The sequence below is a fragment of the Heterodontus francisci genome, unplaced genomic scaffold (genome assembly GCF_036365525.1).
Source record: "Heterodontus francisci isolate sHetFra1 unplaced genomic scaffold, sHetFra1.hap1 HAP1_SCAFFOLD_288, whole genome shotgun sequence".
NCBI lineage: Eukaryota > Metazoa > Chordata > Chondrichthyes > Heterodontiformes > Heterodontidae > Heterodontus > Heterodontus francisci.
In genome coordinates, this window is record NW_027141254.1 from 1,664,998 (window position 1) to 1,737,086 (window position 72,089).

A 72,089-nucleotide genomic window follows, 5' to 3' on the forward strand; every position below is an offset into this window, starting at 1 on the left:
GGCAGTGATTGTTCTGTAGGTGATTTACGGTCAGCCCTTTAATAATTGGACAGTGATTGTTCTGTCTGAGATTTACGGTCAGTCCTTTAATAATAGGACCGTGATTGTTCTGTAGGAGATTTACGGTCAGTCCTTTAATAATTGGACAGTGATTGTTCTGTCGGTGATTTATGGTCAGTCCTTTAATAATTGGACAGTGATTGTTCTGTAGGTGATTTACGGTCAGGCCTTTAATAATTGGATAGTGATTGTTCTGTCGGAGATTTACGGTCAGTCCTTCAATAATTGGACAGTGATTATTCTGCAGGTGATTTACGGTCAGTCCTTGAATAATTGGACAGTGATTGTTCTGTAGGTGATTTACGGTCAGTACTTTAATAATTGGACAGTGATTGTTCTGTAGGTGATTTACGGTCAGTCCTTTAATAATTGGACAGTGATTGTTCTGTAGGTGATTTACGGTCAGTCCTTTAATAATTGGACAGTGATTGTGCTGTAGGTGATTGACGGTAAGTCCTTTAATAATTGGACAGTGATTGTTCTGTAGGTGATTTACGGTCAGTCCTTTAATAATTGGACAGTGATTGTTCTGTAGGTGATTTACGGTCAGTCCTTTAATAATTGGATAGTGATTGTTCTGTCGTTGATTTACGGTCAGTCCTTTAATAATTGGACAGTGATTGTTTTGTAGGTGATTTACTGTCAGTCCTTTAATAATTGGATAGTGATTGTAATGTAGGTGATTTACGGTCAGTCCTTTAATAATCGGACAGTGATTGTTCTGTAGGTGATTTACGGTCAGTACTTCAATAATTGGATAGTGATTGTTCTGTAGGTGATTTACGGTCAGTCCTTTAATAATTGGACAGTGATTGTTCTGTCGGTGATTTACGGTCAGTCCTTTAATAATTGGACAGTGAATGTTCTGTAGGTGATTTACGGTCAGTCCTTTAATAATTGGACAGTTATTGTTCTGTCGGAGATTTACGGTCAGTCCTTTAATAATTGGACAGTGATTGTTCTGTAGGTGATTTATGGTCAGTCCTTTAATAATTGGACAGTGATTGTTCTGTAGGTGATTTACGGTCAGTCCTTAAATAATTGGATAGTGATTGTTCTGTAGGTGATTTACGGTCAGTACTTTAATAATTGGACAGTGATTGTTCTGTAGGTGATTTACGGTCAGTCCTTTAATAATTGGACAGTGATTGTTCTGTAGGTGATTTACGGTCAGTCCTTTAATAATTGGACAGTGATTGTTCTGTAGGTGATTGACGGTAAGTCCTTTAATAATTGGACAGTGTTGTTCTGTAGGTGATTTACGGTAAGTCCTTTAATAATTGGACAGTGATTGTTCTGTCGGTGATTTACGGTCAGTCCTTTAATAATTGGACAGTGAATGTTCTGTCGGTGATTTACGGTCAGTCCTTTAATAATAGGACAGTGATTGTTCTGTAGGTTATTTACGGTCAGTCCTTTAATAATTGACAGTGATTGTTCTGTAGGTGATTTACGGTCAGTCCTTTAATAATTGGAAAGTGATTGTTCTGTAGGTGATTTACAGTCAGTCCTTTAATAATTGGAAAGTGATTGTTCTTTAGGTGAGTTATGGTCAGTCCTTTAATAATTGGACAGTGATTGTTCTGTCGGTGATTTACGGTCAGTACTTTAATAATTGGACAGTGATTGTTCTGTAGGTGATTTACGGTCAGACCTTTAATAATTGGGCAGTGATTGTTCTGTAGATGATTTACGGTCAGTCCTTTAATAATTGGATAGTGATTATTGAGAAGGTGATTTACGGTCAGTCCTTTAATAATTGGACAGTGATTGTTCTGTAGGTGATTTACGGTCAGTCCTTTAATAATTGGACAGTGATTGTTCTGTAGGTGATTTACGGTCAGTCCTTTAATAATTGGACAGTGATTGTTCTGTAGGTGATTTACGGTCAGTCCTTTAATAATTGGACAGTGATTGTTCTGTTGGTGATTTACGGTCAGTCCTTTAATAATTGGACAGTGATTGTTCTGTAGGAGATTTACGGTCAGTCCTTTAATAATTGGACAGTGATTGTTCTGTAGGTGATTTACGGTCTGTCCTTTAATAATTGGACAGTGATTGTTCTGTAGGAGATTTACGGTCAGTCCTTTAATAATTGGACAGTGATTGTTCTGTAGGAGATTTAGGGTCAGTCCTTTAATAATTGGACAGTGATTGTTCTGTAGGTGATTTACGGTCAGCCCTTTAATAATTGGACAGTGATTGTTCTGTCGGAGATTTACGGTCAGTCCTTTAATAATTGGACAGTGATTGTTCTGTAGGAGATTTACGGTCAGTCCTTTAATAATTGGACAGTGATTGTTCTGTCGGTGATTTATGGTCAGTCCTTTAATAATTGGACAGTGATTGTTCTGCAGGAGATTTACGGTCAGTCCTTGAATAATTGGACAGTGATTGTTCTGTAGGTGATTTACGGTCAGTACTTTAATAATTGGACAGTGATTGTTCTGTAGGTGATTTACGGTCAGTCCTTTAATCATTGGACAGTGATTGTTCTGTAGGTGATTTACGGTCAGTCCTTTAATAATTGGACAGTGATTGTTCTGTAGGTGATTTACGGTCAGTCCTTTAATAATTGGATAGTGATTGTTCTGTAGGTGATTTACGGTCAGTCCTTTAATAATTGGATAGTGATTGTTCTGTAGGTGATTTACGGTCAGTCCTTTAATAATTGGATAGTGATTGTAATGTAGGTGATTTACGGTCAGTCCTTTAATAATCGGACAGTGATTGTTCTGTAGGTGATTTACGGTCAGTACTTCAATAATTGGATAGTGATTGTTCTGTAGGTGATTTACGGTCAGTCCTTTAATAATTGGACAGTGATTGTTCTGTCGGTGATTTACGGTCAGTCCTTTAATAATTGGACAGTGAATGTTCTGTAGGTGATTTACGGTCAGTCCTTTAATAATTGGACAGTTATTGTTCTGTCGGAGATTTACGGTCAGTCCTTTAATAATTGGACAGTGATTGTTCTGTAGGTGATTTATGGTCAGTCCTTTAATAATTGGACAGTGATTGTTCTGTAGGTGATTTACGGTCAGTCCTTAAATAATTGGATAGTGATTGTTCTGTAGGTGATTTACGGTCAGTACTTTAATAATTGGACAGTGATTGTTCTGTAGGTGATTTACGGTCAGTCCTTTAATAATTGGACAGTGATTGTTCTGTAGGTGATTTACGGTCAGTCCTTTAATAATTGGACAGTGATTGTTCTGTAGGTGATTGACGGTAAGTCCTTTAATAATTGGACAGTGTTGTTCTGTAGGTGATTTACGGTAAGTCCTTTAATAATTGGACAGTGATTGTTCTGTCGGTGATTTACGGTCAGTCCTTTAATAATTGGACAGTGAATGTTCTGTCGGTGATTTACTGTCAGTCCTTTAATAATAGGACAGTGATTGTTCTGTAGGTTATTTACGGTCAGTCCTTTAATAATTGACAGTGATTGTTCTGTAGGTGATTTACGGTCAGTCCTTTAATAATTGGAAAGTGATTGTTCTGTAGGTGATTTACAGTCAGTCCTTTAATAATTGGAAAGTGATTGTTCTTTAGGTGAGTTATGGTCAGTCCTTTAATAATTGGACAGTGATTGTTCTGTCGGTGATTTACGGTCAGTACTTTAATAATTGGACAGTGATTGTTCTGTAGGTGATTTACGGTCAGACCTTTAATAATTGGGCAGTGATTGTTCTGTAGATGATTTACGGTCAGTCCTTTAATAATTGGATAGTGATTATTGAGAAGGTGATTTACGGTCAGTCCTTTAATAATTGGACAGTGATTGTTCTGTAGGTGATTTACGGTCAGTCCTTTAATAATTGGACAGTGATTGTTCTGTAGGTGATTTACGGTCAGTCCTTTAATAATTGGACAGTGATTGTTCTGTAGGTGATTTACGGTCAGTCCTTTAATAATTGGACAGTGATTGTTCTGTTGGTGATTTACGGTCAGTCCTTTAATAATTGGACAGTGATTGTTCTGTAGGAGATTTACGGTCAGTCCTTTAATAATTGGACAGTGATTGTTCTGTAGGTGATTTACGGTCTGTCCTTTAATAATTGGACAGTGATTGTTCTGTAGGAGATTTACGGTCAGTCCTTTAATAATTGGACAGTGATTGTTCTGTAGGAGATTTAGGGTCAGTCCTTTAATAATTGGACAGTGATTGTTCTGTAGGTGATTTACGGTCAGCCCTTTAATAATTGGACAGTGATTGTTCTGTCGGAGATTTACGGTCAGTCCTTTAATAATTGGACAGTGATTGTTCTGTAGGAGATTTACGGTCAGTCCTTTAATAATTGGACAGTGATTGTTCTGTCGGTGATTTATGGTCAGTCCTTTAATAATTGGACAGTGATTGTTCTGCAGGAGATTTACGGTCAGTCCTTGAATAATTGGACAGTGATTGTTCTGTAGGTGATTTACGGTCAGTACTTTAATAATTGGACAGTGATTGTTCTGTAGGTGATTTACGGTCAGTCCTTTAATCATTGGACAGTGATTGTTCTGTAGGTGATTTACGGTCAGTCCTTTAATAATTGGACAGTGATTGTTCTGTAGGTGATTTACGGTCAGTCCTTTAATAATTGGATAGTGATTGTTCTGTAGGTGATTTACGGTCAGTCCTTTAATAATTGGATAGTGATTGTTCTGTAGGTGATTTACGGTCAGTCCTTTAATAATCGGACAGTGATTGTTCTGTCGGTGATTTACGGTCAGTACTTCAATAATTGGACAGTGATTGTTCTGTAGGTGATTTACGGTCAGTCCTTTAATAATTGGACAGTGATTGTTCTGTCGGTGATTTACGGTCTGTCCTTTAATAATTGGACAGTGAATGTTCTGTAGGTGATTTACGGTCAGTCCTTTAATAATTGGACAGTTATTGTTCTGTCGGAGATTTACGGTCAGTCCTTTAATAATAGGACAGTGATTGTTCTGTAGGTGATTTACGGTCAGTCCTTTAATAATAGGACAGTGATTGTTCTGTAGGTGATTTACGGTCAGTCCTTTAATAATTGACAGTGATTGTTCTGTAGGTGATTTACGGTCAGTCCTTTAATAATTGGATAGTGATTGTTCTGTCGGTGATTTACAGTCAGTCCTTTTATAATTGGACAGTGATTGTTCTGTAGGTGATTTATGGTCAGTCCTTTAATAATTGGACAGTGATTGTTCTGTCGGTGATTTACGGTCAGTACTTTAATAATTGGTCAGTGATTGTTCTGTAGTTGATTTACGGTCAGTCCTTTAATAAGTGGACAGTGATTGTTCTGCAGGTGATTTACGGTCAGTCCTTTAATAATTGGACAGTGATTGTTCTGTCGGTGATTTACGGTCAGTCCTTTAATAATTGGACAGTGATTGTTCTGTCGGTGATTTACGGTCAGTCCTTTAATAATTGGACAGTGATTGTTCTGTAGGTGATTTACGGTCAGTCCTTTAATAATTGGACAGTGATTGTTCTGTGGGTGATTTACGTTCAGTACTTTAATAATTGGACAGTGATTGTTCTGTAGGTGATTACGGTCAGTCCTTTAATAATTGGACAGTGATTGTTCTGTCGGAGATTTACGGTCAGTCCTTTAATAATTGGAAAGTGATTGTTCTGTAGGTGATTTACAGTCAGTCCTTCAATAATTGGAAAGTGATTGTTCTGTAGGTGATTTACGGTCAGTCCTTTAATAATTGGACAGTGATTGTTCTGTAGGTGATTTTCGGTCAGTCCTTTAATAATTGGACAGTCATTGTTCTGTAGGTGATTTACGGTCAATCCTTTAATAATTGGACAGTGATTGTTCTGTCGGTCATTTACGGTCAGTCCTTAAATAATAGGACAGTGATTGTTCTGTAGGTGATTTACGGTCAGTCCTTTAATAATAGGACAGTGATTGTTCTGTAGGTGATTTACGGTCACTCCTTTAATAATTGGACAGTGATTGTTCTGCAGGTGATTTACGGTCAGTCCTTTAATAATCGGACAGTGATTGTTCTGTAGGTGATTTACGGTCAGTCCTTTAATAATTGGACAGTGATTGTTCTGTAGGTGATTTACGGTCAGTCCTTCAATAATAGGACAGTGATTGTTCTGAAGGAGATTTACGGTCAGTCCTTTAATAATTGGACAGTGATTGTTCTGTAGGTGATTTACAGTCAGTCCTTTAATAATGGGGCAGTGATTGCTCTGTCGGTGATTTACGGTCAGTCCTTTAATAATTGGACAGTGATTGTTCTGTAGGTGATTTACGGTCAGTCCTTTAATAATTGACAGTGATTGTTCTGTAGGTGATTTACGGTCAGTCCTTTAATAATTGGACAGTGATTGTTCTGTAGGTGATTTACAGTCAGTCCTTTAATAATTGGACAGTAACTGCTCTGTCGGTGTTTTACGGTCAGTCCTTTAATAATTGGACAGTGATTGTTCTGTAGGTGATTTACGGTCAGTCCTTTAATAATTGGACAGTGATTGTTCTGTAGGTGATTTACGGTCAGTCCTTTAATAATTGGACAGTGATTGTTCTGTAGGTGATTTACGGTCAGTCCTTTAATAATTGGACAGTGATTGTTCTGTCGGTGATTTAAGGTCAGTCCTTTAATAATTGGATAGTGATTGTTCTGTAGGTGATTTACGGTCACTCCTTTCATAATTGGACAGTGATTGTTCTGTAGGTGACTTACGGTCAGTCCTTTAATAATTGGATAGTGATTGTGCTGTAGGTGATTTACGGTCAGTCCTTTAATAATTGGACAGTGATTGTTCTGTTGGTGATTTACAGTCAGTCCTTTAATAATTGTACAGTGATTGTTCTGTCGGTGATTTACGGTCAGTCCTTTAATAATTGGACAGTGATTGTTCTGTCGGTGATTTACGGTCAGTCCTTTAATAATTGTACAGTGATTGTTCTGTAGGTGATTTAAGTTCAGTCCTTTAATAATGGGACAGTGATTGTTCTGTAGGAGATGTACGGTCAGTCCTTTAATAATGGGACAGTGATTGTTCTGTAGGAGATTTACGGTCAGTCCTTTAATAATTGGACAGTGATTGTTCTGTAGGTGATTTACGGTCAGTCCTTTAATAATTGGACAGTGATTGTTCTGTCGGTGATTTACGGTCAGTCCTTTAATAATTGGACTGTGATTGTTCTGTAGGTGATTTACGGTCAGTCCTTTAATAATTGGACAGTGATTGTTCTGTAGGTGATTTACGGTCAGTCCTTTAATAATTGGACAGTGATTGTTCTGTATGTGATTTACAGTCAATCCTTTAATAATTGGACAGTGATTGTTCTGTAGGTGATTTACGGTCAGTCCTTTAATAATTGGACAGTGATTGTTCTGTAGGTGATTTACGGTCAGTCCTTTAATAATCGGACAGTGATTGTTCTGTAGGTGATTTATGGTCAGTCCTTTAATAATTGGACAGTGATTGTTCTGTAGGTGATTTACGGTCAGTCCTTCAATAATAGGACAGTGATTGTTCTGTCGGTGATTTACGGTCAGTCCTTTAATAATTGGACAGTGATTGTTCTGTAGGTGATTTACAGTCAGTCCTTTCATAATTGGATAGTGATTGTTCTGTCGGTGATTTACAGTCAGTCCTTTAATAATTGGACAGTAATTGCTCTGTCGGTGATTTACGGTCAGTCCTTTAATAATTGGACAGTGATTGTTCTGTAGGTGATTTACGGTCAGTCCTTTAATAATTGGACAGTGATTGTTCTGTAGGTGATTTACGGTCAGTCCTTTAATAATTGGATAGTGATTGTTCTGTAGGTGATTTACGGTCAGTCCTTTCATAATTGGACAGTGATTGTTCTGTAGGTGACTTACGGTCAGACCTTTAATAATTGGATAGTGATTGTTCTGTAGGTGATTTACGGTCAGTCCTTTAATAATTGGACAGTGATTGTTCTGTTGGTGATTTACAGTCAGTCCTTTAATAATTGTACAGTGATTGTTCTGTCGGTGATTTACGGTCAGTCCTTTAATAATTGGACAGTGATTGTTCTGTCGGTGATTTACGGTCAGTCCTTTAATAATTGTACAGTGATTGTTCTGTAGGTGATTTAAGTTCAGTCCTTTAATAATGGGACAGTGATTGTTCTGTAGGAGATGTACGGTCAGTCCTTTAATAATGGGACAGTGATTGTTCTGTAGGAGATTTACGGTCAGTCCTTTAATAATTGGACAGTGATTGTTCTGTAGGTGATTTACGGTCAGTCCTTTAATAATTGGACAGTGATTGTTCTGTAGGTGATTTACGGTCAGTCCTTTAATAATTGGACAGTGATTGTTCTGTAGGTGATTTACGGTCAGTCCTTTAATAATTGGACAGTGATTGTTCTGTAGGTGATTTACGGTCAGTCCTTTAATAATTGGACATTGATTGTTCTGTAGGTGATTTACAGTCAATCCTTTAATAATTGGACAGTGATTGTTCTGTAGGTGATTTACGGTCAGTCCTTAAATAATTGGACAGTGATTGTTCTGTAGGAGATTTGCGGTCAGTCCTTTAATAATTGGACAGTGATTGTTCTGTAGGTGATTTACGGTCAGTCCTTTAATAATTGGACAGTGATTGTTCTGTAGGTGATTTACGGTCAGTCCTTTAATAATTGGACAGTGATTGTTCTGTAGGTGATTTACGGTCAGTCCTTTAATTATTGGACAGTGATTGTTCTGTAGGTGATTTACGGTCAGTCCTTTAATAATTGGACAGTGATTGTTCTGTAGGTGATTTACGGTCAGTCCTTTAATCATTGGACACTTATTGTTCTGTAGGTGATTTACGGTCAGTCCTTTAATAATTGGACAGTGATTGTTCTGTAGGTGATTTACAGTCAGACCTTTAATAATTGGATAGTGATTGTTCTGTAGGTGATTTACGGTCAGTCCTTTAATAATTGGACATTGATTGTTCTGTAGGTGATTTACAGTCAGTCCTTTAATAAGTGTACAGTGATTGTTCTGTCGGTGATTTACGGTCAGTCCTTTAATAATTGGACAGTGATTGTTCTGTCGGTGATTTACTGTCAGTACTTTAATAATTGGACAGTGATTGTTCTGTAGGTGATTTACGGTCAGTCCTTTAATCATTGGACAGTGATTGTTCTGTAGGTGATTTACGGTCAGTCCTTTAATAATTGGACAGTGATTGTTCTGTAGGTGATTGACGGTAAGTCCTTTAATAATTGGACAGTGTTGTTCTGTAGGTGATTTACGGTCAGTCCTTTAATCATTGGACAGTGATTGTTCTGTAGGTGATTTACGGTCAGTCCTTTAATAATTGGACAGTGATTGTTCTGTAGGTGATTGACGGTAAGTCCTTTAATAATTGGACAGTGTTGTTCTGTAGGTGATTTACGGTCAGTCCTTTAATAATTGGACAGTGATTGTTCTGTAGGTGATTTACGGTCAGTCCTTTAATAATTGGATAGTGATTGTTCTGTAGGTGATTTACGGTCCGTCCTTTAATAATTGGATAGTGATTGTTCTGTAGGTGATTTACGGTCAGTCCTTTAATAATCGGACAGTGATTGTTCTGTCGGTGATTTACGGTCAGTACTTCAATAATTGGACAGTGATTGTTCTGTAGGTGATTTACGGTCAGTCCTTTAATAATTGGACAGTGATTGTTCTGTCGGTGATTTACGGTCAGTCCTTTAATAATTGGACAGTGAATGTTCTGTAGGTGATTTACGGTCAGTCCTTTAATAATTGGACAGTTATTGTTCTGTCGGAGATTTACGGTCAGTCCTTTAATAATAGGACAGTGATTGTTCTGTAGGTGATTTACGGTCAGTCCTTTAATAATAGGACAGTGATTGTTCTGTAGGTGATTTACGGTCAGTCCTTTAATAATTGACAGTGATTGTTCTGTAGGTGATTTACGGTCAGTCCTTTAATAATTGGATAGTGATTGTTCTGTCGGTGATTTACAGTCAGTCCTTTTATAATAGGACAGTGATTGTTCTGTAGGTGATTTATGGTCAGTCCTTTAATAATTGGACAGTGATTGTTCTGTCGTTGATTTACGGTCAGTACTTTAATAATTGGTCAGTGATTGTTCTGTAGGTGATTTACGGTCAGTCCTTTAATAAGTGGACAGTGATTGTTCTGCAGGTGATTTACGGTCAGTCCTTTAATAATTGGATAGTGATTGTTCTGTAGGTGATTTCCGGTCAGTCCTTTAATAATTGGACAGTGATTGTTCTGTAGGTGATTTACGGTCAGTCCTTTAATAATTGGACAGTGATTGTTCTGTGGGTGATTTACGTTCAGTACTTTAATAATTAGACAGTGATTGTTCTGTAGGTGATTTACGGTCAGTCCTTTAATAATTGGACAGTGATTGTTCTGTCGGAGATTTACGGTCAGTCCTTTAATAATTGGAAAGTGATTGTTCTGTAGGTGATTTACAGTCAGTCCTTCAATAATTGGAAAGTGATTGTTCTGTAGGTGATTTACGGTCAGTCCTTTAATAATTGGACAGTGATTGTTCTGTAGGTGATTTTCGGTCAGTCCTTTAATAATTGGACAGTCATTGTTCTGTAGGTGATTTACGGTCAATCCTTTAATAATTGGACAGTGATTGTTCTGTCGGTCATTTACGGTCAGTCCTTAAATAATAGGACAGTGATTGTTCTGTAGGTGATTTACGGTCAGTCCTTTAATAATTGGACAGTGATTGTTCTGTCAGTGATTTACGGTCAGTCCTTTAATAATTGGACAGTGAATGTTCTGTAGGTGATTTACGGTCAGTCCTTTAATAATTGGACAGTTATTGTTCTGTCGGAGATTTACGGTCAGTCCTATAATAATAGGACAGTGATTGTTCTGTAGGTGATTTATGGTCAGTCCTTTAATAATTGACAGTGATTGTTCTGTAGGTGATTTACGGTCAGTCCTTTAATAATAGGACAGTGATTGTTCTGTAGGTGATTTACGGTCAGTCCTTTAATAATTGACAGTGATTGTTCTGTAGGTGATTTACGGTCAGTCCTTTAATAATTGGATAGTGATTGTTCTGTCGGTGATTTACAGTCAGTCCTTTTATAATTGGACAGTGATTGTTCTGTAGGTGATTTATGGTCAGTCCTTTAATAATTGGACAGTGATTGTTCTGTCGTTGATTTACGGTCAGTACTTTAATAATTGGTCAGTGATTGTTCTGTAGGTGATTTACGGTCAGTCCTTTAATAAGTGGACAGTGATTGTTCTGCAGGTGATTTACGGTCAGTCCTTTAATAATTGGACAGTGATTGTTCTGTCGGTGATTTACGGTCAGTCCTTTAATAATTGGACAGTGATTGTTCTGTCGGTGATTTACGGTCAGTCCTTTAATAATTGGACAGTGATTGTTCTGTAGGTGATTTACGGTCAGTCCTTTAATAATTGGACAGTGATTGTTCTGTGGGTGATTTACGTTCAGTACTTTAATAATTAGACAGTGATTGCTCTGTAGGTGATTTACGGTCAGTCCTTTAATAATTGGACAGTGATTGTTCTGTCGGAGATTTACGGTCAGTCCTTTAATAATTGGAAAGTGATTGTTCTGTAGGTGATTTACAGTCAGTCCTTCAATAATTGGAAAGTGATTGTTCTGTAGGTGATTTACGGTCAGTCCTTTAATAATTGGACAGTGATTGTTCTGTAGGTGATTTTCGGTCAGTCCTTTAATAATTGGACAGTCATTGTTCTGTAGGTGATTTACGGTCAATCCTTTAATAATTGGACAGTGATTGTTCTGTCGGTCATTTACGGTCAGTCCTTAAATAATAGGACAGTGATTGTTCTGTAGGTGATTTACGGTCAGTCCTTTAATAATAGGACAGTGATTGTTCTGTAGGTGATTTACGGTCACTCCTTTAATAATTGGACAGTGATTGTTCTGCAGGTGATTTACGGTCAGTCCTTTAATAATCGGACAGTGATTGTTCTGTAGGTGATTTACGGTCAGTCCTTTAATAATTGGAAAGTGATTGTTCTGTAGGTGATTTACGGTCAGTCCTTTAATAATCGGACAGTGATTGTTCTGTAGGTGATTTACGGTCAGTCCTTTAATAATTGGACAGTGATTGTTCTGTAGGTGATTTACGGTCAGTCCTTCAATAATAGGACAGTGATTGTTCTGAAGGAGATTTACGGTCAGTCCTTTAATAATTGGACAGTGATTGTTCTGTAGGTGATTTACAGTCAGTCCTTTAATAATGGGACAGTGATTGCTCTGTCGGTGATTTACGGTCAGTCCTTTAATAATTGGACAGTGATTGTTCTGTAGGTGATTTACGGTCAGTCCTTTAATAATTGACAGTGATTGTTCTGTAGGTGATTTACGGTCAGTCCTTTAATAATTGGACAGTGATTGTTCTGTAGGTGATTTACAGTCAGTCCTTTAATAATTGGACAGTAACTGCTCTGTCGGTGTTTTACGGTCAGTCCTTTAATAATTGGACAGTGATTGTTCTGTAGGTGATTTACGGTCAGTCCTTTAATAATTGGACAGTGATTGTTCTGTAGGTGATTTACGGTCAGTCCTTTAATAATTGGACAGTGATTGTTCTGTAGGTGATTTACGGTCAGTCCTTTAATAATTGGACAGTGATTGTTCTGTCGGTGATTTAAGGTCAGTCCTTTAATAATTGGATAGTGATTGTTCTGTAGGTGATTTACGGTCACACCTTTCATAATTGGACAGTGATTGTTCTGTAGGTGACTTACGGTCAGTCCTTTAATAATTGGATAGTGATTGTGCTGTAGGTGATTTACGGTCAGTCCTTTAATAATTGGACAGTGATTGTTCTGTTGGTGATTTACAGTCAGACCTTTAATAATTGTACAGTGATTGTTCTGTCGGTGATTTACGGTCAGTCCTTTAATAATTGGACAGTGATTGTTCTGTCGGTGATTTACGGTCAGTCCTTTAATAATTGTACAGTGATTGTTCTGTAGGTGATTTAAGTTCAGTCCTTTAATAATGGGACAGTGATTGTTCTGTAGGAGATGTACGGTCAGTCCTTTAATAATGGGACAGTGATTGTTCTGTAGGAGATTTACGGTCAGTCTTTAATAATTGGACAGTGATTGTTCTGCAGGTGATTTACGGTCAGTCCTTTAATAATTGGACAGTGATTGTTCTGTCGGTGATTTACGGTCAGTCCTTTAATAATTGGACAGTGATTGTTCTGTAGGTGATTTACGGTCAGTCCTTTAATAATTGGACAGTGATTGTTCTGTAGGTGATTTACGGTCAGTCCTTTAATAATTGGACAGTGATTGTTCTGTAGGTGATTTACAGTCAATCCTTTAATAATTGGACAGTGATTGTTCTGTAGGTGATTTACGGTCAGTCCTTTAATAATTGGACAGTGATTGTTCTGTAGGTGATTTACGGTCAGTCCTTTAATAATCGGACAGTGATTGTTCTGTAGGTGATTTATGGTCAGTCCTTTAATAATTGGACAGTGATTGTTCTGTAGGTGTTTTACGGTCAGTCCTTCAATAATAGGACAGTGATTGTTCTGTCGGTGATTTACGGTCAGTCCTTTAATAATTGGACAGTGATTGTTCTGTAGGTGATTTACAGTCAGTCCTTTAATAATTGGATAGTGATTGTTCTGTCGGTGATTTACAGTCAGTCCTTTAATAATTGGACAGTGATTGTTCTGTCGGTGATTTACGGTCAGTCCTTTAATAATTGGATAGTGATTGTTCTGTAGGTGATTTACGGTCAGTCCTTTCATAATTGGACAGTGATTGTTCTGTAGGTGACTTACGGTCAGTCCTTTAATAATTGGATAGTGATTGTTCTGTAGGTGATTTACGGTCAGTCCTTTAATAATTGGACAGTGATTGTTCTGTTGGTGATTTACAGTCAGTCCTTTAATAATTGTACAGTGATTGTTCTGTCGGTGATTTACGGTCAGTCCTTTAATAATTGGACAGTGATTGTTCTGTCGGTGATTTACGGTCAGTCCTTTAATAATTGTACAGTGATTGTTCTGTAGGTGATTTAAGTTCAGTCCTTTAATAATGGGACAGTGATTGTTCTGTAGGAGATGTACGGTCAGTCCTTTAATAATGGGACAGTGATTGTTCTGTAGGAGATTTACGGTCAGTCCTTTAATAATTGGACAGTGATTGTTCTGTAGGTGATTTACGGTCAGTCCTTTAATAATTGGACAGTGATTGTTCTGTAGGTGATTTACGGTCAGTCCTTTAATAATTGGACAGTGATTGTTCTGTAGGTGATTTACGGTCAGTCCTTTAATAATTGGACAGTGATTGTTCTGTAGGTGATTTACGGTCAGTCCTTTAATAATTGGACATTGATTGTTCTGTAGGTGATTTACAGTCAATCCTTTAATAATTGGACAGTGATTGTTCTGTAGGTGATTTACGGTCAGTCCTTTAATAATTGGACAGTGATTGTTCTGTAGGAGATTTACGGTCAGTCCTTTAATAATTGGACAGTGATTGTTCTGTAGGTGATTTACGGTCAGTCCTTTAATAATTGGACAGTGATTGTTCTGTAGGTGATTTACGGTCAGTCCTTTAATAATTGGACAGTGATTGTTCTGTAGGTGATTTACGGTCAGTCCTTTAATAATTGGACAGTGATTGTTCTGTAGGTGATTTACGGTCAGTCCTTTAATAATTGGACAGTGATTGTTCTGTAGGTGATTTACGGTCAGTCCTTTAATAATTGGATAGTTATTGTTCTGTAGGTGATTTACGGTCAGTCCTTTAATAATTGGACAGTGATTGTTCTGTAGGTGATTTACAGTCAGTCCTTTAATAATTGGATAGTGATTGTTCTGTAGGTGATTTACGGTCAGTCCTTTAATAATTGGACATTGATTGTTCTGTAGGTGATTTACAGTCAGTCCTTTAATAAGTGTACAGTGATTGTTCTGTCGGTGATTTACGGTCAGTCCTTTAATAATTGGACAGTGATTGTTCTGTCGGTGATTTACGGTCAGTCCTTTAATAATTGTACAGTGATTGTTCTGTAGGAGATTTACGGTCAGTCCTTTAATAATTGGACAGTGATTGTTCTGTAGGAGATTTAGGGTCAGTCCTTTAATAATTGGACAGTGATTGTTCTGTAGGTGATTTACGGTCAGCCCTTTAATAATTGGACAGTGATTGTTCTGTCGGAGATTTACGGTCAGTCCTTTAATAATTGGACAGTGATTGTTCTGTAGGAGATTTACGGTCAGTCCTTTAATAATTGGACAGTGATTGTTCTGTCGGTGATTTATGGTCAGTCCTTTAATAATTGGACAGTGATTGTTCTGCAGGAGATTTACGGTCAGTCCTTCAATAATTGGACAGTGATTATTCTGCAGGTGATTTACGGTCAGTCCTTGAATAATTGGACAGTGATTGTTCTGTAGGTGATTTACGGTCAGTACTTTAATAATTGGACAGTGATTGTTCTGTAGGTGATTTACGGTCAGTCCTTTAATCATTGGACAGTGATTGTTCTGTAGGTGATTTACGGTCAGTCCTTTAATAATTGGACAGTGATTATTCTGTAGGTGATTGACGGTAAGTCCTTTAATAATTGGACAGTGTTGTTCTGTAGGTGATTTACGGTCAGTCCTTTAATAATTGGACAGTGATTGTTCTGTAGGTGATTTACGGTCAGTCCTTTAATAATTGGATAGTGATTGTTCTGTCGGTGATTTACGGTCAGTCCTTTAATAACTGGATAGTGATTGTTCTGCAGGTGATTTACGGTCAGTCCTTTAATAATCGGACAGTGATTGTTCTGTCGGTGATTTACGGTCAGTACTTCAATAATTGGACAGAGATTGTTCTGTAGGTGATTTACGGTCAGTCCTTTAATAATTGGACAGTGATTGTTCTGTCGGTGATTTACGGTCAGTCCTTTAATAATTGGACAGTGAATGTTCTGTAGCTGATTTACGGTCAGTCCTTTAATAATTGGACAGTTATTGTTCTGTCGGAGATTTACGGTCAGTCCTTTAATAATAGGACAGTGATTGTTCTGTAGGTGATTTACGGTCAGTCCTTTAATAATAGGACAGTGATTGTTCTGTAGGTGATTTACGGTCAGTCCTTTAATAATTGACAGTGATTGTTCTGTAGGTGATTTACGGTCAGTCCTTTAATAATTGGATAGTGATTGTTCTGTCGGTGATTTACAGTCAGTCCTTTTATAATTGGACAGTGATTGTTCTGTAGGTGATTTATGGTCAGTCCTTTAATAATTGGACAGTGATTGTTCTGTCGGTGATTTACGGTCAGTACTTTAATAATTGGTCAGTGATTGTTCTGTAGGTGATTTACGGTCAGTCCTTTAATAATTGGACAGTGATTGTTCTGCAGGTGATTTACGGTCAGTCCTTTAATAATTGGACAGTGATTGTTCTGTCGGTGATTTACGGTCAGTCCTTTAATAATTGGACAGTGATTGTTCTGTCAGTGATTTACGGTCTGTCCTTTAATAATTGGACAGTGATTGTTCTGTAGGTGATTTACGGTCAGTCCTTTAATAATTGGACAGTGATTGTTCTGTGGGTGATTTACGTTCAGTACTTTAATAATTGGACAGTGATTGTTCTGTAGGTGATTTACGGTCAGTCATTTAATAATTGGACAGTGATTGTTCTGTCGGAGATTTACGGTCAGTCCTTTAATAATTGGAAAGTGATTGTTCTGTAGGTGATTTACAGTCAGTCCTTCAATAATTGGAAAGTGATTGTTCTGTAGGTGATTTACGGTCAGTCCTTTAATAATTGGACAGTGATTGTTCTGTAGGTGATTTTCGGTCAGTCCTTTAATAATTGGACAGTCATTGTTCTGTAGGTGATTTACGGTCAATCCTTTAATAATTGGACAGTGATTGTTCTGTCGGTCATTTACGGTCAGTCCTTAAATAATAGGACAGTGATTGTTCTGTAGGTGATTTACGGTCAGTCCTTTAATAATAGGACAGTGATTGTTCTGTAGGTGATTTACGGTCACTCCTTTAATAATTGGACAGTGATTGTTCTGCAGGTGATTTACGGTCAGTCCTTTAATAATCGGACAGTGATTGTTCTGTAGGTGATTTACGGTCAGTCCTTTAATAATTGGAAAGTGATTGTTCTGTAGGTGATTTACGGTCAGTCCTTTAATAATCGGACAGTGATTGTTCTGTAGGTGATTTACGGTCAGTCCTTTAATAATTGGACAGTGATTGTTCTGTAGGTGATTTGCGGTCAGTCCTTCAATAATAGGACAGTGATTGTTCTGAAGGAGATTTACGGTCAGTCCTTTAATAATTGGACAGTGATTGTTCTGTAGGTGATTTACAGTCAGTCCTTTAATAATTGGATAGTGATTGTTCTGTCGGTGATTTACAGTCAGTCCTTTAATAATTGGACAGTAATTGCTCTGTCGGTGATTTACGGTCAGTCCTTTAATAATTGGACAGTGATTGTTCTGTAGGTGATTTACGGTCAGTCCTTTAATAATTGGACAGTGATTGTTCTGTAGGTGATTTACGGTCAGTCCTTTAATAATTGGACAGTGATTGTTCTGTAGGTGATTTACAGTCAGTCCTTTAATAATTGGACAGTAACTGCTCTGTCGGTGTTTTACGGTCAGTCCTTTAATAATTGGACAGTGATTGTTCTGTAGGTGATTTACGGTCAGTCCTTCAATAATTGGACAGTGATTGTTCTGTAGGTGATTTACGGTCAGTCCTTTAATAATTGGACAGTGATTGTTCTGTAGGTGATTTACGGTCAGTCCTTCAATAATTGGACAGTGATTGTTCTATAGGTGATTTTCGGTGAGTCCTTTAATAATTGGATAGTGATTGTTCTGTAGGTGATTTACGGTCACTCCTTTCATAATCGGACAGTGATTGTTCTGTAGGTGATTTACGGTCAGTCCTTTAATAATTGGACAGTGATTGTTCTGTAGGTGATTTGCGGTCAGTCCTTCAATAATAGGACAGTGATTGTTCTGAAGGAGATTTACGGTCAGTCCTTTAATAATTGGACAGTGATTGTTCTGTAGGTGATTTACAGTCAGTCCTTTAATAATTGGATAGTGATTGTTCTGTCGGTGATTTACAGTCAGTCCTTTAATAATTGGACAGTAATTGCTCTGTCGGTGATTTACGGTCAGTCCTTTAATAATTGGACAGTGATTGTTCTGTAGGTGATTTACGGTCAGTCCTTTAATAATTGGACAGTGATTGTTCTGTAGGTGATTTACGGTCAGTCCTTTAATAATTGGACAGTAATTGTTCTGTAGGTGATTTACAGTCAGTCCTTTAATAATTGGACAGTAACTGCTCTGTCGGTGTTTTACGGTCAGTCCTTTAATAATTGGACAGTGATTGTTCTGTAGGTGATTTACGGTCAGTCCTTCAATAATTGGACAGTGATTGTTCTGTAGGTGATTTACGGTCAGTCCTTTAATAATTGGACAGTGATTGTTCTGTAGGTGATTTACGGTCAGTCCTTTAATAATTGGACAGTGATTGTTCTGTCGGTGATTTAAGGTCAGTCCTTTAATAATTGGATAGTGATTGTTCTGTAGGTGATTTACGGTCACTCCTTTCATAATTGGACAGTGATTGTTCTGTAGGTGACTTACGGTCAGTCCTTTAATAATTGGATAGTGATTGTTCTGTAGGTGATTTACGGTCAGTCCTTTAATAATTGGACAGTGATTGTTCTGTAGGTGATTTACAGTCAGTCCTTTAATAATTGGATAGTGATTGTTCTGTCGGTGATTTACAGTCAGTCCTTTAATAATTGGACAGTAATTGCTCTGTCGGTGATTTACGGTCAGTCCTTTAATAATTGGACAGTGATTGTTCTGTAGGTGATTTACGGTCAGTCCTTTAATAATTGGACAGGGATTGTTCTGTAGGTGATTTACGGTCAGTCCTTTAATAATTGGACAGTGATTGTTCTGTAGGTGATTTACGGTCAGTCCTTTAATAATTGGACAGTGATTGTTCTGTCGGTGATTTACGGTCAGTCCTTTAATAATTGGATAGTGATTGTTCTGTAGGTGATTTACGGTCAGTCCTTTCATAATTGGACAGTGATTGTTCTGTAGGTGACTTGCGGTCAGTCCTTTAATAATTGGATAGTGATTGTTCTGTAGGTGATTTACGGTCAGTCCTTTAATAATTGGACAGTGATTGTTCTGTTGGTGATTTACAGTCAGTCCTTTAATAATTGTACAGTGATTGTTCTGTCGGTGATTTACGGTCAGTCCTTTAATAATTGGACAGTGATTGTTCTGTCGGTGATTTACGGTCAGTCCTTTAATAATTGTACAGTGATTGTTCTGTAGGTGATTTAAGTTCAGTCCTTTAATAATGGGACAGTGATTGTTCTGTAGGAGATGTACGGTCAGTCCTTTAATAATGGGACAGTGATTGTTCTGTAGGAGATTTACGGTCAGTCCTTTAATAATTGGACAGTGATTGTTCTGTAGGTGATTTACGGTCAGTCCTTTAATAATTGGACAGTGATTGTTCTGTAGGTGATTTACGGTCAGTCCTTTAATAATTGGACAGTGATTGTTCTGTAGGTGATTTACGGTCAGTCCTTTAATAATTGGACAGTGATTGTTCTGTAGGTGATTTACGGTCAGTCCTTTAATAATTGGACATTGATTGTTCTGTAGGTGATTTACAGTCAATCCTTTAATAATTGGACAGTGATTGTTCTGTAGGTGATTTACGGTCAGTCCTTTAATAATTGGACAGTGATTGTTCTGTAGGAGATTTATGGTCAGTCCTTTAATAATTGGACAGTGATTGTTCTGTAGGTGATTTACGGTCAGTCCTTTAATAATTGGACAGTGATTGTTCTGTAGGTGATTTACGGTCAGTCCTTTAATAATTGGACAGTGATTGTTCTGTAGGTCATTTACGGTCAGTCCTTTAATAATTGGACAGTGATTGTTCTGTAGGTGATTTACGGTCAGTCCTTTAATAATTGGACAGTGATTGTTCTGTAGGTGATTTACGGTCAGTCCTTTAATAATTGGATAGTTATTGTTCTGTAGGTGATTTACGGTCAGTCCTTTAATAATTGGACAGTGATTGTTCTGTAGGTGATTTACAGTCAGTCCTTTAATAATTGGATAGTGATTGTTCTGTAGGTGATTTACGGTCAGTCCTTTAATAATTGGACATTGATTGTTCTGTAGGTGATTTACAGTCAGTCCTTTAATAAGTGTACAGTGATTGTTCTGTCGGTGATTTACGGTCAGTCCTTTAATAATTGGACAGTGATTGTTCTGTCGGTGATTTACGGTCAGTCCTTTAATAATTGTACAGTGATTGTTCTGTAGGAGATTTACGGTCAGTCCTTTAATAATTGGACAGTGATTGTTCTGTAGGAGATTTAGGGTCAGTCCTTTAATAATTGGACAGTGATTGTTCTGTAGGTGATTTACGGTCAGCCCTTTAATAATTGGACAGTGATTGTTCTGTCGGAGATTTACGGTCAGTCCTTTAATAATTGGACAGTGATTGTTCTGCAGGAGATTTACGGTCAGTCCTTCAATAATTGGACAGTGATTATTCTGCAGGTGATTTACGGTCAGTCCTTGAATAATTGGACAGTGATTGTTCTGTAGGTGATTTACGGTCAGTACTTTAATAATTGGACAGAGATTGTTCTGTAGGTGATTTACGGTCAGTCCTTTAATCATTGGACAGTGATTGTTCTGTAGGTGATTTATGGTCAGTCCTTTAATAATTGGACAGTGATTGTTCTGCAGGAGATTTACGGTCAGTCCTTCAATAATTGGACAGTGATTATTCTGCAGGTGATTTACGGTCAGTCCTTGAATAATTGGACAGTGATTGTTCTGTAGGTGATTTACGGTCTGTACTTTAATAATTGGACAGAGATTGTTCTGTAGGTGATTTACGGTCAGTCCTTTAATCATTGGACAGTGATTGTTCTGTAGGTGATTTACGGTCAGTCCTTTAATAATTGGACAGTGATTGTTCTGTAGGTGATTGACGGTAAGTCCTTTAATAATTTGACAGTGTTGTTCTGTAGGTGATTTACGGTCAGTCCTTTAATAATTGGACAGTGATTGTTCTGTAGGTGATTTACGGTCAGTCCTTTAATAATTGGATAGTGATTGTTCTGTCGGTGATTTACGGTCAGTCCTTTAATAACTGGATAGTGATTGTTCTGCAGGTGATTTACGGTCAGTCCTTTAATAATCGGACAGTGATTGTTCTGTCGGTGATTTACGGTCAGTACTTCAATAATTGGACAGAGATTGTTCTGTAGATGATTTACGGTCAGTCCTTTAATAATTGGACAGTGATTGTTCTGTCGGTGATTTACGGTCAGTCCTTTAATAATTGGACAGTGAATGTTCTGTAGCTGATTTACGGTCAGTCCTTTAATAATTGGACAGTTATTGTTCTGTCGGAGATTTACGGTCAGTCCTTTAATAATAGGACAGTGATTGTTCTGTAGGTGATTTACGGTCAGTCCTTTAATAATAGGACAGTGATTGTTCTGTAGGTGATTTACGGTCAGTCCTTTAATAATTGACAGTGATTGTTCTGTAGGTGATTTACGGTCAGTCCTTTAATAATTGGATAGTGATTGTTCTGTCGGTGATTTACAGTCAGTCCTTTTATAATTGGACAGTGATTGTTCTGTAGGTGATTTATGGTCAGTCCTTTAATAATTGGACAGTGATTGTTCTGTAGGTGATTTACGGTCAGTACTTTAATAATTGGTCAGTGATTGTTCTGTAGGTGATTTACGGTCAGTCCTTTAATAATTGGACAGTGATTGTTCTGCAGGTGATTTACGGTCAGTCCTTTAATAATTGGACAGTGATTGTTCTGTCGGTGATTTACGGTCAGTCCTTTAATAATTGGACAGTGATTGTTCTGTCAGTGATTTACGGTCAGTCCTTTAATAATTGGACAGTGATTGTTCTGTAGGTGATTTACGGTCAGTCCTTTAATAATTGGACAGTGTATGTTCTGTGGGTGATTTACGTTCAGTACTTTAATAATTGGACAGTGATTGTTCTGTAGGTGATTTACGGTCAGTCCTTTAATAATTGGACAGTGATTGTTCTGTCGGAGATTTACGGTCAGTCCTTTAATAATTGGAAAGTGATTGTTCTGTAGGTGATTTACAGTCAGTCCTTCAATAATTGGAAAGTGATTGTTCTGTCGGTGATTTACGGTCAGTCCTTTAATAATTGGACAGTGATTGTTCTGTAGGTGATTTTCGGTCAGTCCTTTAATAATTGGACAGTCATTGTTCTGTAGGTGATTTACGGTCAATCCTTTAATAATTGGACAGTGATTGTTCTGTCGGTCATTTACGGTCAGTCCTTAAATAATAGGACAGTGATTGTTCTGTAGGTGATTTACGGTCAGTCCTTTAATAATAGGACAGTGATTGTTCTGTAGGTGATTTACGGTCACTCCTTTAATAATTGGACAGTGATTGTTCTGCAGGTGATTTACGGTCAGTCCTTTAATAATCGGACAGTGATTGTTCTGTAGGTGATTTACGGTCAGTCCTTTAATAATTGGAAAGTGATTGTTCTGTAGGTGATTTACGGTCAGTCCTTTAATAATTGGACAGTGATTGTTCTGTAGGTGATTTACGGTCAGTCCTTTAATAATTGGACAGTGATTGTTCTGTAGGTGATTTGCGGTCAGTCCTTCAATAATAGGACAGTGATTGTTCTGAAGGAGATTTACGGTCAGTCCTTTAATAATTGGACAGTGATTGTTCTGTAGGTGATTTACAGTCAGTCCTTTAATAATTGGATAGTGATTGTTCTGTCGGTGATTTACAGTCAGTCCTTTAATAATTGGACAGTAATTGCTCTGTCGGTGATTTACGGTCAGTCCTTTAATAATTGGACAGTGATTGTTCTGTAGGTGATTTACGGTCAGTCCTTTAATAATTGGACAGTGATTGTTCTGTAGGTGATTTACGGTCAGTCCTTTAATAATTGGACAGTGATTGTTCTGTAGGTGATTTACAGTCAGTCCTTTAATAATTGGACAGTAACTGCTCTGTCGGTGTTTTACGGTCAGTCCTTTAATAATTGGACAGTGATTGTTCTGTAGGTGATTTACGGTCAGTCCTTCAATAATTGGACAGTGATTGTTCTGTAGGTGATTTACGGTCAGTCCTTTAATAATTGGACAGTGATTGTTCTGTAGGTGATTTACGGTCAGTCCTTTAATAATTGGACAGTGATTGTTCTGTCGGTGATTTAAGGTCAGTCCTTTAATAATTGGATAGTGATTGTTCTGTAGGTGATTTACGGTCACTCCTTTCATAATTGGACAGTGATTGTTCTGTAGGTGACTTACGGTCAGTCCTTTAATAATTGGGTAGTGATTGTTCTGTAGGTGATTTACGGTCAGTCCTTTAATAATTGGACAGTGATTGTTCTGTTGGTGATTTACAGTCAGTCCTTTAATAATTGTACAGTGATTGTTCTGTCGGTGATTTACGGTCAGTCCTTTAATAATTGGACAGTGATTGTTCTGTCGGTGATTTACGGTCAGTCCTTTAATAATTGTACAGTGATTGTTCTGTAGGTGATTTAAGTTCAGTCCTTTAATAATGGGACAGTGATTGTTCTGTAGGAGATGTACGGTCAGTCCTTTAATAATGGGACAGTGATTGTTCTGTAGGTGATTTACGGTCAGTCCTTTAATAATTGGACAGTGATTGTTCTGTAGGTGATTTACGGTCAGTCCTTTAATAATTGGACAGTGATTGTTCTGTCGGTGATTTACGGTCAGTCCTTTAATAATTGGACAGTGATTGTTCTGTAGGTGATTTACGGTCAGTCCTTTAATAATTGGACAGTGATTGTTCTGTAGGTGATTTACGGTCAGTCCTTTAATAATTGGACAGTGATTGTTCTGTAGGTGATTTACAGTCAATCCTTTAATAATTGGACAGTGATTGTTCTGTAGGTGATTTACGGTCAGTCCTTTAATAATTGGACAGTGATTGTTCTGTAGGTGATTTACGGTCAGTCCTTTAATAATTGGACAGTGATTGTTCTGTAGGTGATTTACGGTCAGTCCTTTAATAATTGGACAGTGATTGTTCTGTCGGTGATTTACGGTCAGTCCTTTAATAATTGGATAGTGATTGTTCTGTAGGTGATTTACGGTCAGTCCTTTCATAATTGGACAGTGATTGTTCTGTAGGTGACTTACGGTCAGTCCTTTAATAATTGGATAGTGATTGTTCTGTAGGTGATTTACGGTCAGTCCTTTAATAATTGGACAGTGATTGTTCTGTTGGTGATTTCCAGTCAGTCCTTTAATAATTGTACAGTGATTGTTCTGTCGGTGATTTACGGTCAGTCCTTTAATAATTGGACAGTGATTGTTCTGTCGGTGATTTACGGTCAGTCCTTTAATAATTGTACAGTGATTGTTCTGTAGGTGATTTAAGTTCAGTCCTTTAATAATGGGACAGTGATTGTTCTGTAGGAGATGTACGGTCAGTCCTTTAATAATGGGACAGTGATTGTTCTGTAGGAGATTTACGGTCAGTCCTTTAATAATTGGACAGTGATTGTTCTGTAGGTGATTTACGGTCAGTCCTTTAATAATTGGACAGTGATTGTTCTGTAGGTGATTTACGGTCAGTCCTTTAATAATTGGACAGTGATTGTTCTGTAGGTGATTTACGGTCAGTCCTTTAATAATTGGACAGTGATTGTTCTGTAGGTGATTTACGGTCAGTCCTTTAATAATTGGACATTGATTGTTCTGTAGGTGATTTACAGTCAATCCTTTAATAATTGGACAGTGATTGTTCTATAGGTGATTTACGGTCAGTCCTTTAATAATTGGACAGTGATTGTTCTGTAGGAGATTTACGGTCAGTCCTTTAATAATTGGACAGTGATTGTTCTGTAGGTGATTTACGGTCAGTCCTTTAATAATTGGACAGTGATTGTTCTGTAGGTGATTTACGGTCAGTCCTTTAATAATTGGACAGTGATTGTTCTGCAGGTGATTTACGGTCAGTCCTTTAATAATTGGACAGTGATTGTTCTGTAGGTGATTTACAGTCAGTCCTTTAATAATTGGATAGTGATTGTTCGGTAGGTGATTTACGGTCAGTCCTTTAATAATTGGACAGTGATTGTTCTGTAGGTGATTTCCGGTCAGTCCTTTAATAATTGGACAGTGATTGTTCTGTAGTTGATTTCCGGTCAGTCCTTTCATAATTGGACAGTGATTGTTCTGTAGGTGACTTACGGTCAGTCCTTTAATAATTGGATAGTGATTGTTCTGTAGGTGATTTACGGTCAGTCCTTTAATAATTGGACAGTGATTGTTCTGTTGGTGATTTCCAGTCAGTCCTTTAATAATTGTACAGTGATTGTTCTGTCGGTGATTTACGGTCAGTCCTTTAATAATTGGACAGTGATTGTTCTGTCGGTGATTTACGGTCAGTCCTTTAATAATTGTACAGTGATTGTTCTGTAGGTGATTTAAGTTCAGTCCTTTAATAATGGGACAGTGATTGTTCTGTAGGAGATGTACGGTCAGTCCTTTAATAATTGGACAGTGATTGTTCTGTAGGAGATTTACGGTCAGTCCTTTAATAATTGGACAGTGATTGTTCTGTAGGTGATTTACGGTCAGTCCTTTAATAATTGGACAGTGATTGTTCTGTAGGTGATTTACGGTCAGTCCTTTAATAATTGGACAGTGATTGTTCTGTAGGTGATTTACAGTCAGTCCTTTAATAATTGGACAGTGATTGTTCTGTAGGTGATTTACGGTCAGTCCTTTAATAATTGGACATTGATTGTTCTGTAGGTGATTTACAGTCAATCCTTTAATAATTGGACAGTGATTGTTCTGTAGGTGATTTACGGTCAGTCCTTTAATAATTGGACAGTGATTGTTCTGTAGGAGATTTACGGTCAGTCCTTTAATAATTGGACAGTGATTGTTCTGTAGGTGATTTACGGTCAGTCCTTTAATAATTGGACAGTGATTGTTCTGTAGGTGATTTACGGTCAGTCCTTTAATAATTGGACAGTGATTGTTCTGTAGGTGATTTACGGTCAGTCCTTTAATAATTGGACAGTGATTGTTCTGTAGGTGATTTACGGTCAGTCCTTTAATAATTGGACAGTGATTGTTCTGTAGGTGATTTACGGTCAGTCCTTTAATAATTGGATAGTTATTGTTCTGTAGGTGATTTACGGTCAGTCCTTTAATAATTGGACAGTGATTGTTCTGTAGGTGATTTACAGTCAGTCCTTTAATAATTGGATAGTGATTGTTCTGTAGGTGATTTACGGTCAGTCCTTTAATAATTGGACATTGATTGTTCTGTAGGTGATTTACAGTCAGTCCTTTAATAAGTGTACAGTGATTGTTCTGTCGGTGATTTACGGTCAGTCCTTTAATAATTGGACAGTGATTGTTCTGTCGGTGATTTACGGTCAGTCCTTTAATAATTGTACAGTGATTGTTCTGTAGGTGATTTACGTTCAGTCCTTTAATAATCGGACAGTGATTGTTCTGTAGGAGATGTACGGTCAGTCCTTTAATAATGGGACAGTGATTGTTCTGTAGGAGATTTACGGTCAGTCCTTTAAAAATTGGACAGTGATTGTTCTGTAGGTGATTTACGGTCAGTCCTTTAATAATTGGATAGTGATTATTGAGAAGGTGATTTACGGTCAGTCCTTTAATAATTGGACAGTGATTGTTCTGTAGGTGATTTACGGTCAGTCCTTTAATAATTGGACAGTGATTGTTCTGTAGGTGATTTACGGTCAGTCCTTTAATAATTGGACAGTGATTGTTCTGTAGGTGATTTACGGTCAGTCCTTTAATAATTGGACAGTGATTGTTTTGTAGGTGATTTACGGTCAGTCCTTTAATAATTGGACAGTGATTGTTCTGTAGCAGATTTACGGTCAGTCCTTTAATAATTGGAAAGTGATTGTTCTGTAGGTGATTTACAGTCAGTCCTTCAATAATTGGAAAGTGATTGTTCTGTAGGTGATTTACGGTCAGTCCTTTAATAATTGGACAGTGATTGTTCTGTAGGTGATTTACGGTCAGTCCTTTAATAATTGGACAGTGATTGTTCTGTAGGTGATTTACGGTCAGTCCTTTAATAATTGGACAGTGATTGTTCTGTCGGTTATTTACGGTCAGTCCTTAAATAATAGGACAGTGATTGTTCTGTAGGTGATTTACGGTCAGTCCTTTAATAATAGGACAGTGATTGTTCTGTAGGTGATTTACGGTCACTCCTTTAATAATTGGACAGTGATTGTTCTGCAAGTGATTTACGGTCAGTCCTTTAATAATTGGACAGTGATTGTTCTGTAGGTGATTTACGGTCAGTCCTTTAATAATCGGACAGTGATTGTTCTGTAGGTGATTTATGGTCAGTCCTTTAATAATTGGACAGTGATTGTTTTGTAGGTGATTTACGGTCAGTCCTTTAATAATTGGACAGTGATTGTTCTGTAGCAGATTTACGGTCAGTCCTTTAATAATTGGAAAGTGATTGTTCTGTAGGTGATTTACAGTCAGTCCTTCAATAATTGGAAAGTGATTGTTCTGTAGGTGATTTACGGTCAGTCCTTTAATAATTGGACAGTGATTGTTCTGTAGGTGATTTACGGTCAGTCCTTTAATAATTGGACAGTGATTGTTCTGTAGGTGATTTACGGTCAGTCCTTTAATAATTGGACAGTGATTGTTCTGTCGGTTATTTACGGTCAGTCCTTAAATAATAGGACAGTGATTGTTCTGTAGGTGATTTACGGTCAGTCCTTTAATAATAGGACAGTGATTGTTCTGTAGGTGATTTACGGTCACTCCTTTAATAATTGGACAGTGATTGTTCTGCAAGTGATTTACGGTCAGTCCTTTAATAATTGGACAGTGATTGTTCTGTAGGTGATTTACGGTCAGTCCTTTAATAATCGGACAGTGATTGTTCTGTAGGTGATTTATGGTCAGTCCTTTAATAATTGGACAGTGATTGTTCTGTAGGTGATTTACGGTCAGTCCTTCAATAATAGGACAGTGATTGTTCTGTCGGTGATTTACGGTCAGTCCTTTAATAATTGGACAGTGATTGTTCTGTAGGTGATTTACAGTCAGTCCTTTAATAATTGGATAGTGATTGTTCTGTCGGTGATTTACAGTCAGACCTTTAATAATTGGACAGTAATTGCTCTGTCGGTGATTTACGGTCAGTCCTTTAATAATTGGACAGTGATTGTTCTGTAGGTGATTTACGGTCAGTCCTTTAATAATTGGACAGTGATTGTTCTGTAGGTGATTTACGGTCAGTCCTTTAATAATTGGACAGTGATTGTTCTGTCGGTTATTTACGGTCAGTCCTTAAATAATAGGACAGTGATTGTTCTGCAGGTGATTTACGGTCAGTCCTTTAATAATAGGACAGTGATTGTTCTGTAGGTGATTTACGGTCACTCCTTTAATAATTGGACAGTGATTGTTCTGCAGGTGATTTACGGTCACTCCTTTAATAATTGGACAGTGATTGTTCTGTAGGTGATTTACGGTCAGTCCTTTAATAATCGGACAGTGATTGTTCTGTAGGTGATTTATGGTCAGTCCTTTAATAATTGGACAGTGATTGTTCTGTAGGTGATTTACGGTCAGTCCTTCAATAATAGGACAGTGATTGTTCTGTCGGTGATTTACGGTCAGTCCTTTAATAATTGGACAGTGATTGTTCTGTAGGTGATTTACAGTCAGTCCTTTAATAATTGGATAGTGATTGTTCTGTCGGTGATTTACAGTCAGTCCTTTAATAATTGGACAGTAATTGCTCTGTCGGTGATTTACGGTCAGTCCTTTAATAATTGGACAGTGATTGTTCTGTAGGTGATTTACGGTCAGTCCTTTAATAATTGGACAGTGATTGTTCTGTAGGTGATTTACGGTCAGTCCTTTAATAATTGGACAGTGATTGTTCTGTAGGTGATTTACAGTCAGTCCTTTAATAATTGGACAGTAACTGCTCTGTCGGTGATTTACGGTCAGTCCTTTAATAATTGGACAGTGATTGTTCTATAGGTGATTTACGGTCAGTCCTTTAATAATTGGACAGTGATTGTTCTGTAGGTGATTTACGGTCAGTCCTTTAATAATTGGACAGTGATTGTTCTGTAGGTGATTTACGGTCAGTCCTTTAATAATTGGACAGTGATTGTTCTGCAGGAGATTTAAGGTCAGTCCTTCAATAATTGGACAGTGATTATTCTGCAGGTGATTTACGGTCACTCCTTGAATAATTGGACAGTGATTGTTCTGTAGGTGATTTACAGTCAGTCCTTTAATAATTGGACAGTGATTGTTCTGTAGGTGATTTACGGTCAGTCCTTTAATAATTGGACAGTGATTGTTCTGCAGGTGATTTCCGGTCAGTCCTTTAATAATTGGACAGTGATTGTTCTGCAGGTGATTTCCGGTCAGTCCTTTAATAATTGGACAGTGATTGTTCTGTAGGTGATTTACGGTCAGACCTTTCATAATTGGACAGTGATTGTTCTGTAGGTGATTTACGGTCAGTCCTTTAATAATTGGACAGTGATTGTTCTGTAGGTGATTCACGGTCAGTCCTTTAATAATTGGACAGTGATTGTTCTGCAGGAGATTTAAGGTCAGTCCTTCAATAATTGGACAGTGATTGTTCTGTAGGTGATTTACAGTCAGTCCTTTAATAATTGGACAGTGATTGTTCTGTAGGTGATTTACGGTCAGTCCTTTAATAATTGGACAGTGATTGTTCTGTAGGAGATTTACGGTCAGTCCTTTAATAATTGGACAGTGATTGCTCTGCAGGTGATTTCCGGTCAGTCCTTTAATAATTGGACAGTGATTGTTCTGTAGGTGATTTACGGTCAGACCTTTCATAATTGGACAGTGACTGTTCTGTAGGTGACTTACGGTCAGTCCTTTAATAATTGGATAGTGATTGTTCTGTAGGTGATTTACGGTCAGTCCTTTAATAATTGGACAGTGATTGTTCTGTTGGTGATTTACAGTCAGTCCTTTAATAATTGTACAGTGATTGTTCTGTCGGTGATTTACGGTCAGTCCTTTAATAATTGGACAGTGATTGTTCTGTCGGTGATTTACGGTCAGTCCTTTAATAATTGTACAGTGATTGTTCTGTAGGTGATTTAAGTTCAGTCCTTTAATAATGGGACAGTGATTGTTCTGTAGGAGATGTACGGTCAGTCCTTTAATATTGGGACAGTGATTGTTCTGTAGGAGATTTATGGTCAGTCCTTTAATAATTGGACAGTGATTGTTCTGTAGGTGATTTACGGTCAGTCCTTTAATAATTGGACAGTGATTGTTCTGTAGGTGATTTACGGTCAGTCCTTTAATAATTGGACAGTGATTGTTCTGTAGGTGATTTACGGTCAGTCCTTTAATAATGGGACAGTGATTGTTCTGTAGGAGATGTACGGTCAGTCCTTTAATAATCTGACAGTGATTGTTCTGTAGGAGATTTACGGTCAGTCCTTTAATAATTGGACAGTGATTGTTCTGTAGGTGATTTACGGTCAGTCCTTTAATAATTGGACAGTGATTGTTCTGTAGGTGATTTACGGTCAGTCCTTTAATAATTGGACAGTGATTGTTCTGTAGGTGATTTACGGTCAGTCCTTTAATAATTGGACAGTGATTGTTCTGTAGGTGATTTACGGTCAGTCCTTTAATAATTGGACATTGATTGTTCTGTAGGTGATTTACAGTCAATCCTTTAATAATTGGACAGTGATTGTTCTGTAGGTGATTTACGGTCAGTCCTTTAATAATTGGACAGTGATTGTTCTGTAGGAGATTTACGGTCAGTCCTTTAATAATTGGACAGTGATTGTTCTGTAGGTGATTTACGGTCAGTCCTTTAATAATTGGACAGTGATTGTTCTGTAGGTGATTTACGGTCAGTCCTTTAATAATTGGACAGTGATTGTTCTGTAGGTGATTTACGGTCAGTCCTTTAATAATTGGACAGTGATTGTTCTGTAGGTGATTTACGCTCAGTCCTTTAATAATTGGACAGTGATTGTTCTGTAGGTGATTTACGGTCAGTCCTTTAATAATTGGATAGTTATTGTTCTGTAGGTGATTTACGGTCAGTCCTTTAATAATTGGACAGTGATTGTTCTGTAGGTGATTTACAGTCAGTCCTTTAATAATTGGATAGTGATTGTTCTGTAGGTGATTTACGGTCAGTCCTTTAATAATTGGACATTGATTGTTCTGTAGGTGATTTACAGTCAGTCCTTTAATAAGTGTACAGTGATTGTTCTGTCGGTGATTTACGGTCAGTCCTTTAATAATTGGACAGTGATTGTTCTGTCGGTGATTTACGGTCAGTCCTTTAATAATTGTACAGTGATTGTTCTGTAGGTGATTTACGTTCAGTCCTTTAATAATCGGACAGTGATTGTTCTGTAGGAGATGTACGGTCAGTCCTTTAATAATTGGACAGTGATTGTTCTGTAGGAGATTTACGGTCAGTCCTTTAAAAATTGGACAGTGATTGTTCTGTAGGTGATTTACGGTCAGTCCTTTAATAATTGGATAGTGATTATTGAGAAGGTGATTTACGGTCAGTCCTTTAATAATTGGACAGTGATTGTTCTGTAGGTGATTTACGGTCAGTCCTTTAATAATTGGACAGTGATTGTTCTGTAGGTGATTTACGGTCAGTCCTTTAATAATTGGACAGTGATTGTTCTGTAGGTGATTTACGGTCAGTCCTTTAATAATTGGACAGTGATTGTTTTGTAGGTGATTTACGGTCAGTCCTTTAATAATTGGACAGTGATTGTTCTGTAGCAGATTTACGGTCAGTCCTTTAATAATTGGAAAGTGATTGTTCTGTAGGTGATTTACAGTCAGTCCTTCAATAATTGGAAAGTGATTGTTCTGTAGGTGTATTACGGTCAGTCCTTTAATAATTGGACAGTGATTGTTCTGTAGGTGATTTACGGTCAGTCCTTTAATAATTGGACAGTGATTGTTCTGTAGGTGATTTACGGTCAGTCCTTTAATAATTGGACAGTGATTGTTCTGTCGGTTATTTACGGTCAGTCCTTAAATAATAGGACAGTGATTGTTCTGTAGGTGATTTACGGTCAGTCCTTTAATAATAGGACAGTGATTGTTCTGTAGGTGATTTACGGTCACTCCTTTAATAATTGGACAGTGATTGTTCTGCAGGTGATTTACGGTCAGTCCTTTAATAATTGGACAGTGATTGTTCTGTAGGTGATTTACGGTCAGTCCTTTAATAATCGGACAGTGATTGTTCTGTAGGTGATTTATGGTCAGTCCTTTAATAATTGGACAGTGATTGTTCTGTAGGTGATTTACGGTCAGTCCTTCAATAATAGGACAGTGATTGTTCTGTCGGTGATTTACGGTCAGTCCTTTAATAATTGGACAGTGATTGTTCTGTAGGTGATTTACAGTCAGTCCTTTAATAATTGGATAGTGATTGTTCTGTCGGTGATTTACAGTCAGTCCTTTAATAATTGGACAGTAATTGCTCTGTCGGTGATTTACGGTCAGTCCTTTAATAATTGGACAGTGATTGTTCTGTAGGTGATTTACGGTCAGTCCTTTAATAATTGGACAGTGATTGTTCTGTAGGTGATTTACGGTCAGTCCTTTAATAATTGGACAGTGATTGTTCTGTCGGTTATTTACGGTCAGTCCTTAAATAATAGGACAGTGATTGTTCTGCAGGTGATTTACGGTCAGTCCTTTAATAATAGGACAGTGATTGTTCTGTAGGTGATTTACGGTCACTCCTTTAATAATTGGACAGTGATTGTTCTGCAGGTGATTTACGGTCACTCCTTTAATAATTGGACAGTGATTGTTCTGTAGGTGATTTACGGTCAGTCCTTTAATAATCGGACAGTGATTGTTCTGTAGGTGATTTATGGTCAGTCCTTTAATAATTGGACAGTGATTGTTCTGTAGGTGATTTACGGTCAGTCCTTCAATAATAGGACAGTGATTGTTCTGTCGGTGATTTACGGTCAGTCCTTTAATTATTGGACAGTGATTGTTCTGTAGGTGATTTACAGTCAGTCCTTTAATAATTGGATAGTGATTGTTCTGTCGGTGATTTACAGTCAGTCCTTTAATAATTGGACAGTAATTGCTCTGTCGGTGATTTACGGTCAGTCCTTTAATAATTGGACAGTGATTGTTCTGTAGGTGATTTACGGTCAGTCCTTTAATAATTGGACAGTGATTGTTCTGTAGGTGATTTACGGTCAGTCCTTTAATAATTGGACAGTGATTGTTCTGTAGGTGATTTACAGTCAGTCCTTTAATAATTGGACAGTAACTGCTCTGTCGGTGATTTACGGTCAGTCCTTTAATAATTGGACAGTGATTGTTCTATAGGTGATTTACGGTCAGTCCTTTAATAATTGGACAGTGATTGTTCTGTAGGTGATTTACGGTCAGTCCTTTAATAATTGGACAGTGATTGTTCTGTAGGTGATTTACGGTCAGTCCTTTAATAATTGGACAGTGATTGTTCTGCAGGAGATTTAAGGTCAGTCCTTCAATAATTGGACAGTGATTATTCTGCAGGTGATTTACGGTCACTCCTTGAATAATTGGACAGTGATTGTTCTGTAGGTGATTTACAGTCAGTCCTTTAATAATTGGACAGTGATTGTTCTGTAGGTGATTTACGGTCAGTCCTTAAATAATTGGACAGTGATTGTTCTGCAGGTGATTTCCGGTCAGTCCTTTAATAATTGGACAGTGATTGTTCTGCAGGTGATTTCCGGTCAGTCCTTTAATAATTGGACAGTGATTGTTCTGTAGGTGATTTACGGTCAGACCTTTCATAATTGGACAGTGATTGTTCTGTAGGTGATTTACGGTCAGTCCTTTAATAATTGGACAGTGATTGTTCTGTAGGTGATTTACGGTCAGTCCTTTAATAATTGGACAGTGATTGTTCTGCAGGAGATTTAAGGTCAGTCCTTCAATAATTGGACAGTGATTATTCTGCAGGTGATTTACGGTCAGTCCTTGAATAATTGGACAGTGATTGTTCTGTAGGTGATTTACAGTCAGTCCTTTAATAATTGGACAGTGATTGTTCTGTAGGTGATTTACGGTCAGTCCTTTAATAATTGGACAGTGATTGTTCTGTAGGAGATTTACGGTCAGTCCTTTAATAATTGGACAGTGATTGCTCTGCAGGTGATTTCCGGTCAGTCCTTTAATAATTGGACAGTGATTGTTCTGTAGGTGATTTACGGTCAGACCTTTCATAATTGGACAGTGACTGTTCTGTAGGTGACTTACGGTCAGTCCTTTAATAATTGGATAGTGATTGTTCTGTAGGTGATTTACGGTCAGTCCTTTAATAATTGGACAGTGATTGTTCTGTTGGTGATTTACAGTCAGTCCTTTAATAATTGTACAGTGATTGTTCTGTCGGTGATTTACGGTCAGTCCTTTAATAATTGGACAGTGATTGTTCTGTCGGTGATTTACGGTCAGTCCTTTAATAATTGTACAGTGATTGTTCTGTAGGTGATTTAAGTTCAGTCCTTTAATAATGGGACAGTGATTGTTCTGTAGGAGATGTACGGTCAGTCCTTTAATAATGGGACAGTGATTGTTCTGTAGGAGATTTATGGTCAGTCCTTTAATAATTGGACAGTGATTGTTCTGTAGGTGATTTACGGTCAGTCCTTTAATAATTGGACAGTGATTGTTCTGTAGGTGATTTACGGTCAGTCCTTTAATAATTGGACAGTGATTGTTCTGTAGGTGATTTACGGTCAGTCCTTTAATAATTGGACAGTGATTGTTCTGTAGGTGATTTACGGTCAGTCCTTTAATAATTGGACAGTGATTGTTCTGTAGGTGATTTACAGTCAATCCTTTAATAATTGGACAGTGATTGTTCTGCAGGTGATTTCCGGTCAGTCCTTTAATAATTGGACAGTGATTGTTCAGCAGGTGATTTCCGGTCAGTCCTTTAATAATTGGACAGTGATTGTTCTGTAGGTGATTTACGGTCAGACCTTTCATAATTGGACAGTGATTGTTCTGCAGGTGATTTACGGTCAGTCCTTTAATAATTGGACAGTGATTGTTCTGTAGGTGATTTACGGTCAGTCCTTTAATAATTGGACAGTGATTGTTCTGCAGGAGATTTAAGGTCAGTCCTTCAATAATTGTACAGTGATTATTCTGCAGGTGATTTACGGTCAGTCCTTGAATAATTGGACAGTGATTGTTCAGTAGGTGATTTTCAGTCAGTCCTTTAATAATTGGACAGTGATTGTTCTGTAGGTGATTTACGGTCAGTCCTTTAATAATTGGACAGTGATTGTTCTGTAGGAGATTTACGGTCAGTCCTTTAATAATTGGACAGTGATTGCTCTGCAGGTGATTTACGGTCAGTCCTTTAATAATTGGACAGTGATTGTTCTGTAGGTGATTTACGGTCAGACCTTTCATAATTGGACAGTGACTGTTCTGTAGGTGACTTACGGTCAGTCCTTTAATAATTGGATAGTGATTGTTCTGTAGGTGATTTACGGTCAGTCCTTTAATAATTGGACAGTGATTGTTCTGTTGGTGATTTACAGTCAGTCCTTTAATAATTGTACAGTGATTGTTCTGTCGGTGATTTACGGTCAGTCCTTTAATAATTGGACAGTGATTGTTCTGTCGGTGATTTACGGTCAGTCCTTTAATAATTGTACAGTGATTGTTCTGTAGGTGATTTAAGTTCAGTCCTTTAATAATGGGACAGTGATTGTTCTGTAGGAGATGTACGGTCAGTCCTTTAATAATGGGACAGTGATTGTTCTGTAGGAGATTTATGGTCAGTCCTTTAATAATTGGACAGTGATTGTTCTGTAGGTGATTTACGGTCAGTCCTTTAATAATTGGACAGTGATTGTTCTGTAGGTGATTTACGGTCAGTCCTTTAATAATTGGACAGTGATTGTTCTGTAGGTGATTTACGGTCAGTCCTTTAATAATTGGACAGTGATTGTTCTGTAGGTGATTTACGGTCAGTCCTTTTATAATTGGACAGTGATTGTTCGTAAGGTGATTTACAGTCAATCCTTTAATAATTGGACAGTGATTGTTCTGTAGGTGATTTACGGTCAGTCCTTTAATAATTGGACAGTGATTGTTCTGTAGGTGATTTACGGTCAGTCCTTTAATAATTGGACAGTGATTGTTCTGTAGGTGATTTACGGTCAGTCCTTTCATAATTGGACAGTGATTGTTCTGTAGGTGATTTACGGTCAGTCCTTTAATAATTGGACAGTGATTGTTCTGTAGGTGATTTACGGTCAGTCCTTTAATAATTGGACAGTGATTGTTCTGTAGGTGATTTACGGTCAGTCCTTTAATAATTGGACAGTGATTGTTCTGTAGGTGATTTACGGTCAGTCCTTTAATAATTGGATAGTGATTGTTCTGTAGGTGATTTACGTTCAGTCCTTTAATAATTGGACAGTGATTGTTCTGTAGGTGATTTACAGTCAGTCCTTTAATAATTGGATAGTGATTGTTCTGTAGGTGATTTACGGTCAGTCCTTTAATAATCGGACAGTGATTGTTCTGTAGGTGATTTATGGTCAGTCCTTTAATAATTGGACAGTGATTGTTCTGTAGGTGATTTACGTTCAGTCCTTCAATAATAGGACAGTGATTGTTCTGTCGGTGATTTACGGTCAGTCCTTTAATAATTGGACAGTGATTGTTCTGTAGGTGATTTACAGTCAGTCCTTTAATAATTGGATATTGATTGTTCTGTCGGTGATTTACAGTCAGTCCTTTAATAATTGGACAGTGATTGTTCTGTAGGTGATTTACGGTCAGTCCTTTAATAATTGGACAGTGATTGTTCTGAAGGTGATTTACAGTCAGTCCTTTAATAATTGGACAGTAACTGCTCTGTCGGTGATTTACGGTCAGTCCTTTAATAATTGGACTGTGATTGTTCTATAGGTGATTTACGGTCAGTCCTTTAATAATTGGACAGTGATTGTTCTGCAGGTGATTTACGGTCAGTCCTTTAATAATTGGACAGTGATTGTTCTGTAGGTGATTTACGGTCAGTCCTTTAATAATTGGACAGTGATTGTTCTGCAGGAGATTTAAGGTCAGTCCTTCAATAATTGGACAGTGATTATTCTGCAGGTGATTTACGGTCAGTCCTTGAATAATTGGACAGTGATTGTTCTGTAGGTGATTTACAGTCAGTCCTTTAATAATTGGACAGTGATTGTTCTGTAGGTGATTTACGGTCAGTCCTTTAATAATTGGACAGTGATTGTTCTGTAGGAGATTTACGGTCAGTCCTTTAATAATTGGACAGCGATTGTTCTGCAGGTGATTTCCGGTCAGTCCTTTAATAATTGGACAGTGATTGTTCTGTAGGTGATTTACGGTCAGTCCTTTCATAATTGGACAGTGATTGTTCTGTAGGTGACTTACGGTCAGTCCTTTAATAATTGGATAGTGATTGTTCTGTAGGTGATTTACGGTCAGTCCTTTAATAATTGGACAGTGATTGTTCTGTTGGTGATTTACAGTCAGTCCTTTAATAATTGTACAGTGATTGTTCTGACGGTGATTTACGGTCAGTCCTTTAATAATTGGACAGTGATTGTTCTGTCGGTGATTTACGGTCAGTCCTTTAATAATTGTACAGTGATTGTTCTGTAGGTGATTTAAGTTCAGTCCTTTAATAATGGGACAGTGATTGTTCTGTAGGAGATGTACGGTCAGTCCTTTAATAATGGGACAGTGATTGTTCTGTAGGAGATTTACGGTCAGTCCTTTAATAATTGGACAGTGATTGTTCTGTAGGTGATTTACGGTCAGTCCTTTAATAATTGGACAGTGATTGTTCTGTAGGTGATTTACGGTCAGTCCTTTAATAATTGGACAGTGATTGTTCTGTAGGTGATTTACGGTCAGTCCTTTAATAATTGGACAGTGATTGTTCTGTAGGTGATTTACGGTCAGTCCTTTAATAATTGGACAGTGATTGTTCTGTAGGTGATTTACAGTCAATCCTTTAATAATTGGACAGTGATTGTTCTGTAGGTGATTTACGGTCAGTCCTTTAATAATTGGACAGTGATTGTTCTGTCGGTGATTTACGGTCAGTCCTTTAATAATTGGACAGTGATTGTTCTGTAGGTGATTTACAGTCAGTCCTTTAATAATTGGATATTGATTGTTCTGTCGGTGATTTACAGTCAGTCCTTTAATAATTGGACAGTGATTGTTCTGTAGGTGATTTACAGTCAGTCCTTTAATAATTGGACAGTGATTGTTCTGTAGGTGATTTACAGTCAGTCCTTTAATAATTGGACAGTAACTGCTCTGTCGGTGATTTACGGTCAGTCCTTTAATAATTGGACAGTGATTGTTCTATAGGTGATTTACGGTCAGTCCTTTAATAATTGGACAGTGATTGTTCTGCAGGTGATTTACGGTCAGTCCTTTAATAATTGGACAGTGATTGTTCTGTAGGTGATTTACGGTCAGTCCTTTAATAATTGGACAGTGATTGTTCTGCAGGAGATTTAAGGTCAGTCCTTCAATAATTGGACAGTGATTATTCTGCAGGTGATTTACGGTCAGTCCTTGAATAATTGGACAGTGATTGTTCTGTAGGTGATTTACAGTCAGTCCTTTAATAATTGGACAGTGATTGTTCTGTAGGTGATTTACGGTCAGTCCTTTAATAATTGGACAGTGATTGTTCTGTAGGAGATTTACGGTCAGTCCTTTAATAATTGGACAGTGATTGTTCTGCAGGTGATTTCCGGTCAGTCCTTTAATAATAGGACAGTGATTGTTCTGTAGGTGATTTACGGTCAGTCCTTTCATAATTGGACAGTGATTGTTCTGTAGGTGACTTCAGGTCAGTCCTTTAATAATTGGATAGTGATTGTTCTGTAGGTGATTTACGGTCAGTCCTTTAATAATTGGACAGTGATTGTTCTGTTGGTGATTTACAGTCAGTCCTTTAATAATTGTACAGTGATTGTTCTGTCGGTGATTTACGGTCAGTCCTTTAATAATTGGACAGTGATTGTTCTGTCGGTGATTTACGGTCAGTCCTTTAATAATTGTACAGTGATTGTTCTGTAGGTGATTTAAGTTCAGTCCTTTAATAATGGGACAGTGATTGTTCTGTAGGAGATGTACGGTCAGTCCTTTAATAATGGGACAGTGATTGTTCTGTAGGAGATTTACGGTCAGTCCTTTAATAATTGGACAGTGATTGTTCTGTAGGTGATTTACGGTCAGTCCTTTAATAATTGGACAGTGATTGTTCTGTAGGTGATTTACGGTCAGTCCTTTAATAATTGGAGAGTGATTGTTCTGTAGGTGATTTACAGTCAATCCTTTAATAATTGGACAGTGCTTGTTCTGTAGGTGATTTACGGTCAGTCCTTTAATAATTGGACAGTGATTGTTCTGTAGGAGATTTACGGTCAGTCCTTTAATAATTGGACAGTGATTGTTCTGTAGGTGATTTACGGTCAGTCCTTTAATAATTGGACAGTGATTGTTCTGTAGGTGATTTACGGTCAGTCCTTTAATAATTGGACAGTGATTGTTCTGTAGGTGATTTACGGTCAGTCCTTTAATAATTGGAGAGTGATTGTTCTGTAGGTGATTTACAGTCAGTCCTTTAATAAGTGTACAGTGATTGTTCTGTCGGAGATTTACGGTCAGTCCTTTAATAATTGGACAGTGATTGTTCTGTCGGTGATTTACGGTCAGTCCTTTAATAATTGTACAGTGATTGTTCTGTGGGTGATTTACGTTCTGTCCTTTAATAATGGGACAGTGATTGTTCTGTAGGTGATGTACGGTCAGTCCTTTAATAATGGGACAGTGATTGTTCTGTAGGAGATTTACGGTCAGTCCTTTAATAATTGGACAGTGATTGTTCTGTAGGTGATTTACGGTCAGTCCTTTAATAATTGGATAGTGATTATTGAGAAGGTGATTTACGGTCAGTCCTTTAATAATTGGACAGTGATTGTTCTGTAGGTGATTTACGGTCAGTCCTTTAATAATTGGACAGTGATTGTTCTGTAGGTGATTTACGGTCAGTCCTTTAATAATTGGACAGTGATTGTTCTGTAGGTGATTTACGGTCAGTCCTTTAATAATTGGACAGTGATTGTTCTGTAGGTGATTTACAGTCAATCCTTTAATAATTGGACAGTGATTGTTCTGTAGGTGATTTACGGTCAGTCCTTTAATAATTGGACAGTGATTGTTCTGTAGGTGATTTACGGTCAGTCCTTTAATAATTGGACAGTGATTGTTCTGTAGGTGATTTACGGTCAGTCCTTTAATAATTGGACAGTGATTGTTCTGTAGGTGATTTACGGTCAGTCCTTTAATAATTGGACAGTGATTGTTCTGTAGGTGATTTACGGTCAGTCCTTTAATAATTGGACAGTGATTGTTCTGTAGGTGATTTACGGTCAGTCCTTTAATAATTGGACAGTGATTGTTCTGTAGGTGATTTACGGTCAGTCCTTTAATAATTGGATAGTGATTGTTCTGTAGGTGATTTACGGTCAGTCCTTTAATAATTGGACAGTGATTGTTCTGTAGGTGATTTACGGTCAGTCCTTTAATAATCGGACAGTGATTGTTCTGTAGGTGATTGATGGTCAGTCCTTTAATAATTGGACAGTGATTGTTCTGTAGGTGATTTACGGTCAGTCCTTCAATAATAGGACAGTGATTGTTCTGTCGGTGATTTACGGTCAGTCCTTTAATAATTGGACAGTGATTGTTCTGTAGGTGATTTACAGTCAGTCCTTTAATAATTGGATATTGATTGTTCTGTCGGTGATTTACAGTCAGTCCTTTAATAATTGGACAGTGATTGTTCTGTAGGTGATTTACAGTCAGTCCTTTAATAATTGGACAGTGATTGTTCTGTAGGTGATTTACAGTCAGTCCTTTAATAATTGGACAGTAACTGCTCTGTCGGTGATTTACGGTCAGTCCTTTAATAATTGGACAGTGATTGTTCTATAGGTGATTTACGGTCAGTCCTTTAATAATTGGACAGTGATTGTTCTGCAGGTGATTTACGGTCAGTCCTTTAATAATTGGACAGTGATTGTTCTGTAGGTGATTTACGGTCAGTCCTTTAATAATTGGACAGTGATTGTTCTGCAGGAGACTTAAGGTCAGTCCTTTAATAATTGGACAGTGATTATTCTGCAGGTGATTTACGGTCAGTCCTTGAATAATTGGACAGTGATTGTTCTGTAGGTGATTTACAGTCAGTCCTTTAATAATTGGACAGTGATTGTTCTGTAGGTGATTTACGGTCAGTCCTTTAATAATTGGACAGTGATTGTTCTGTAGGAGATTTACGGTCAGTCCTTTAATAATTGGACAGTGATTGTTCTGCAGGTGATTTCCGGTCAGTCCTTTAATAATTGGACAGTGATTGTTCTGTAGGTGATTTACGGTCAGTCCTTTCATAATTGGACAGTGATTGTTCTGTAGGTGACTTACGGTCAGTCCTTTAATAATTGGATAGTGATTGTTCTGTAGGTGATTTACGGTCAGTCCTTTAATAATTGGACAGTGATTGTTCTGTTGGTGATTTACAGTCAGTCCTTTAATAATTGTACAGTGATTGGTCTGTCGGTGATTTACGGTCAGTCCTTTAATAATTGGACAGTAATTGTTCTGTCGGTGATTTACGGTCAGTCCTTTAATAATTGTACAGTGATTGTTCTGTAGGTGATTTAAGTTCAGTCCTTTAATAATGGGACAGTGATTGTTCTGTAGGAGATGTACGGTCAGTCCTTTAATAATGGGACAGTGATTGTTCTGTAGGAGATTTACGGTCAGTCCTTTAATAATTGGACAGTGATTGTTCTGTAGGTGATTTACGGTCAGTCCTTTAATAATTGGACAGTGATTGTTCTGTAGGTGATTTACGGTCAGTCCTTTAATAATTGGACAGTGATTGTTCTGTAGGTGATTTACAGTCAATCCTTTAATAATTGGACAGTGCTTGTTCTGTAGGTGATTTACGGTCAGTCCTTTAATAATTGGACAGTGATTGTTCTGTAGGAGATTTACGGTCAGTCCTTTAATAATTGGACAGTGATTGTTCTGTAGGTGATTTACGGTCAGTCCTTTAATAATTGGACAGTGATTGTTCTGTAGGTGATTTACGGTCAGTCCTTTAATAATTGGACAGTGATTGTTCTGTAGGTGATTTACGGTCAGTCCTTTAATAATTGGACAGTGATTGTTCTGTAGGTGATTTACGGTCAGTCCTTTAATAATTGGACAGTGATTGTTCTGTAGGTGATTTACGGTCAGTCCTTTAATAATTGGATAGTGATTGTTCTGTAGGTGATTTACGGTCAGTCCTTTAATAATTGGACAGTGATTGTTCTGTAGGTGATTTACAGTCGGTCCTTTAATAATTGGATAGTGATTGTTCTGTAGGTGATTTACGGTCAGTCCTTTAATAATTGGAGAGTGATTGTTCTGTAGGTGATTTACAGTCAGTCCTTTAATAAGTGTACAGTGATTGTTCTGTCGGTGATTTACGGTCAGTCCTTTAATAATTGGACAGTGATTGTTCTGTCGGTGATTTACGGTCAGTCCTTTAATAATTGTACAGTGATTGTTCTGTAGGTGATTTACGTTCAGTCCTTTAATAATGGGACAGTGATTGTTCTGTAGGTGATGTACGGTCAGTCCTTTAATAATGGGACAGTGATTGTTCTGTAGGAGATTTACGGTCAGTCCTTTAATAATTGGACAGTGATTGTTCTGTAGGTGATTTACGGTCAGTCCTTTAATAATTGGATAGTGATTGTTCTGTAGGTGATTTACGGTCAGTCCTTTAATAATTGGACAGTGATTGTTCTGTAGGTGATTTACGGTCAGTCCTTTAATAATTGGACAGTGATTATTGAGAAGGTGATTTACGGTCAGTCCTTTAATAATTGGACAGTGATTGTTCTGTAGGTGATTTACGGTCAGTCCTTTAATAATTGGACAGTGATTGTTCTGTAGGTGATTTACGGTCAGTCCTTTAATAATTGGACAGTGATTATTGAGAAGGTGATTTACGGTCAGTCCTTTAATAATTGGACAGTGATTGTTCTGTAGGTGATTTACGGTCAGTCCTTTAATAATTGGACAGTGATTGTTCTGTAGGTGATTTACGGTCAGTCCTTTAATAATCGGACACTGATTGTTCTGTAGGTGATTTACGGTCAGTCCTTTAATAATTGGACACTGATTGTTCTGTAGGTGATTTACGGTCAGTCCTTTAATAATCGGACAGTGATTGTTCTGTAGGTGATTTATGGTCAGTCCTTTAATAATTGGACAGTGATTGTTCTGTAGGTGATTTACGGTCAGTCCTTCAATAATAGGACAGTGATTGTTCTGTCGGTGATTTACGGTCAGTCCTTTAATAATTGGACAGTGATTGTTCTGTAGGTGATTTACAGTCAGTCCTTTAATAATTGGATAGTGATTGTTCTGTCGGTGATTTACGGTCAGTCCTTTAATAATTGGACAGTAATTGCTCTGTCGGTGATTTACGGTCAGTCCTTTAATAATTGGACAGTGATTGTTCTGTAGGTGATTTACGGTCAGTCCTTTAATAATTGGACAGTGATTGTTCTGTAGGTGATTTACGGTCAGTCCTTTTATAATTGGACAGTGATTGTTCTGTAGGTGATTTACAGTCAGTCCTTTAATAATTGGACAGTAACTGCTCTGTCGGTGATTTACGGTCAGTCCTTTAATAATTGGACAGTGATTGTTCTGTAGGTGATTTACGGTCAGTCCTTTAATAATTGGACAGTGATTGTTCTGTAGGTGATTTACGGTCAGTCCTTTAACAATTGGACAGTGATTGTTCTGTAGGTGATTTACGGTCAGTCCTTTAATAATTGGACAGTGATTGTTCTGCAGGTGATTTACGGTCAGTCCTTTAATAATTGGATAGTGATTGTTCTGTAGGTGATTTACGGTCAGTCCTTTAATAATTGGACAGTGATTGTTCTGTAGGTGATTTACGGTCAGTCCTTTAATAATTGGATATTGATTGTTCTGTCGGTGATTTACAGTCAGTCCTTTAATAATTGGACAGTGATTGTTCTGTAGGTGATTTACAGTCAGTCCTTTAATAATTGGACAGTGATTGTTCTGTAGGTGATTTACAGTCAGTCCTTTAATAATTGGACAGTAACTGCTCTGTCGGTGATTTACGGTCAGTCCTTTAATAATTGGACAGTGATTGTTCTATAGGTGATTTACGGTCAGTCCTTTAATAATTGGACAGTGATTGTTCTGCAGGTGATTTACGGTCAGTCCTTTAATAATTGGACAGTGATTGTTCTGTAGGTGATTTACGGTCAGTCCTTTAATAATTGGACAGTGATTGTTCTGCAGGAGATTTAAGGTCAGTCCTTTAATAATTGGACAGTGATTATTCTGCATGTGATTTACGGTCACTCCTTGAATAATTGGACAGTGATTGTTCTGTAGGTGATTTACAGTCAGTCCTTTAATAATTGGACAGTGATTGTTCTGTAGGTGATTTACGGTCAGTCCTTTAATAATTGGACAGTGATTGTTCTGTAGGTGATTTACTGTCAGACCTCTAATAATTGGACAGTGATTGTTCTGCAGGTGATTTCCGGTCAGTCCTTTAATAATTGGACAGTGATTGTTCTGTAGGTGATTTACGGTCAGTCCTTTCATAATTGGACAGTGATTGTTCTGTAGGTGACTTACGGTCAGTCCTTTAATAATTGGATACTGATTGTTCTGTAGGTGATTTACGGTCAGTCCTTTAATAATTGGACAGTGATTGTTCTGCAGGTGATTTCCGGTCAGTCCTTTAATAATTGGACAGTGATTGTTCTGTAGGTGATTTACGGTCAGTCCTTTCATAATTGGACAGTGATTGTTCTGTAGGTGACTTACGGTCAGTCCTTTAATAATTGGATAGTGATTGTTCTGTAGGTGATTTACGGTCAGTCCTTTAATAATTGGACAGTGATTGTTCTGTTGGTGATTTACAGTCAGTCCTTTAATAATTGTACAGTGATTGTTCTGTTGGTGATTTACGGTCAGTCATTTAATAATTGGACAGTAATTGTTCTGTCGGTGATTTACGGTCAGTCCTTTAATAATTGTACAGTGATTGTTCTGTAGGTGATTTAAGTTCAGTCCTTTAATAATGGGACAGTGATTGTTCTGTAGGAGATGTACGGTCAGTCCTTTAATAATGGGACAGTGATTGTTCTGTAGGAGATTTACGGTCAGTCCTTTAATAATTGGACAGTGATTGTTCTGTAGGTGATTTACGGTCAGTCCTTTAATAATTGGACAGTGATTGTTCTGTAGGTGATTTACGGTCAGTCCTTTAATAATTGGACAGTGATTGTTCTGTAGGTGATTTACAGTCAATCCTTTAATAATTGGACAGTGCTTGTTCTGTAGGTGATTTACGGTCAGTCCTTTAATAATTGGACAGTGATTGTTCTGTAGGAGATTTACGGTCAGTCCTTTAATAATTGGACAGTGATTGTTCTGTAGGTGATTTACGGTCAGTCCTTTAATAATTGGACAGTGATTGTTCTGTCGGTGATTTACGGTCAGTCCTTTAATAATTGGACAGTGATTGTTCTGTAGGTGATTTACGGTCAGTCCTTTAATAATTGGACAGTGATTGTTCTGTAGGTGATTTACGGTCAGTCCTTTAATAATTGGACAGTGATTGTTCTGTAGGTGATTTACGGTCAGTCCTTTAATAATTGGATAGTGATTGTTCTGTAGGTGATTTACGGTCAGTCCTTTAATAATTGGACAGTGATTGTTCTGTAGGTGATTTACAGTTGGTCCTTTAATAATTGGATAGTGATTGTTCTGTAGGTGATTTACGGTCAGTCCTTTAATAATTGGAGAGTGATTGTTCTGTAGGTGATTTACAGTCAGTCCTTTAATAAGTGTACAGTGATTGTTCTGTCGGTGATTTACGGTCAGTCCTTTAATAATTGGACAGTGATTGTTCTGTAGGTGATTTACGGTCAGTCCTTTAATAATTGGAGAGTGATTGTTCTGTAGGTGATTTACAGTACATCCTTTAATAAGTGTACAGTGATTGTTCTGTCGGTGATTTACGGTCAGTCCTTTAATAATTGTACAGTGATTGTTCTGTGGGTGATTTACGTTCAGTCCTTTAATAATGGGACAGTGATTGTTCTGTAGGTGATGTACGGTCAGTCCTTTAATAATGGGACAGTGATTGTTCTGTAGGAGATTTACGGTCAGTCCTTTAATAATTGGACAGTGATTGTTCTGTAGGTGATTTACGGTCAGTCCTTTAATAATTGGACAGTGATTATTGAGAAGGTGATTTACGGTCAGTCCTTTAATAATTGGACAGTGATTGTTCTGTAGGTGATTTACGGTCAGTCCTTTAATAATTGGACAGTGATTGTTCTGTAGGTGATTTACGGTCAGTCCTTTAATAATTGGACAGTGATTGTTCTGTAGCAGTTTTACGGTCTGTCCTTTAATAATTGGAAAGTGATTGTTCTGTAGGTGATTTACAGTCAGACCTTCAATAATTGGAAAGTGATTGTTCTGCAGGTGATTTACGGTCAGTCCTTTAATAATCGGACACTGATTGTTCTGTAGGTGATTTACGGTCAGTCCTTTAATAATTGCACACTGATTGTTCTGTAGGTGATTTACGGTCAGTCCTTTAATAATCGGACAGTGATTGTTCTGTAGGTGATTTATGGTCAGTCCTTTAATAATTGGACAGTGATTGTTCTGTAGGTGATTTACGGTCAGTCCTTCAATAATAGGACAGTGATTGTTCTGTCGGTGATTTACGGTCAGTCCTTTAATAATTGGACAGTGATTGTTCTGTAGGTGATTTACAGTCAGTCCTTTAATAATTGGATAGTGATTGTTCTGTCGGTGATTTACAGTCAGTCCTTTAATAATTGGACAGTAATTGCTCTGTCGGTGATTTACGGTCAGTCCTTTAATAATTGGACAGTGATTGTTCTGTAGGTGATTTACGGTCAGTCCTTTAATAATTGGACAGTGATTGTTCTGTAGGTGATTTACGTTCAGTCCTTTTATAATTGGACAGTGATTGTTCTGTAGGTGATTTACAGTCAGTCCTTTAATAATTGGACAGTAACTGCTCTGTCGGTGATTTACGGTCAGTCCTTTAATAATTGGACAGTGATTGTTCTGTAGGTGATTTACGGTCAGTCCTTTAATAATTGGACAGTGATTGTTCTGTAGGTGATTTACGGTCAGTCCTTTAATAATTGGACAGTGATTGTTCTGTAGGTGATTTACGGTCAGTCCTTTAATAATTGGACAGTGATTGTTCTGCAGGTGATTTATGGTCAGTCCTTTAATAATTGGATAGTGATTGTTCTGTAGGTGATTTACGGTCAGTCCTTTAATAATTGGACAGTGATTGTTCTGTAGGTGATTTACGGTCAGTCCTTTAATAATTGGATAGTGATTGTTCTGTAGGTAATTTACAGTCAGTCCTTTAATAATTGTACAGTGATTGTTCTGTCGGTGATTTACGGTCAGTCCTTTAATAATTGGACAGTGATTGTTCTGTCGGTGATTTTACGGTCAGTCCTTTCATAATTGTACAGTGATTGTTCTGTAGGTGATTTACGTTCAGTCCTTTAATAATGGGACAGTGATTGTTCTGTAGGAGATGTACGGTCAGTCCTTTAATAATGGGACAGTGATTGTTCTGTCGGAAATTTACGGTCAGTCCTTTAATAATTGGACAGTGATTGTTCTGTAGGTGATTTACGGTCAGTCCTTTAATAATTGGATAGTGATTATTGAGAAGGTGATTTACGGTCAGTCCTTTAATAATTGGACAGTGATTGTTCTGTAGGTGATTTACGGTCAGTCCTTTAATAATTGGACAGTGATTGTTCTGTAGGTGATTTACGGTCAGTCCTTTAATAATTGGACAGTGATTGTTCTGTCGGTGATTTACGGTCAGTCCTTTAATAATTGGACAGTGATTGTTCTGTAGGAGATTTACGGTCAGTCCTTTAATAATTGGACAGTGATTGTTCTGTAGGTGATTTACGGTCAGTCCTTTAATAATTGGACAGTGATTGTTCTGTAGGTGATTTACGGTCAGTCCTTTAATAATTGGACAGTGATTGTTCTGTAGGTGATTTACGGTCAGTCCTTTAATAATTGGACAGTGATTGTTCTGTAGGTGATGTACAGTCAGTCCTTTAATAATTGTACAGTGATTGTTCTGTCGGTGATTTACGGTCAGTCCTTTAATAATTGGACAGTGATTGTTCTGTCGGTGATTTACGGTCAGTCCTTTAATAATTGTACAGTGATTGTTCTGTAGGTGATTTACGTTCAGTCCTTTAATAATGGGGCAGTGATTGTTCTGTAGGAGATGTACGGTCAGTCCTTTAATAATGGGACAGTGATTGTTCTGTCGGAGATTTACGGTCAGTCCTTTAATAATGGGACAGTGATTGTTCTGTAGATGATTTACGGTCAGTCCTTTAATAATTGGATAGTGATTATTGAGAAGGTGATTTACGGTCAGTTCTTTAATAATTGGACAGTGATTGTTCTGTAGTTGATTTACGGTCAGTCCTTTAATAATTGGACAGTGATTGTTCTGTAGGAGATTTACGGTCAGTCATTTAATAATTGGACAGTGATTGTTCTGTAGGTGATTTACGGTCTGTCCTTTAATAATTGGACAGTGATTGTTCTGTAGGAGATTTAGGGTCAGTCCTTTAATAATTGGACAGTGATTGTTCTGCAGGAGATTTAAGGTCAGTCCTTCAATAATTGGACAGTGATTATTCTGCAGGTGATTTACGGTCAGTCCTTGAATAATTGGACAGTGATTGTTCTGTAGGTGATTTACAGTCAGTCCTTTAATAATTGGACAGTGATTGTTCTGTAGGTGATTTACGGTCAGTCCTTTCATAATTGGACAGTGATTGTTCTGTAGGAGATTTACGCTCAGTCCTTTAATAATTGGAGAGTGATTGTTCTGCAGGTGATTTCCGGTCAGTCCTTTAATAATTGGACAGTGATTGTTCTGTAGGTGATTTACGGTCAGTCCTTTAATAAACGGACAGTGATTGTTCTGTAGGTGATTTACAGTCAGTCCTTTAATAATTGGAGAGTGATTGTTCTCTAGGTGATTTACGGTCAGTCCTTTAATAATTGGACAGTGATTGTTCTGTAGGTGATTTACGGTCAGTCCTTTAATAATTGGACAGTGATTGTTCTGTAGGTGATTTACGGTCAGTCCTTTCATAATTGGACAGTGATTGTTCTGTAGGAGATTTACGGTCAGTCCTTTAATAATTGGAGAGTGATTGTTCTGCAGGTGATTTCCGGTCAGTCCTTTAATAATTGGACAGTGATTGTTCTGTAGGTGATTTACGGTCAGTCCTTTAATAAACGGACAGTGATTGTTCTGTAGGTGATTTACAGTCAGTCCTTTAATAATTGGAGAGTGATTGTTCTCTAGGTGATTTACGGTCAGTCCTTTAAGAATTGGACAGTGATTGTTCTGTAGGTGATTTACGGTCAGTGATTTAATAATTTGACAGTGATTGTTCTGGAGGTGATTTACGGTCAGTCCTTTAATAATTGGAGAGTGTTTGTTCTGTCGGTGATTTACAGTCAGTCCTTTAATAATTGGATAGTGATTGTTCTGTAGGTGATTTACGGTCAGTGCTTTAATAATTGGACAGTGATTGTTCTGTAGGTGATTTACGGTCAGTCCTTTAATAATTGGACAGTGATTGTTCTGTCGGTGATTTACGGTCAGTGATTTAATAATTGGATAGTGATTGTTCTGTAGGTGATTTACGGTCAGCCCTTTAAGAATTGGAGAGTGTTTGTTCTGTAGGTGATTTACGGTCAGTCCTTTAATAATTGGACTGTGATTGTTCTGCAGGTGATTTACGGTCAGACCTTTAATATTTGGACAGTGATTGTTCTGCAGGTGATTTACGGTCAGACCTTTAATAATTGGACAGTGATTGTTCTGTAGGTGATTTACGGTCAGTCCTTTAATAATTGGATAGTGATTGTTCTGTAGGTGATTTACGGTCAGTCCTTTAATAATTGGACAGTGATTGTTCTGTAGCTTATTTACAGTCAGTCCTTTAATCATTGGACAGTGATTGTTCTGTAGGTGATTTACGGTCAGTCCTTTAATAATTGGACAGTGATTGTTCTGTCGGTGATTTACTGTCAGTCCTTTAATAATTGGACGGTGGTTGTTCTTTCGGTGATTTACGGTCAGTCCTTTAATAATTGGACAGTGATTGTTCTGCAGGTGATTTACGGTCAGACCTTTAATATTTGGACAGTGATTGTTCTGTAGGTGATTTACGGTCAGACCTTTAATAATTGGACAGTGATTGTTCTGTAGGTGATTTACGGTCAGTCCTTTAATAATTGGATAGTGATTGTTCTGTAGGTGATTTACGGTCAGTCCTTTAATAATTGGATAGTGATTGTTCTGTAGGTGATTTACAGTCAGTACTTTAATAATTGGACAGTGATTGTTCTGTCGGTGATTTACGGTCAGTCCTTTAATAATTGGACAGTGATTGTTCTGTCGGTGATTTACTGTCAGTCCTTTAATAATTGGACGGTGGTTGTTCTTTCGGTGATTTACGGTCAATCCTTTAATAATTGGTCAGTGATTGTTCTGTAGGTGATTTACAGTCAGTCCTTTAATAATTGGACAGTGATTGTTCTGTAGTTGATTTACAGTCAGTCCTTTAATAATTGGACAGTGATTGTTCTGTAGGTGATTTACGGTCAGTCCTTTAATAATTGGACGGTGGTTATTCTTTCCGTGATTTACGGTCAATCTTTTAATAATTGGACTGTGATTGTTCTGTAGGTGATTTACAGTCAATCCTTTAATAATTGGACAGTGCTTGTTCTGTAGGTGATTTACGGTCAGTCCTTTAATAATTGGACAGTGATTGTTCTGTAGGAGATTTACGGTCAGTCCTTTAATAATTGGACAGTGATTGTTCTGTAGGTGATTTACGGTCAGTCCTTTAATAATTGGACAGTTATTGTTCTGTCGGAGATTTACGGTCAGTCCTTTAATAATTGGACAGTGATTGTTCTGTAGGTGATTTATGGTCAGTCCTTTAATAATTGGACAGTGATTGTTCTGTAGGTGATTTACGGTCAGTCCTTTAATAATTGGACAGTGATTGTTCTGTAGGTGATTTACGGTCAGTCCTTTAATAATTGGATAGTGATTGTTCTGTAGGTGATTTACGGTCAGTCCTTTAATAATTGGACAGTGATTGTTCTGTAGGTGATTTACAGTCAGTTCTTTAATAATTGGATAGTGATTGTTCTGTAGGTGATTTACGGTCAGTCCTTTAATAATTGGACAGTGATTGTTCTGTAGGTGATTTACAGTCAGTCCTTTAATAAGTGTACAGTGATTGTTCTGTCGGTGATTTACGGTCAGTCCTTTAATAATTGGACAGTGATTGTTCTGTCGGTGATTTACGGTCAGTCCTTTAATAATTGTGCAGTGATTGTTCTCTAGGTGATTTACGTTCAGTCCTTTAATAATGGGACAGTGATTGTTCTGTAGGAGATGTACGGTCAGTCCTTTAATAATGGGACAGTGATTGTTCTGTAGGAGATTTACGGTCAGTCCTTTAATAATTGGACAGTGATTGTTCTGTCGGTGATTTACGGTCAGTCCTTTAATAATTGGATAGTGATTATTGAGAAGGTGATTTACGGTCAGTCCTTTAATAATTGGACAGTGATTGTTCTGTAGGTGATTTACGGTCAGTCCTTTAATAATTGGACAGTGATTGTTCTGTAGGTGATTTACGGTCAGTCCTTTAATAATTGGACAGTGATTGTTCTGTAGGTGATTTACGGTCAGTCCTTTAATAATTGGACAGTGATTGTTCTGTAGGTGATTTACGGTCAGTCCTTTAATAATTGGACAGTGATTGTTCTGTAGCAGATTTACGGTCAGTCCTTTAATAATTGGAAAGTGATTGTTCTGTAGGTGATTTACAGTCAGTCCTTCAATAATTGGAAAGTGATTGTTCTGTAGGTGAATTACGGTCAGTCCTTTAATAATTGGACAGTGATTGTTCTGTAGGTGATTTACGGTCAGTCCTTTAATAATTGGACAGTGATTGTTCTGTAGGTGATTTACGGTCAGTCCTTTAATAATTGGACAGTGATTGTTCTGTCGGTTATTTACGGTCAGTCCTTAAATAATAGGACAGTGATTGTTCTGTAGGCGATTTACGGTCAGTCCTTTAATAATAGGACAGTGATTGTTCTGTAGGTGATTTACGGTCACTCCTTTAATAATTGGACAGTGATTGTTCTGCAGGTGATTTACGGTCAGTCCTTTAATAATCGGACACTGATTGTTCTGTAGGTGATTTACGGTCAGTCCTTTAATAATTGGACACTGATAGTTCTGTAGGTGATTTACGGTCAGTCCTTTAATAATCGGACAGTGATTGTTCTGTAGGTGATTTATGGTCAGTCCTTTAATAATTGGACAGTGATTGTTCTGTAGGTGATTTACGGTCAGTCCTTCAATAATAGGACAGTGATTGTTCTGTCGGTGATTTACGGTCAGTCCTTTAATAATTGGACAGTGATTGTTCTGTAGGTGATTTACAGTCAGTCCTTTAATAATTGGATAGTGATTGTTCTGTCGGTGATTGACGGTCAGTCCTTTAATAATTGGACAGTGATTGTTCTGTAGGTGATTTACAGTCAGTCCTTTAATAATTGGATAGTGATTGTTCTGTCGGTGATTGACGGTCAGTCCTTTAATAATGGGACAGTGATTGTTCTGTAGGAGATGTACGGTCAGTCCTTTAATAATGGGACAGTGATTGTTCTGTAGGAGATTTACGGTCAGTCCTTTAATAATTGGACAGTGATTGTTCTGTAGCTGATTTACGGTCAGTCCTTTAATAATTGGACAGTGATTGTTCTGTAGGTGATTTACGGTCAGTCCTTTAATAATTGGACAGTGATTGTTCTGTAGTTGATTTACGGTCAGTCCTTTAATAATTGGACAGTGATTGTTCTGTAGGTGATTTACGGTCAGTCATTTAATAATTGGACAGTGATTGTTCTGTAGGTGATTTACAGTCAATCCTTTAATAATTGGACAGTGCTTGTTCTGTAGGTGATTAACGGTCAGTCCTTTAATAATTGGACAGTGATTGTTCTGTAGGAGATTTACGGTCAGTCCTTTAATAATTGGACAGTGATTGTTCTGTAGGTGATTTACGGTCAGTCCTTTAATAATTGGACAGTTATTGTTCTGTCGGAGATTTACGGTCAGTCCTTTAATAATTGGACAGTGATTGTTCTGTAGGTGATTTATGGTCAGTCCTTTAATAATTGGACAGTGATTGTTCTGTAGGTGATTTACGGTCAGTCCTTTAATAATTGGACAGTGATTGTTCTGTAGATGATTTACGGTCAGTCCTTTAATAATTGGATAGTGATTGTTCTGTAGGTGATTTACGGTCAGTCCTTTAATAATTGGACAGTGATTGTTCTGTAGGTGATTTACAGTTAGTCCTTTAATAATTGGATAGTGATTGTTCTGTAGGTGATTTACGGTCAGTCCTTTAATAATTGGACAGTGATTGTTCTGTAGGTGATTTACAGTCAGTCCTTTAATAAGTGTACAGTGATTGTTCTGTCGGTGATTTACGGTCAGTCCTTTAATAATTGGACAGTGATTGTTCTGTCGGTGATTTACGGTCAGTCCTTTAATAATTGTGCAGTGATTGTTCTCTAGGTGATTTACGTTCAGTCCTTTAATAATGGGACAGTGATTGTTCTGTAGGAGATGTACGGTCAGTCCTTTAATAATGGGACAGTGATTGTTCTGTAGGAGATTTACGGTCAGTCCTTTAATAATTGGACAGTGATTGTTCTGTCGGTGATTTATGGTCAGTCCTTTAATAATTGGATAGTGATTATTGAGAAGGTGATTTACGGTCAGTCCTTTAATAATTGGACAGTGATTGTTCTGTAGGTGATTTACGGTCAGTCCTTTAATAATTGGACAGTGATTGTTCTGCAGGTGATTTACGGTCAGTCCTTTAATAATTGGACAGTGATTGTTCTGTAGGTGATTTACGGTCAGTCCTTTAATAATTGGACAGTGATTGTTCTGTAGGTGATTTACGGTCAGTCCTTTAATAATTGGACAGTGATTGTTCTGTAGCAGATTTACGGTCAGTCCTTTAATAATTGGAAAGTGATTGTTCTGTAGGTGATTTACAGTCAGTCCTTCAATAATTGGAAAGTGATTGTTCTGTAGGTGATTTACGGTCAGTCCTTTAATAATTGGACAGTGATTGTTCTGTAGGTGATTTACGGTCAGTCCTTTAATAATTGGACAGTGATTGTTCTGTAGGTGATTTACGGTCAGTCCTTTAATAATTGGACAGTGATTGTTCTGTCGGTTATTTACGGTCAGTCCTTAAATAATAGGACAGTGATTGTTCTGTAGGCGATTTACGGTCAGTCCTTTAATAATAGGACAGTGATTGTTCTGTAGGTGATTTACGGTCACTCCTTTAATAATTGGACAGTGATTGTTCTGCAGGTGATTTACGGTCAGTCCTTTAATAATCGGACACTGATTGTTCTGTAGGTGATTTACGGTCAGTCCTTTAATAATTGGACACTGATTGTTCTGTAGGTGATTTACGGTCAGTCCTTTAATAATCTACAGTGATTGTTCTGTAGGTGATTTATGGTCAGTCCTTTAATAATTGGACAGTGATTGTTCTGTAGGTGATTTACGGTCAGTCCTTCAATAATAGGACAGTGATTGTTCTGTAGGTGATTTACGGTCAGTCCTTTAATAATTGGACAGTGATTGTTCTGTAGGTGATTTACAGTCAGTCCTTTAATAATTGGATAGTGATTGTTCTGTCGGTGATTTACAGTCAGTCCTTTAATAATTGAACAGTAATTGCTCTGTCGGTGATTTATGGTCAGTCCTTTAATAATTGGACAGTGATTGTTCTGTAGGTGATTTACGGTCAGTCCTTTAATAATTGGACAGTGATTGTTCTGCAGGTGATTTACGGTCAGTCCTTTAATAATTGGACAGTGATTGTTCTGTAGGTGATTTACGGTCAGTCCTTTAATAATTGGACAGTAACTGCTCTGTCGGTGATTTACGGTCAGTCCTTTAATAATTGGACAGTGATTGTTCTGTAGGTGATTTACGGTCAGTCCTTTAATAATTGGACAGTGATTGTTCTGTAGGTGATTTACGGTCAGTCCTTTAATAATTGGACAGTGATTGTTCTGTAGGTGATTTACGGTCAGTCCTTTAATAATTGGACAGTGATTGTTCTGCAGGTGATTTACGGTCAGTCCTTTAATAATTGGATAGTGATTGTTCTGTAGGTGATTTACGGTCAGTCCTTTAATAATTGGACAGTGATTGTTCTGTAGGTGATTTACGGTCAGTCCTTTAATAATTGGACAGTGATTGTTCTGTAGGTGATTTACAGTCAGTCCTTTAATAATTGGACAGTGATTGTTCTGTCGGTGATTTACGGTCAGTCCTTTAATAATTGGACAGTGATTGTTCAGTAGGTGATTTACGGTGAGTCCTTTAATAATGGGACAGTGATTGTTCTGTCGGTGATTTACGGTGAGTCCTTTAATAATTGGACTGTGATTGTTCTGTAGGTGATTTACGGTCAGTCCTTTAATAATTGGACAGTGATTGTTCTGTAGGTGATTTCCGGTCAGTACTTTAATAATTGGACAGTGATTGTTCTGTCGGTGATTTACGGTCAGTCCTTTAATAATTGGACAGTGATTGTTCTGTAGGAGATTTACGGTCAGTCCTTTAATAATTGGACAGTGATTGTTCTGTAGGTGATTTACGGTCAGTCCTTTAATAATTGGACAGTGATTGTTCTGTAGGTGATTTACGGTCAGTCCTTTAATAATTGGACAGTGATTGTTCTGTAGGTGATTTACGGTCAGTCCTTTAATAATTGGACAGTGATTGTTCTGTAGGTGATTTACAGTCAGTCCTTTAATAATTGTACAGTGATTGTTCTGTCGGTGATTTACGGTCAGTCCTTTAATAATTGGACAGTGATTGTTCTGTCGGTGATTTACGGTCAGTCCTTTAATAATTGTACAGTGATTGTTCTGTAGGTGATTTACGTTCAGTCCTTTAATAATGGGGCAGTGATTGTTCTGTAGGAGATGTACGGTCAGTCCTTTAATAATGGGACAGTGATTGTTCTGTCGGAGATTTACGGTCAGTCCTTTAATAATTGGACAGTGATTGTTCTGTAGGTGATTTACGGTCAGTCCTTTAATAATTGGATAGTGATTATTGAGAAGGTGATTTACGGTCAGTCCTTTAATAATTGGACAGTGATTGTTCTGTAGGTGATTTACGGTCAGTCCTTTAATAATTGGACAGTGATTGTTCTGTAGGAGATTTACGGTCAGTCATTTAATAATTGGACAGTGATTGTTCTGTAGGTGATTTACGGTCTGTCCTTTAATAATTGGACATTGATTGTTCTGTAGGTGATTTACGGTCAGTCCTTTAATAATTGGACAGTGATTGTTCTGTAGGTGATTTACGGTCAGTCCTTTAATAATTGGATAGTGATTGTTCTGTAGGAGATTTACGGTCAGTCCTTTAATAATTGGACAGTGATTGTTCTGTAGGAGATTTAGGGTCAGTCCTTTAATAATTGGACAGTGATTGTTCTGCAGGAGATTTAAGGTCAGTCCTTCAATAATTGGACAGTGATTATTCTGCAGGTGATTTATGGTCAGTCCTTGAATAATTGGACAGTGATTGTTCTGTAGGTGATTTACAGTCAGTCCTTTAATAATTGGACAGTGATTGTTCTGTAGGTGATTTACGGTCAGTCCTTTAATAATTGGACAGTGATTGTTCTGTAGGAGATTTACGGTCAGTCCTTTAATAATTGGAGAGTGATTGTTCTGCAGGTGATTTCCGGTCAGTCCTTTAATAATTGGACAGTGATTGTTCTGTAGGTGATTTACGGTCAGTCCTTTAATAAACGGACAGTGATTGTTCTGTAGGTGATTTACAGTCAGTCCTTTAATAATTGGATAGTGATTGTTCTCTAGGTGATTTACGGTCAGTCCTTTAATAATTGGACAGTGATTGTTCTGTAGGTGATTTATGGTCAGTCCTTTAAGAATTGGACTGTGATTGTTCTGTAGGTGATTTACGGTCAGTGATTTAATAATTGGACAGTGATTGTCCTGGAAGTGATTTACGGTCAGTCCTTTAATAATTGGAGAGTGTTTGATCTGTCGGTGATTTACAGTCAGTCCTTTAATAATTGGATAGTGATTGTTCTGTAGGTGATTTACGGTCAGTGCTTTAATAATTGGACAGTGATTGTTCTGTAGGTGATTTACGGTCAGTCCTTTAATAATTGGACAGTGATTGTTCTGTAGGTGATTTACGGTCAGTCCTTTAAGAATTGTAGAGTGTTTGTTCTGTAGGTGATTTACGGTCAGTCCTTTAATAATTGGACTGTGATTGTTCTGCAGGTGATTTACGGTCCGACCTTTAATATTTGGACAGTGATTGTTCTGTAGGTGATTTACGGTCAGACCTTTAATAATTGGACAGTGATTGTTCTGTAGGTGATTTACGGTCAGTCCTTTAATAATTGGATAGTGATTGTTCTGTAGGTGATTTACGGTCAGTCCTTTAATAATTGGATAGTGATTGTTCTGTAGCTTATTTACAGTCAGTCCTTTAATCATTGGACAGTGATTGTTCTGTCGGTGATTTACGGTCAGTCCTTTAATAATTGGACAGTGATTGTTCTGTCGGTGATTTACTGTCAGTCCTTTAATAATTGGATGGTGGTTGTTCTTTCGGTGATTTACGGTCAGTCCTTTAATAATTGGACAGTGATTGTTCTGCAGGTGATTTACGGTCAGACCTTTAATATTTGGACAGTGATTGTTCTGTAGGTGATTTACGGTCAGACCTTTAATAATTGGACAGTGATTGTTCTGTAGGTGATTTACGGTCAGTCCTTTAATAATTGGACAGTGTTTGTTCTGTAGGTGATTTACGGTCAGTCCTTTAATAATTGGATAGTGATTGTTCTGTAGCTTATTTACAGTCAGTACTTTAATCATTGGACAGTGATTGTTCTGTCGGTGATTTACGGTCAGTCCTTTAATAATTGGACAGTGATTGTTCTGTCGGTGATTTACTGTCAGTCCTTTAATAATTGGACGGTGGTTGTTCTTTCGGTGATTTACGGTCAATCCTTTAATAATTGGTCAGTGATTGTTCTGTAGGTGATTTACAGTCAGACCTTTAATAATTGGACAGTGATTGTTCTGTAGTTGATTTACAGTCAGTCCTTTAATAATTGGACAGTGATTGTTCTGTAGGTGATTTACGGTCAGTCCTTTAATAATTGGACGGTGGTTATTCTTTCCGTGATTTACGGTCAATCTTTTAATAATTGGACTGTGATTGTTCTGTAGGTGATTTACGGTCAGTCCTTTAATAATTGGACAGTGATTGTTCTGTAGGTGATTTACGGTCAGTCCTTTAATAATTGGATAGTGATTGTTCTGTCGGTGATTTACGGTGAGTCCTTTAATAATTGGACTGTGATTGTTCTGTAGGTGATTTACGGTCAGTCCTTTAATAATTGGACAGTGATTGTTCTGTAGGTGATTTACGGTCAGTCCTTTAATAATTGGACAGTGATTGTTCAGTAGGTGATTCACGGTCAGTCCTTTAATAATTGGATAGTGATTGTTCTGTAGCTGATTTACGGTCAGTCCTTTAATAATTGGACAGTGATTGTTCTGTAGGTGATTTACGGTCAGTCCTTTAATAATTGGACAGTGATTGTTCTGTAGGTGATTTATGGTCAGTCCTTTAATAATTGGACAGTGATTGTTCTGTAGGTGATTTACGGTCAATCCTTTAATAATTGGACAGTGATTGTTCTGTAGGTGATTTACGGTCAGTCCTTTAATAATTGGACAGTGATTGTTCTGTAGGTGATTTACGGTCAGTCCTTTAATAATTGGACAGTGATTGTTCTGTCGGTGATTTACGGTCAGTCCTTTAATAATTGGACAGTGATTGTTCTGTCGGTGATTTACGGTCAATCCTTTAATAATTGGACAGTGATTGTTCTGTAGGTGATTTACGGTCAGTCCTTTAATAATTGGACAGTGATTGTTCTGTCGGTGATTTACGGTCAGTCCTTTAATAATTGTACAGTGATTGTTGTGTCGGTGAGAGGTTGATTAGCGTGCAGGAGAGACATGTTCTTGTGAAAAGAAGGGATAGAAATTGCAAGATTCAGGAACCATGGATGACAGGTGTAATTGTGAGACTAGCTGAGAGGAAAAGGAAGCATTCATAAGTTCTGGGCGGCTGAGGAAAGACGAAGCTTTGGAAGAATATCGGGAATGTAGGACCAATCTGAAATGAGGAATTAAGATGGCTAAAAGGGGTCATGAAATATCTTTAGCAAACAGGGTTAAGGAAAATCCCAAAGCCTTTTATTCATGTATAAGGGGAAAGAAGGTAACTAGAGAAAGGATTGGCCCACTCAAGGACAAAGGAGGACAGTTATGCGTGGAGTCAGAGAAAATGGGTGAGATTCTAAATGAGTACTTTGCATCGGTATTGACCGAGGAGAGGGACATGACAGATGTTGAGGTTAGGGACAGATGTTTGATTACTCTAAGTCAAGTCGGCATAAGGAGGGAGGAAGTGTTGGGTATTCTAGAAGGCATTAAGGTGGACAAGTCCCCAGCTCCGGATGGGATCTATCCCAGGTTACTGAGGGAAGCGAGAGAGGAAATAGCTGGGGCCTTAACAGATATCTTTGCAGCATCATTAAACACGCGTGATGTTCTGGAGGACTGGAGAATTGCTCATGTTGACCACTTGTTTAAGAAGGGTAGCAGGGATAATCCAGGTAATTATAGACCGGTGAGCCTGACGTCAGTGGTAGGGAAGGTGCTGGAGAAGATACTGAGGGATAGAATCTATTCCCATTTGGAAGAAAATGGGCTTATCTGTGATAGGCAACATGGTTTTGTGCAGGGAAGATCATGTCTTACCAACTTAATAGAATTCTTTGAGGAAGTGGCAAAGTTGATTGATGAGGGAATGGCTGTAGATGTCGTATACATGGACTTCAGTAAGGCGTTTGATAAGGTTCCCCATAGTAGGCTGATGGAGAAAGTGAAGGCGCATAGGGTCCAGGGTGTACTAGCTAGATGGATAAAGAACTGGCTGGGCAACAGGAGACAGAGTAGCAGTGGAAGGGAGTTTCTCAAAATGGAGACGTGTGACCAGTGGTGTTCCACAGGGATCCGTGCTGGGAGCACTGTTGTTTGTGATATACATAAATGATTTGCAGGAAAATATAGGTGTTCTGATTAGCAAGTTTGCAGACGACACTAAGATTGGTGGAGTAGCAGATAGTGAAGGGGACTGTCAGAGAATACAGCAGAATATAGATAGATTGGAGAGTTGGGCAGAGAAATGGCAGATGGAGTTCAATCCGGGCAAATGCGAGGTGATGCATTTTGGAAGATCCAATTCAAGAGTGAACAATTCAGTAAATGGAAAGGTCCTGGGGAAAATTGATGCACAGAGAGATTTGGGTGTTCAGGTCCATTGTTCCCTGAAGGTGGCAACGCAGGTCAATAGAGTGGTCAAGAAGGCATACGGCATGCTTTCCTTCATCGGACGGGGTATTGAGTACAAGAGTTGGCAGGTCATGTTACAGTTGTATAGGACTTTGGTTCGGCCACATTTGGAATGCTGCATGCAGTTCTGGTCGCCACATTACCAAAAGGATGTAGATGCTTTGGAGAGGGTGCAGAGGAGGTTCACCAGGATGTTGCCTGGTATGGAGGGCGCTAGATATGAAGAGAGGTTGAGTAGATTAGGATTATTTTCATTAGAAAGACGGAGGTTGACGGGGGACCTGATTGAGGTGGACAAAATCATGAGAGGTATAGACAGGGTGGATAGCAAGAAGCTTTTTCCCAGAGTGGGGGATTCAATTACTAGGGGTCACGAGTTCAAAGTGAGAGGGGGAAAATTTAGGGAGGATATGCGTGGAAAGTTCTTTACGCAGAGGGTGGTGGGTGCCTGGAATGCGTTGGCAGCGGAGGTGGTAGATGCGAACATGATAGCGTCTTTTAAGATGTATCTAGACAGATACATGAATGGGCAGGAAGCAAAGAGATACAGAACCTTAGAAAATAGACGACAGGTTTAGATTTAGGATCTGGATCGGCGCAGGCTTGGAGGGCTGAAGGCCCTGATCCTGTGCAATAATTTTCTTTGTTCTTTGTTCTTTTTGTCGGTGATTTACAGTCAGTCCTTTAATAATTGGATAGTGATTGTTCTGTAGGAGATTTATGGTCAGTCCTTTACGGTTTGGGTTGACATTTCTCTGACAAAGAATGGTGACCAGCCCTGTTCATTTGAATTCACGAATTGGAATTTCTTTTTTGTTTAATTGATGATTTTCCTAATGGCGCTTTCTGGAAACTTCTTCATAACCTGTGATGGAGAATTCTCTCAAATTACTTTGTTGACAGTCCCTTATTTGTGATGATGTGAATTCCATTTCTGTGATTTGTGGAATCTCTGAGCCACAGGTACACAGATGAGAATCTATTTCTGTATCTGTGTGTACCTGACACTGAGCTGTCACTGTTCCAGGAGCAAGGGCTCTCCCTGCAGTCACGAACTCAGATATAAATTATTACCCATTATTCAGCATAAGAAAGAATGAGTTTGGAATAAGTTCTCATTTTGTGAGACATTATCTTTAAAAAGCAGGTCTTTTTCTGAGAAGCAGGAACTTGTTTCCCACTGCAGTGAATTGAATTTTCATTATTGACCCTGACCCATGCAGTTAAACAGGTCAGTTTACCTGTCTCATTGTCACCAATGTCTCAGGGTTGTCCAGTCAGACAATTTGATGTTTGAAGTGACAGGGATTGCATTATTTGTTTGTTCTGTCTGTCCCTCCTTCATATTTCTATTTTAATATACCGTGTTCTGTTGATACTGTTGTGTTTATCTGACTGTCAGTAATATGATGTTGTAAGGTGAGAGTCTCAGAGCAGGAATCCTTTGTTTGTAAATCAGGTGTCCAATGAACCGATCAGTGACTGCTCCACGACAACCTAAAATCATCATTTCTCACGGAAAATGTTATATGGGTTGAAATTAAATTCTACCTTATTAATGTCAGAGAGTGATAGTTATTCAGCTCAGCAACAGGCCTTTCGGCCCAACATGTCTGCCGGCCATCTAGCACCTATCTATTCTAATCTCATTTTCCAGCACTTGGCCTGTAGCCTTGGATACTATCGTGTTTCAAGTGCTCATCTAAATACTACTTAAATGTTGAGTGTTCCTGCCTGTACCACCTCTTCAGACAGTGTGCTCCAGATTCCAACCACCCTCTGTGTGGAAAAATAAAAGTTTCCTCAAATCTCATCTGTATCTCTTGCCCCTTACCTTAAATCTATGCTCCCTGGTTATTGACACCTCCGCCATGGGAAAATGTTTCTTCCTATCTAACCTATCAATGCCCCTCATAATTTGGTATACCCCCTCTGACTTCTCTGCTCTAAGGAAAACAACCCTCGCCTTTTCAGTCTCTCTTCATCGCTGAAATGCTCCAGCCCAGGCACCATCCTGATGAATCTAATCTGCACCTTCTCCAGTGCAATCACATCCTTCCGACAGTGTGGTGACCAGAACCGTACACAGTCCTCCAGCTGTGGCCGAACTAGTGGTTCATACAGTTCTGTCATTACATCCGTGCTGTTATATTCTGTGCCTCAACTATTCAAAGCAAGTATCTCATATCCCTTCCTAGCCACCTTATCTAGCTGAACTGCTGCCTTCAATGATCTGTGGACAAGTACACCAAGGTCCCTCTGACCCTCTGTACTTCCTAGAGTCCTACCATCCATTGTATATTCGCTTGCCTTCTCCATCCTCCGAAAATGCATCACCTCATACTTCTCAGGAGTAAATTCCATTTGCCACTGCTCCACCCATCTTCCCAGCCCATTTATATCGTCCTGTAATCTAAGCATTTCCTCCTCACTATTTACATCACCACTAATTTTTGTCTCATCTGTGGACTTCCTGACCATACCTCCTATATTCACGTCTGAATCATTAATGTACTCTACAAACAGCAAGGGTCCCAGCATCGATCCCTGTGGTACACCACTGTTCACAGGCTTCCACTCGCAAAAACAACCCTCGACCATCACCCTCTGACCCCTGCCACGAAGCCCATTTTGGATCCAATTTGAAATTCTAATGAACAAGTGAGTGTTTCTGAACAGTCTGCAACTGTGTAAATATTTATCGCATGTTATCACTGTTTCTCTCCAGCTGTCTGAGCATTCAGATGCTTTGTTCTAAGTTCTTAACCTGAGTCAGTTTATACAAGTTGTGTTAGGTGCTCATTGAACACAGGCCTAGAATGGAGCCTGAGATCTGTCTGTGCTCTGAGATCAGTTCCTCTGTGTGGTACTCTGTGAGATCAGTTCATGCTGCACATGCTGTGATCTTCGTGAGCATTGTGTGTGGAACTCAGTACCACACTGGGTGAGATCAGTTCAATCAGCAAAGGCCAGGAATGGAGCTTGGGATCTTCCTGTGCTCTGTTTGGAACTCAGTACTAGACTGGGTACATATCTTTAATTATATCCATCTAATTCCTGCCTCTCTCTCTTGCAGTCTGTCTGGGTGTACCTGAATGAGCAGATTGATCTTCCCCATTCCGATATCTCACACATTGAAGATAGCCGACACACTTACAGTGATACTGGAGATGGATAAATCGAGTCTTCATGAGGTAAAACCACCCACAGTGAACAGAGGGTCTGGTAGGGAGAAACACAGCACAGGCCAGTCTGGGTGTACCAGAGTGAGCTGAGTAATCTGCCCCATTCCCATATCACAAACACTGGGGGAACAGACAGGCAGCAAATGAGACTCCAGGATTGTATGTTGCCTCCTTGGGACTAGGGTCAAGGATGTCACAGAGGGCATTCTGATGGGAGAGGGTCAGTAGTCAGAGATCGTGGTACACATTGGTACCAATGACATAAGTAGAAAGAGGGATGAGGTCCTTCAACTTAGGGAGCTAGGTAGCAGATTAAAAAGCAGGACCTCTAAGGTTGTAATCTCTGGATTACTCCTGGTGCCACATGCCAGTGAGTTTAGAAATAGGAGGATAGAGCAGATGAATGTGTGGCTGAGGAGATGGTGCAGGAGGGAGGCCTTTAGTTTCCTGAATCACTAGGTCTGTTTCTGGCAAAGATGGGTCCTGTAGAAGTTGGGTGGTTGCACCTGAACTGGAACGGGACAAAGATACCTGTTGGGAGGTTTGCTAATGCTTTTTTGGGGGGTGGGTGTTGGGGCGGGTTAACCTAATTTGGCAAGGGGGTGGGAAACAGAGTGGAGGTACAGTAGAGGGTAATATGGAACAGAAAATGAGTCTACCTGGAAGGCAGAGCCAATATAGACCTGGTAAGGCACATTGGAAAATGCAAGGTTGGATTGTATCTATTTCAATGACAGGAGTCTTACTAGTAAGGCAGATGAATTGAGGGCATTGTTTAGCACATGACATTATGATATTATTACTATCACAGAGACATGGTTGAGGGAGGGGCAGGACTGGCAGCTCAATATTCCAAGGTATAAAATCTTCAGGCACGACAGGGGAGGGGGTAAAAGAGGGGGTGGCATTGCAATGTTGATCAAGGAGTCAATTACTGCAGTAAGGAGGGATGATATCGTCGAAGGTTGCTCAAATGAGGCCATATGGGTAGAACCTAAAAACAGAAAGGGGGCAATCACTTGGCTGGTAGTGTCCTACATGCCTCCAAACAGTCAGGGGGAGATAGAGGAGCAGATATATAGGCAAATCTCAGAGGTGTAAAAATAATAGGGTAGTATTAGTAGGGGATTTCAAATTCCCTGATATCAACTGGGATAGTCTTAGTGAAAAAGGCTTGAAGGGGGAGGAATTCTTAAAATGCATACAGGAGAGCTTTTTGAGCCAGTACATCGGACGTCCTACAAGAGAAGAGGCAGTACTGGACCTAACACTAGGGAATGAAACTGGACAAGTGGTAGAAGTGTCAGTGGGGGAACATTTCAGGGATAGTGACCATACCTCTGTAAGATTTAAGGTAGTTATGGATAAGGACAAAGACGGGCCGAAAATTAAGGGACTGATTTGGGGGAAGGCCGATTTTAAGATGATAAAACAGGATCTAGCCAACGTGGACTGTGAGCAGCTACTTGTAGGAAAGTTGACATCAGATCAGTGGGAGTCATTCAAAGAGGAAATAGTGAGAGTTCAGAGTCAACATGTACCCCTTAAGGTGAAGGGTAGGACTAACAGGCCCAGGGAACGCTGGATGTCAAGGGATATAAAGGATTAGATCAGGAATATAAAAAAGGAGGCTTATGACAGATTCAGAGTGCTGATAACAGCAGAGGCACCAGATGAGTACAGAAAGTGTAAGGAGGTACTTTAAAAAAGTAACTAGGAGAGCGATGATGGGACATGAAAAAACACTGGCAGGCCAGATAAAGGAAATTCCGAAGGCATTTTATCAGTATGTCAATTGCAAGAAGATAACCAGGGAAAGTGTCGGGCCCATAGAGAACCAAAGTGGCAATGTGTGTGTGGACATGGAGGACATAGGTGAGGTTTTAAATGATTGCTTTTCATCTGTATTCACTATGGAGAAGGACGATGTAGGTGTAGAGATTAGGGAGAGGGATAGTGATATACTTGAACATATTAACATTGAAAGGGAGTAAGTATTAGCTGTTTTAGCGGGTTTCAAAGTGGATAAATCCCCAGACCCAAATGAAATGTATCCCAGGCTATTATGTGAGACAAGGGAGGAGATTGCAGGGCCTCTGACACAAATTTGCAAACCCTCTTTGGCCACAGGAGAGGTACCAGACGACTAGAGGGCAGCGAATGTGGTACCATTATTTAAGAAGGGTAGCAGGGATAAACTAGGTAAATACAGGTTAGTGAGTATAACATCAGTGGTTGGGAAACTCTTGGAAAAAATCTGAGGGACAGGATTAATCTCCACGAGGAGAGGCAGGGATTAATCAGGGTTAGTCACTATGGCTTTGTCAGGGGGAGATTGTGTCTAACTAACTTGGTTGAATTGTTTGAGGAGGTGACTAAATGTGTAGATGAGGGTAAAGCATTGATGAAGTCTACATGGACTTCAGTAAGGCTTTTGATAAGGTCCCACATGGGAGAGTGGTTAAAAAGGTAAGAACCCATGGGATCCAGGGCAATTTGGCAAATTGGATCGAAAATTATCTTAGTGGAAGGAGGCAGAGGGTGATGGTCGAGGCTTGTTTTTGCGATTGGAAGCCTGTGACCAGTGGTGTACCACAGGGATCGGTGCTGGGACCCTTGCTGTGTGTAGTGTACATTAATGATTTAGACGTGAATATAGGAGGTATGATCAGTAAGTTCACAGATGACACAAAAATTGATGGTGTCGTAAATCGTTTGGAGGAAAGCCTTAGATTACAGGACAATATAGATGGGCTGGTAAGATGGGTAGAGCAGTGGTAAATGGAATTTAATCCTGAAGTGTGAGGTGATGCATTTTGGGAGGACGAACAAGGCAAGTATATATCCAATGGATGGTAGGACCCGAGGAAGTACAGAAATTTAGAGGGACCTTGGTGTACTTGTCCATGGATCACTGAAGGCAGCAGCACAGGTTGATAAGGTAGTTAGCAAAGCATATGGGATACTTGTCTTCATTATCCGAGGCATAGAATATAAGAGCAGGGAGGTTATGATGTATCTGTATAAAAACTCTAGTTAGGCCACAGCTGGAGTACTGTGTACAGTTCTGGACACCACATTATAGAAAGGATGTGATTGCACTGGAGAGGGTGCAGAGGAGATTCACCAGGAGGTTGCCTTGACTGGAGCATTTCAGCTATGAAGAGAGACTGAAAAGGCTAGGGTTGTTTTCCTTTCAGCAGAGAAGGGTGAGGGGGAACATGATTGAGGTATATAAAATTGTGAGGGGCATTTATAGGTTAGATAAGAAGAAAAGTTTTCCCTTATCAGAGGGATCAATAACCAGGGGGACACAGATTTAAGGTAAGGGGCAGGAGGTTTAGAGGGGATTTGAGGAAAGAAAATCACCCAGAGGGTGGTTGGAGCCTGGAACAGACAGCCTGAAGAGGTGGTAGAGGCAGGAACCCTCACAACATTTAAGTATTTAGATGAGCACTTGAAACACCATAGCATACAAGGCTATGGCCAAATGCTGGAAAATGGGATTAGAATGGATAGGTGCTTGATGGCCGGCACAGACATGATGGGCCGAATTTCCTGTTTCTGTGCTGTATAAATCAGACTGTATGACATTGAAGACACACTGATGGTGATACAGGAGAGCAGAAGGATAAATCGAGTCTTCATACACACCACAGTGAAGTAAAATCACCCACCATGAACAGAGGATAGAGTAGGGAGAAACACAGCACAGGCTGGGAATGGAGCCTGGGATCTTCCTGTGCTCTGTATAGATTTCCCGTACATCTTGTGTCTTTGAACAGATTTACATGAAGCGTGGTCAGCTGGATAAGCTCGAGCTGTACATTTTTGGAAGGGTTATTTCCAAAAGGTGTTTGGTTCAATGACACGTAATAGAATTCCCAGCAAAACTGCAGCCCATGGAATAAAAAGGAGAGATACAGAAAGGATAGGAAATGGGCTGAGTGAGAGGAAACAGAGTGTTGTGATGAACTGTTATTATTTAGACTGGAGTAAGATATATAGTGCAGTTCCCCAGGTACTGATGTTAGGATCAGTTATTAATGATCCAGGCAGGACATATTGTTAATTTTCACACATGACACAAAAGTTGGAAATATTGTGAACTGTGAAGAGGATAGTGAGAGTCTTCAGGAGGATATAGACAGGCTGGTGGGATGAACAGACACGTGACAGATGGAATTTAATACAGAGACGTGTGATTTGATTCATTTTGTTAGGAAGAACTGGGAGAGGCAATATAATATAAAGGATACAGTTGTAAAGGGTGTGCAGGAGCTGAGGGTGCACAGGGTATAGATAAACAAATCATTGGAGGGCAGGTTGGGAAAGTGGTTATAACGGCAGATTGGATCCAGGGCTTTATCAGTGAGAGCATAGAGTACAGAACCCAGGATGTTATGGTGAACATTTATAGAACATTGTTTCAGCATCAACTGGGAGTATTGTGTTCAGTTCTGGGCACCACACTTTCGGAAGAATGTGCAGGCTTTAGAGAGGGTGCAGAAAATATTTACTAGAATGGTTCCAGGGATGAGAGATTTCAGTTATGTGGATAGGTTAGAGAAGCTGTGACCTATCTCCTTAGAGAAGAGAAGATTGAGAGGAGATTTGAAAAGAAGTGTTCAAAGTCATGAGGGGGTCTCGGCAGTGGAAATAGAGAGAAACTGTTCCCATTGGTGGAGGAGCCGAGAACCAGTGGACATGGAGTGAAGGTGAATGACAAAAGAACAAGTGGTGACGAGTTAAAATCTACTTATGCAGCGAGAGGTTAGAATGTGTAAGGAACTGCCTGAGAGTGCGGTGGAGGCAGATTGAATCGTGGCTTTCAATAGGCAATCAGAATATTATCTGAAGATTAAACAATGGTGCAGGACTATGGAGAAATACTGGATAGTGTGTCTAACTGTGTGGCTGTTATAGAGGTAGCATGGACAGGAGGAGCTGAATATCCTCCATCTGCACTTTCGCCATTCTCCAGCGCTCTGATTCCAGGTGAGGTTGGGACCTGGGATCTTCCTGCTCTGTCTATCACCCAGTTCACACTGGCTATGTACCTCTCATTGTGTGGGTCCAATTACTGCATCCCTGTCTTGCAGTTAGTTTGGGAATTCCTGACTGAGCAGAATGTCCTGTTCCTGTCCCCACATGAAGCATTAGCAAGCTGGATGAGCGGCTGCATTGATGCAGGAGATTGAGGAGCCGAGCCTTCCATACACTCTGCAGTGAGGTAAGATCACCCCCTGATAACATAAAATAGAGCAGGGGGCCAACTAAGCATCGGTATGGAATGGGTCATGGAGCTGGTCTGCTCTTTGAGCATAGAGCTCAAAACTACACAAATGAGGAGGGAGATAGAGCCTGGGATCTTCCTGATCACTGTTTGGGACAAAGTAAAAAAAGAGGTAAAAGCAGCTCAATCAACCCAGGCTGGGAATGGAGCTTGGGATTTTCCTGTTCACTGTGTGGGGCTGAGGACCAGACCAGGTGAGAACCGCTTAGTCATCACAGGTGCAGAGACTGCTCCAATGTTGATTAATGATCATTCCCTTAATATATAACTCAAAATGGCTTAACAGGAGATTTATGGACAGTTCCCTGTTCTTCAGATGGTGATTGTTCTGTAGGTGATTTACGGTCAGTCAATAATAATTGGACAGTGATTGTTCTGTTGGTGATTTACGGTCATTCCTTTAATAATTGGACAGTGATTGTTCTGTAGGTGATTTACGGTCAGTCCTTTAATAATTAGACAGTGATTGTTCTGTAGGTGATTTACGGTCAGTCCTTTAATAATTGGACAGTGATTGTTCTGTAGGTGATTTACGGTCAGTCCTTTAATAATTGGACAGTGATTGTTCTGTAGGTGATTTACGGTCAGTCCTTTAATAATTGGACAGTGATTGTTCTGTAGGTGATTTACGGTCAGTCCTTTAATAATTGGACAGTGATTGTTCTGTAGGTGATTTACGGTCAGTCCTTTAATAATTGGACAGTGATTGTTCTGTAGGTGATTTACGGTCAGTCCTTTAATAATTGGACAGTTATTGTTCTGTAGGTGATTTACGGTCAGTCCTTTAATAATTGGACAGTGATTGTTCTGTAGGTGATTTACGGTCAGTCCTTCAATAATTGGACAGTGATTGTTCTGTAGGTGATTTACGGTCAGTCCTTCAATAATTGGACAGTGATTGTTCTGTAGGTGATTTACGGTCAGTCCTTCAATAATTGGACAGTGGTTGTTCAGCAGGAGATTTACGGTCAGTCCTTTAATAATTGGACAGTGATTGTTCTGTAGGAGATTTACGGTCAGTCCTTTAATAAACGGACAGTGATTGTTCTGTAGTTGATTTACGGTCAGTTCTTTAATAATTGGACAGTGATTGTTCTGTAGGTGATTTACGGTCAGTCCTTTAATAATTGGACAGTGATTGTTCTGTAGGTGATTTAGGGTCAGTCCTTTAATAATTGGACAGTGATTGTTCTGTAGGTGATTTACTGTCAGTCCTTTAATAATTGGACAGTAATTGTTCTGTAGGTGATTTACGGTCTTTCCTTTAATAATTGGACAGTGATTGTTCTGTAGGTGATTTACGGTCAGTCCTTTAATAATTGGACAGTGATTGTTCGGTCGGTGATTTACGGTCAGTCCTTTAATAATAGGACAGTGATTGTTCTGTAGGTGATTTACGGTCAGTCCTTTAATAATTGGACAGTGATTGTTCTGTAGGTGATTTACGGTCAGTCCTTTAATAATTGGACATTGATAGTTCTGTCGGTGATTTACGGTCAGTCCTTTAATAATTGGACAGTGATTGTTCTGTAGGTGATTTACGGTCAGTCCTTTAATAATTGGATAGTGATTGTTCTGCTGGTGATTTACGGTCAGTCCTTTAATAATTGGACAGTGATTGTTCTGTAGGTGATTTCCGGTCAGTCCTTTAATAATTGGACAGTGATTGTTCTGTAGGTGATTTCCGTTCAGTCCTTTAATAATTGGACAGTGATTGTTCTGTCGGTGATTTACGGTCAGTCCTTTAATAATTGGACAGTGATTGTTCTGTAGGTGATTTACGGTCAGTCCTTTAATAATTGGACAGTGATTGTTCTGTAGGTGATTTACGGTCAGTCCTTTAATAATTGGACAGTGATTGTTCTGTAGGTGATTTACGGTCAGTCCTTTAATAATTGGACAGTGATTGTTCTGTAGGTGATTTACGGTCAGTCCTTTAATAATTGGACAGTGATTGTTCTGTAGGTGATTTACGGTCAGTCCTTTAATAATTGGACATTGATTGTTCTGTCGGTGATTTACGGTCAGTTTTTTAATAATTGGACAGTGATTGTTCTGTAGGTGATTTATGATCAGTCCTTTAATAATTGGACAGTGATTGTTCTGTAGGTGATTTATGATCAGTCATTTAATAATTGGACAGTGATTGTTCTGGAGGTGATTTACGGTCAGTCCTTTAATAATTGGACAGTGATTGTTCTGTAGGTGATTTCTGATCAGTCATTTAATAATTGGACAGAGATTGTTCCGTAGGTGATTTTCGGTCAGTTCTTTAATAATTGGACAGTGATTGTTCTGTCGTTGATTTACGGTCAGTCCTTTAATAATTGGACAGTGATTGTTCTGTAGGTGATTTATGGTCAGTCCTTTAATAATAGTATAGTGATTGTTCTGTAGGTGATTTACGGTCAGTCCTTTAATAATTGGACAGTGATTGTTCTGTAGGTGATTTACGGTCAGTCCTTTAATAATTGGATAGTGATTGTTCTGCAGGTGATTTACGGTCAGTCCTTTAATAATTGGACAGTTATAGTTCTGTCGGTGATTTACGGTCAGTCCT